Genomic DNA, 72,089 nt, shown 5'->3' with positions numbered 1-72,089 from the left:
CTGTCTCACCTGATTCACAACACTTTTCTTAACGTTAGATACTTGAAATTTTGAGTTTATTCATACAAATTAAAGCTTTATGAGTCATTATGGGGAGAAAATCTTTACTGAAATTAAATACTTATACTGGGTCAAAATTCTTAACAGGTGCAGTGGAACTGAATTTCGTGAAGCAGTATCAGTCCAACAGGAAAATACTTAAACTTTGGGTATCCAAAGAAAATATTGAAAATAGCTGTCTAGCTGTCCAGTTTTTCAGAGTATAGCAGTGAAGTATAAATATTGTATATATTTTTATATATATATATGTGTTTCAGAATCAGCATACAAGAAAATAAAATAAATACAAGAAATTTTGATTTTTTATAAGAATTAAAGTTCTTCAATAAACCACAGAACATACAAACTGGGATCATGATCTTTGGAGACGCTTCTTTCACTTTTTCAAGAGTCTACAGTTCTGTTTGTCAGCAGTGGAAACCAGAAGGACTGACTGTGTATACGCTCTTACCTGCAAATGATGCAAAAAATTTTCCATGCCTTAAATTGATATGTTGGTGTTTCTTTTGATATATTTGCTGTACTTCTAAATAAGTATGCTTTTTTATGTGAATCTTTTTACTTGTATAAAATCACTTTATATTAAAATTAAATCCTGGCCATGGAGTTCTAGTGGAACTGAGACAAGGAATTTAATTCTTTTTTTCTTCTATTTCCTAAATGTACCAAACATTATAATTTTGATTTTAATCTCCCTCTTATCCCCTCCCTTCCCCTCTTTTTTTCTATTGCTTTGACTCAAATCATGAAGTCATTTCCAAGTGTATGAACATGATGCCTTTTGGATTAAAAAGAACTGGAAGCTATGCTCCAGGAGTGCACCAAATGGGCTCTAGACAAAAAAAATTATTCAGTCCACAGGACCAGATGAGAACTAATGTAAACTTAACAACCCTGAAATGTCAACAGTCTTTTTAACGGTCCTCAGTACAAACTGGTTTGCTCCGCATATCTATTCTCTTTTGGTCCATGCTACTTACTGACATAAAAAATAAATTGTGATTTTTTTTGTCTTTCTCTGTCTCTAGACTGTCAGCTGTTTTGGACAGCTATTTTTCTATGCTTTGTGAAATGTGAAATGGGGGCCTGAAATTATCTGATGTAAATTAAAATAACTGTAAAGGGAGAATAATAGCAATAATAATGAAGACAAGAAAAAGTAGTAATTAATTAAATAATAATAAAAATGCTATTAAACATGCAGGCTTGATTAGCAGAGGGGCAGAATTAGAATGAAGAGCACAAAATGTATCCTTGATGCTTCATCCACAGATCTTATAAAGGTTTTTACAAGAGAGGAGGAGGCTGGGGAGCATCATGTATAAGAATTGGAAGTGTCTGTCTATTTTAGCACAGGAGTCTTCCCATTTAGCAATACAGCCCAGCTGGGTGCCGTGGCTGTCTGAATCAGCTGTAAACAAGCCAAGCTGCACTTTTTCACACAGCATGAGTCTGTGACAGGCAGGAAGGTTTCTCCTGGCTGGAAGTCCCACCAGCCCTGTTTGACCCAACTAACACAATTTCCTCAACTCTCAGGTGTGTACTGCATTCAGGGAACAATCATCCAATCTATACAAATAAAAATATGTAAACAAACCATTATTCTTGATATTAAAGCTCTCTCCAGTATTGACCAACAGCAGCTGTATCATCTCCATGTCACCTAATTGTTCCCTCCTGACAAATCTACAATATTAGCTATATTATTCCCTTTAGCACACTTCATATAGCACAGCTAATAAATTAACTTCCTATAAGATGACTCATATTTTAAAAGTGTCAAAATAATTTCACAGTCATAATTATGGTACTTTGGCAATGTCAGAAAAGCACAACACATGTTTTACCCTAAATAGGAGCTGAAAGGCACTTAATTGTTGTTTTTACTAAGAAAAAATTGGCCACTAGAAAATTCAGGTAAACAGAAGTTAGACTTTTTTTTAAGGACAGCTGAACTGAAGAATCACATTAAATTAACTTTTTTTTTTTTTTAATTTTGACAGACATGCCTATCATCTGGGATTTCCCTTCTTTGTACAAATGCAGCGCAGCTGGAATGAAATTCCCTGAAAGGTTGGTTTAATTTTATAGGCTCATTACTAAAGCTTTAATCATTTGGTTTGCATTTTCATTGAGATTCCGCTGTTAGTCTTCTTCTTCTTCTGAGCCGTGCCAAAGGATGATGAAAAAGGCAGCAGGTGACTTGACCCCAGTCACACACAGCAGAGGCTTTACTGGCCTCCAGCTCTTTGCTGTTTCCATTAACCTCAAGATGATTCCGATCCCCCACCCCCACTGCACCTTTGAAATCCTCTCTGTGATTTAACACCAAGGACAAATAAAAATAAAGTGGCTTACTGTATGCTCACAATCAGTGAACATACTGTATGAGCAACTGAAGTATGTTGGTTATTTTCTAGAACTGAAGTAGAAATGCTGCAAATTGTTTGTCTTCCACCCAGCAATATGATTAACTTTATGAGAAATATGTATTTCTTTTCTTACCTCTGCTTCATGGTTCAGAGCAGCATAGGAGTGCTGGCAACAATAAGAAAAATTCCTATAATTTAACTTTTGACAAACTATGTTTGCTTTAGAGTCATTGATGTGTTTAGCCTAAACCTTCATCTGCTACAGAGAAAGATAACTGGATTTACATAAGACGAGAACTTGCAGTATGAGAACCTGATTTTGGTTATAATCACACACACATACAGATATAGCATCACTTGCAAACTAGTTTTTTCCATTTTCTTTTAACATGCTTTTTTTCTCTCCTCCAAATGTACTTTCAGCAAAGTACACAAAAGAAATGTAGAGCATAAGATGGAAAACATAATACATTATTAATAAAACTTGAAAGCAACAGCTTAAGTGGTAATCTTTAAGTAAACTGTAAATCCCTCCAATATGTTCTGTGAGTTATGTAAGCACCCTGAGACAGACAGAAGATACAAATTAGAGAGAAGTAGGGAGAGAAAAATCAGCAAAAACCATTATGAATTGAAAATCTATTCCATTGTTCCTTCTAGGTTTTTTTTTCTGCAAAGCAGAAATTATGTTCTCAGCAAATACAGCAAAGAGAGCAGAGAACACTTCAAATTCTCATTTATGTCATAGTAATGCAAATCAGGAACAATTTTGTGAAGCTCCGTAGAATAAAACTGTAGGAAGGAAAGTAAAAAGAAAGCTCCAAAACTCAGTTCTTGAACTTAGTTGCAACAGAACAGACCAGCTACTTGCAAATGCCCTGAAGGGAACATACATCTGAATCCTTTAGTCCACTTGCTAAAACAGTGATAGAAAATTAGTTCTGTAAGTCGAACAAAATGGGAGGGATGTTACAGGGCATCATCTAACGTACCATTCTTCCCCTTTCTTCCTTCAGCAGAACCTCCCAATATTCATCATACTTATCTCTGACACAAAAGCACTGGACTTTCTCAGGTAGAGTCACCATGTCATTAGGGCACTTACGAAAGGAGAAGTTTCTGAACACTAAATAAGCTTCTTAAAAACAGAGGCAGACTGCTTAGGTAGCTCTAGTGACTGAACTATCTCAGGTATTCAGATGTATTGAGTAAAAGGAGCAAACCACTTCAATGCGCAACACACATGCAGTCTTATGAACTTGTTGAAGAAACTGTGCGTGACTTCCAAGAGAAAATTCTCCCATCTTTCAAGCTGATACTCCAAGACCAATGGGTTGTGCTTTGATACTGTGAATTCTCATTTAGTTCTGACAGGATTAGTTCACTTTGCATGTTGTGCTGCAGCACAAGTTTTCACTTCTAGGTTTATGAGTAGGGAAGAGAGAAAAAGGGGAGAAATTCTCTCTTCTGTCATTGAAATTCAGTTTTACCGTGAAAACAAACCCCTAGAAAAATAACAATAACAACAACAAAACAACAAACAAACACCAACAAGAACAGCAGCAAAAAACAACCCACAATGAAATAAACCAAAACCCCAGCACAGACCACACAAACCAAAAACAAACCCAGAAGATTTAGCTTACAGTAGAACTGTTTTATTTCCTCCGTGACTTCTGATTTTTGACTTTACAGAATCACAGAATTGTTAGGGTTGGAAGGTATCTCTGGAGATCATATAGTCCAACCCCCTTGCCAAGGCAGGGTCACCTAGAGAAGGTTACACAGGAACGCTATCGGGTAGGTTTGGAATGTCTCCGAAGAGGGACAATCCATGACCTCCCTGGGCAGCCTGTTCTAGTGCTTTGCCACCCTCATTCTCTTAAGCCAGTAATAAAAATCCTGAATAGATAACAGGCTTTATGACAGTTTACAAAGCTGTGCAAAGGAAGATAAGTTTACAGGATAAATCATTAGTTTTTCGGAATCTACCTTTCTTAACTCAGATTGTTCAGAGCAATAATTAATCTGTCCTGACGTGCACAGAAATACATAATTTCCTACCTACTACACCTTGGAGTTGTTTAGACAATTGACAGTAGTATACAGGTTTCCTAAAGTGAGAACAGTAGTTTTTCTCCACTGCAATTACATACGGACTGTATCTTGAGAGCTTTAGAGAAACTCAGAAGTCACGTTTTTTTAATTATCAAAACTGAAAATTAGAACAAAGAAATTCAAATTAGAATTTTTGTTTTTTGTTTTAATAAATATATAGATTTCAGATCCTATTTCACTGCTGGTTGAGTTTGTATACAATTATAGTTGTTTTACAAACACAGTGGCATGACATTTCTTGACTCTCACTGGAATATATTACTATACCTACAGTTGGTAGATAGTATTTACCTTATCCACCAATTGGCTATATTCTATTAATGCCTGAAATTTCAATTTACCCAAGAAGCAAGAAAGAATACCCACGACAGTGAAGTAAGAAAGGTGGTTCTTTATTGCTTTTAATGACAATTTTGAGTAACAGTATATGCAGCTGGCCAACAACTTCCAAAATTACACTTCAGCCTCCCCATCCCTTTAAAAAAAACAAACAAATAAAAAACCTGAATAAAATAATTTGAACCAAGAAAAAAAATGTTATGCAACAACTTTTCTCTTTGAATCTTTTATTTCTGTAACACAACCCCAGAACCCCAACTCAAACACCTGGGCAAACAGTACTTAACCCCTTTGCACCAGGCCAATGCTTCCCAATTAAATGCAATGTTTGCTAATACTGTTCCAATTAAGCAGTGGTTGTGCTTTGTGCTGTCTTAGGGTTAGCAGTCCACTGGGAACATCTGTACATATATCCATTAACTCAGTCTAAACATTTTATCTATCTTGATTAAAAGAAAAATACTTTAGTAAAATGGCCAACAGGTAATAGATTAATCTAAAAATTTACTTGGCACTTTCTATTCACTTCATTAAAATTGTTATTTTCACTGTAAATAAAGGATGCCTCATATTGCAGTGGTGATGTATTGCAATCACGTCTTTATTCATACTTTTAGCAAAATGTATTGTCTGTGTGCAGGTGTACCCTGCAAGTCAGTGGCCACTAAACGTTTTCCGGGTGAAAGAGATGTGGAGGGATAAGTGAGAGAATGAGCAGAAGACAAATTCCCGTGTACCCATCCTAAAGTCCTCAGGTGCCAACTGCCTGCTCTTGCTGGCAGGAGGAGAGAGTGATGCTGGTTGCAGTCTGAGTGGGGAGTCAGGTCACCCACCATGGGGAGCCACTTGTGGGAAGTACAACACACAAAATCAGATCTGGTTGCTTGTGTCCTTTTTCCCTTATAGAACATGCCTAACATCTGTTAAAGGCTTCTTAATGCAGACAACACTCCACCCCTTATTCCCCAACCCATATGGGAACTAGCAGTTCTAGTATGAAATGCTTTCCTGTCTTTTTAGAATTTTGGAAACTTTGAAAAATGTTTCCTTCTTGCAATAGAAACATCAATATGTTTTATAAGTCTAGGTGGTATTTTTTCCTTAAAAACAACATCAGAAAAGCATGGAATTTTTGCTTTAAAAATTGCAAAGTGTAGCATTAGAAAGTCAAACCATTGTCGTTGCTGTTGTTTTTCATCAAATGAAATATAAATTGAAACAGAACCTTTTACAAATCCAGATTAGGTGTTAAGGCACACTTTCTTTGCAGTCAGTGGAGAGAACAGCACCTTGAGTGAAGCATTCATCCCAGTTTATACACTTGGGGTACTCTGCTTTTTGAAATGTCTATTTCTGCTTTCACCGTCTGTAACCAGAACTTTGTTGACTAGCTTGGATTAAAAAAAATTAATCTTCTGAAGGCTGAGAAAATTAATCAAACTAAGAAAATTAATTCTGTATTTGTCTTTCTTTAATGGCAAACTTTTCCTAAAGAGGGTTATTTTTTTTTTATCTCTAATTTGGGCTAAAAGTCCCATAGGATGGTTCTAAAGAGCAGGCAAAAGAAGCGTACTCACTCTAAAATTAGATGTCTAAGAAAAAAGAACTGTTCTATCAGAAAATGTCTAATCTCAAATTTGCCTGGTAACATTTTGGAGGTTCCCTGTTGAGCTCTAGAAAGTCACCTGGAAGAAGAGGCTGAAGGCTTAAAAACAAGGCAGGAGATAAACCAAGGTTTTCTTAATTTATTTTTATCAAGTGAAGGAGAATATTTGCAGAAGCTTTATACAATAGAGGGAATCTTACTCCCTGAGCTGAGAAGCAATAAAGTGTAAACTACAAGAATTACTATGATTCTTTGTTGGCTTAAGGTTCTAGTCCTTTATGTATAGGTGAAATTGTAATGGTTTAAAATTATGTTTATAGATTATATATATGCACATCTCACCCATTTTCTCATCTGCTTCACTGTTTCATTTGGCTAATGGACTTTTGGGGTGAATACTTAAGCTAAAACTGAGACAGTGAGCACTAACTCAGGATGCAAACTGGGGTGGTAGATGAAGAATAGAACTAAGGTGCCTGAAATCTCTGAAAGTCTAGACAGTCCTGACCAGTCTGAGCAGTCAGATCTTTGGAAAAGCCCTGAGTCACAATGCAGGCTATACAAAAGAGGACAGCACAAGGTGATGTTTGTAAGGATATGATAGCCATGGCATTAATCTGAACAACTACAATGTTGTTTGCAAATAGGTCCTATGTTATTTTGCAGTAAGTCTCTGTCTGGTGTTTCAATAATTTATGCTCCAAATGCACCATGCAGAAAGACAATCCAATCTGACTGCGCCACAGAAGAATTGCATTTTATAGTCTCAGAATTAACATCTTTGCCATAAAGCAGCACGGTCATGCCTTTTTTTTTTTTTATTTTTCTCCTTGATGGATCAAATTCAGGTCAAAATATCACTGAAATGCAAACCTCCAGTACTATATCATACAGTTGAGATGTGTTCATATGAATTCTTTTAAACAGAAAGATACTCATCAAAAGCTTTGGGAATCCTTGCAATACATCTGGGATCAATGTTGTGACAAATCTGGGTAGACATTGGGGCAAGAGCCTTCTTTCCTCACTTCTACACATTTTATGCACTGCTCCTTAATCTGGTGCCATTGCCTTTTTCTACATGGTTTGCGCTGAAGCCAACCAAACTGGCTGTTTGTGCTTCCACAACCAGCTGATGATTGACTGTAAATAAAATACTATAAACTACAGTTTACAGTACAACTATGTGCAAATAAGTGGCCTAAACTATGGAATTTTTGGCAAAATTTCATTTCCTGATTCTGTTTGTTTCATTAATGATTAAAAGCTTCACCACCTTCTCATTAGCTTCCCACATAACTATTCATTATCCTGTTTCTGAACTGCTGAATAAAGGTGAGATTTTTAAAAACTGCCAAAGGTACAAGATAAAAAATTACAAATTTGATGGGTTTTAGACATCTATGTGTGACTGGCATTCTTAATTTGCAGGAGCTATTTGTAGCTTATTAGTATGACTAATTTATTACAATTGAGATAATGAAGAGCCTTTTTTTTCCTTATCTTTCGACTTATTCTTTATTAAGAATTTATTCAGAACTGATGACTTCTAGATAGACTGATCCAGTAAATTTTGGTACTTCTTTCTCATTGTTTATGACATAAACCTGGGATTTCAGCAATACTTGCTCTATAATGTAATGAAATATAGTACAAAACTCTGCAGACTCCAAGTTAAATACCCACTGTTTTGCATCAGGTACTAATAAGAAGTTTGGATCAAGCTGTCACATTCTGTTTTGCATGTATCATTATATGAATTTTAAATTTCGTTTAAGCACATAGTTAAGTTCTCCTTCTGAAAGTACAGCAAATAGACACTCTAGGAATGAGAAAGGAAGCTACTGTAACTCTAGTAGAGGTGGAAGTGGATTTTAGGTTACCTAAACATTATGAGAAAAAAAAACCTATAAAGACCTGAAAGAGCAGTAAAAGCAGTTTTAAAAAAATCAAATTAATATAAATTCAGGATAAAATTACAAAGAGAGAACTTCTCTTAACTAGTAGAGAACTGTTCATTCTGTTATGTTTTTTGTGAATGATCATCTGTTACATTTCCTTTGCCAGAGTACACCAATTATATTTCTAGAAAAAAAGTTTCTTTCCTGAGATAGTTTATTATTTAAATTGAGAACTGTGATATTAAATTATATAATCAATGTTAAAATACATAATAAGCACACTCTAAATGGAGTTGTAATTGCCATATAATCTAAAGGACCTGTGTCTTCCACTTCTCTCAAATAAGCTAAACGACAATGTCTTCTTGGGCAGGATAGAATCTCCTCATAAGATTGCCATGAGTTAAGGTCAAGTTTTTAAGCAAGTGAACTTACATGAAACTAGTCAGAAGAGAATAAAACCAGAGGAAAAACCGATCAAAGGAAGTCTCTGAATTAGAACGGATATGGTAAAAATTATTATCTTGTATAAATGTGAAAGTATAGGTTAACTAATGGCTGTATTTGCTCACTTAGGAAGTTTGTATGGTGTAGTTAAGGAAAATTATAATTTATGTTCAAGGAATGATGTTGAAAAGAGCAAAATTTTCTGAATACTGCTATTTTATAAAAATATGATAGCTGGTAAGCTATTGTTTCATCATTTGAATTATGACTCATCTGTGATTTAAATTGTGTATACAGTGCACCCAGGACAAATCACTGACCTTACTTTCCTCCTGTCAAGTGGGCTTTCCTAAGCATTTTAGATTTTTCCCAAATTTTATAACTAGTAATCTCCACTCAAACTACAGATCCTTTGTCAGTTCTGATATTTCTCAGTGATTATAAGCTCAGAGGATGTCAATACACAAATCAAAAGGTTCACAGTGATTATAAGCTCAGAGGATGTCAGTACACAAATCAAAAGGTTCACAGCTCTCTCTGACTTTTTTCACTTACTATTTTCCAGTTAAACTGTGCTAAATCATCCTTGTGATATTTTTGAATAATTACCTGTTACTTCTACAAGGAAGGTTTAATAGTTATTTGAACATACAAATATTTCTACAAATCCTAATTTTCTCCTGAATTAGATTCTCCCTTCATAATTCTCTCTTTGATCCTTACACCTCAGAATTAGATATATTTTTTTGCAAAGTGCAGTGTGCCATTGTTTTCTGGACATATTTTTAATAACATATGATTTTCTTTTTCTTATTTTAAAATTTTATTGTATTTTTTTTATTTTGCTGACTTTTAAAGCATAAATATTTTTGAGTGAGTTCCCAGATAATAAGCTAATCTTTTTAAAAATGTTTATAATAAATGTATATAGTATGATAATATATATAGTTATGAACCGTTGTAGGTGCTGAAGATTAGTAGTTGTAAATTAAGACTTTTAACAGCTTTGCACTTCTCAGATTCCCACCTAACGTGTTTTAGAGTGTTAAACTGTGTCACAGTGGGTAGCAACACATAAGAGATTCAGATCTTCAATTTTGTTTTCATTTTCAGGTTTCCTTAAAGTGTAACCCTCTGATTAGTGTAACAGCTGCTTCCTCTTTACCCATACCATGCCTTAAAGAGACCTTGCCCACCTCCAATTTGCAAAGAGAAAGGTTTTGCTACAGAGCTGCCTTGAATAGCAACAGTGTTATTGAATACTCTCGTCTTAACTACACACATTTGGAGTAGTATTTGCAAACCTGCTCTTGACTTAGACGTCATTGTCTTCTTGTTGCAGTTGTCATAATCCGCCTTGTCAGCATGCAGTACGCTTCTTATTAAACCCTGTGCATGGATATTACGGCTCAGTTTTCCCATTCAGCATCCTAAGTACGTTGTAGGAAATTACCATAATGTATCCGAGAAGAAAACCGGGTTACACAATGGACAGTTCTGTTGCTTTGTTTGTTAATGGCTTGTTTTCCATAGGCAAACTTTCTCCATTATGAAGACCCCACTTAATTCTTTTGAAAACCACAGCTACCAATCCAGAACCACTACCCTCCTGATTTTGGTAGGAAGCCACCACCTTTTGCAAAAATTTGCTACACTACTGTTCTGTCTCGTGATTTAATGGTTCTCCGGATGAATGGCTGTTGTGTTTGCAGACAAATCCTATTGTTCACACAAAGCGAGTTTGTCCCAAAAGTGTTGGACTCTGTGCATGTGTTGAGATTGATCTAAACACACAGAGTTGTTTGTTGAATTTGTGGCTCATGCCTAGAACAACAGAACTTAGGCAATAGGTCAGACACAGAGCACAATGATATTTTTGCTTTTGGGTCTGCTATAGTTATTTGGTCTGCAAAACATGGCACTGTAACATGATCAAATCTCATTGACCTTGATCTGGTGACTGTATAGTGCTGTGAAGCACTAAATGGAACTCATGTAGTCCACAAAGGCTACATAGGAGAGTAATTTCATTCAAACTGATTTAAATGATAACTAGATATATCTCAACGGGATTGGGATATTTTTTTCCACAACTCAGTCATTTCCAGTTTTCCTGCCAGGAGAGACTGACCAATCTACTCTTCACCTAGAACTGAATGTTTCCTGGAGAACGGGGGCGGACAAATTGGGGCCGGACTCACCAGTTTACTGATTTTGGAGGCAGCACAAAATTTTCTTTCAATAAGCCACCTACTCTGTCTTTGCCCAAGACATGGTGCACTCTATCATCCCTATGACTTGCAATACCGCCATTGAAGACAACAAGAATTAAGAATACATAATCAGCTTTTCTGTACTGATTAAGAATATTGTATAAATGAAATTACTTCTGCCAATATTTTATGAGACCACTTATGAATCCTAAAAGAAATGCAGAACTTTTTGTAGATTCCAGACTAAGCAAAGCAGCTATCAATTGTAATTAGAAATTTGGCTATAAACTAATATAAAAGTTCTACTTACAAATGGTAGTGCATTCTGCTTTAAAACAAATGTTGATTTCAGTCAAATGCAATGGAAATTACGGAAACTTAACTGGTCAAAAGGAAAAGCTAACTTTATTGTTCAATGATTTAGATAAAGTGTATACTTTTTTTGTTGTTAGCAAAGCTAAGCTAATGCATATAATGAAGTTAATGGGTAAATCAGTCAGAATTATGAAACAATGACCAGGTCCCATTAGAAAAACTCTTTCCGGAAGTGGAAACTGCACTTAAAATTCTAATTTGTCCCTGTCTTCCTTTTTCTTCTTCCCAAAACAAAGGGGTAGGAGACAAATTGATGAACTCTTTACAGTGACTTGCTAAAATCCATTTCCCAGCTTTTGCACCCTGATGATATTAAATATCAAGTGGTTAAGGATTCTTCTGCATTTAAAGGAGTGCAAAGGGTGTTCTTACATTGCTCCAGTGAGAGCAAAAAGGAAGTTTCCAGAGACTGTGGTACATGGGCCTGTATCTTTTCCCTTTATATTAGTTCTAAAGGGTGGGTTACCTGGGGTAAAATAGCCAAATCCCTTACTACCCTGTAGTAAGCATCTGTAACTGTTCCTAGACCCATTATGATTTGAGAAATGGACCCAGCATTTTGACCCACAGACACTTGACAAAATAGGCCAATTATTAAATCAAAGCTTCACACTGAAGTAAATTAAACCCACAAGAATTTGGAATAAATTTGTGAACTAAATCCCAATTTTTTTTATCCTGTCATATACCATAAGATATTGGCTGAGTGAAAATGCTGCCGGATGCTCTAAAACCTGATGGATTGACTAATTCTTCTTTGATTTACATGGACAGAGAAGGTATGGAAAATTCTTGTCCTGATGAAGTAGTTTTACTACTGGTTTTGAATGGTGAACTTTTTTGTCCTCTCCTTCATTGAACATGTGTATTTAATCATGGTGTGATGAGATCACATCCTGGAACCGTCCTTATATGGTAAATTCTTAGCCATGGGCTCCTACTGAAGAGGAATTTTAAAGTTCTAGGCCTCTAAAAACACCAGTATTTTAATTTTTAATTTGTTTTATTTTAGGAACTATGAAGTAAATCAGTGTTGCTGTTACTGCAGGCATATACCTGATCCTGCTTCCTTTAGCCCTTTGCTATGATTCATTTGCACCTGTGACAGGTTCATTTTTAAAGGCAGCCGAACAATTACTAGATAAAGGTGTGATGGAAAGTGTACAAGGGTTAGGCTATGAACAACATTTTGCATTTTTTTTAAACAATTCACTGGTGGTGCTACGTTTGCATTTCGTAGATTTCTGTGGGCAAAAACTCCCTTAACCTGAATGGGTTGCATTTTCTAATTTGAGTGAACTCTGAGGCCCGTTGGATTTTTTCACACGTCTTATTTTTGAAAATAAACCTTTCTGATAAGGTCACGTTTCTCAGCAGGTGATTGCTGAATTCCCAGGTGCACAATTCTGGTTTATGTTTATTGTTAATTCTTAAGCATTAAAAAAATAAAAGCAATAAAGCAAGGAGATACATCCATAACAGCTGAACATCTACTAGTTCCTAAATTATTCTGAAACTTTAATTATATTTAATATTCCCTTATGTGACTGGGACCTCCATGCTCATCAATGTCTATACTCTGTGACAGATTCTGCTAAATTTTTAGGAAATGTCATCACTTCTTTCAGATGATAAACAAAAACTCAGCTATGAAACAATAACAATAACAAGAAGAAGGAGCAGAAATCTAGGTATGTAGCAGAAACATGGAGATACAAAGCCTATTGAATCACTAAAACCGAGTTACTGATTGATGGTAGTGGCTAAACTGTGGAGGAGCTTTTGAATACCAAAAACAACAGGAAGTTCTTCACTCTCAAATATACTATTATTGCTGAAAAATATTTTTGTCTTTCTAAGAATAACCTCAAACAGCTACTCTCCCAGCTTATTATTTATGAACAATACTTGAGAAAATAGATTCTTAAAATGTGTAGTATAGATTGCCAGAGCTCTCCCTTCTGAGAGTTAAAGACAATTACCTTGTTAACTGGCGAGGAATATTCAAAATCTCCATTTAACAACTTGTTACAGCTGCTCAGTCTGTGGATTTTTAAAACAACAAACCAATTCTCATTTTATGAAGTACATATATGCATTTATTCATTGACTTAACTGGAGTAAAATAGGAGTAATTAGTACAAGTAACCACTTCGACTACTGTACTGGATATGATTATGGACATTTTGAAAATGAAGTAAGGAGATCATAGAAAGTAGTTTCAAAGGAATTAGTATATCAAAAGTCTGAAGTGTGTTATATGGAAAGTGGAACCTCTTGGCAGGACTCAGAAGTACAAATCCCAGGCTCTTGTAGAGCTAAGTGCTCTTTAAGTGGACTTTCGGCAGCCAAAAAAAAAAATAGGAAATGTCCAGATAACTTCAGGAAGAGGGAAATAGTGTTGCTGATTATTGTTTTTGGTTAACTAGCTTGTTATTTAAAATTTAAAGAAGAATAGATATTAGCCTATATATTTTAATTGTTGGTTGTGTTTCATAATTTACTCTTCATATCATCAATTTATCATCCTGAAAAAAAAACATGCCTGAGAAAGAAACTATTAAGCAAATTTGAAATTGTTCGTGGTGAGATATAAGAACCCAGACTGCTGCACTGATAAAAAGAATTGTATTTTTAGTTTTTGTAAGTATGTTGACCAGATGTCCTTGAATTTAATTTATTAAAACCAACACTCTTGAGGTTGCTAAATAATTTATAGAGGCATCATTGCAGAATTTTGCATTTGGTGACTTATTGAATCATTTTTTATTAATACATGGTTTTTAATTAAATATTTAAAGCTTCACTACAGTATACAACTGCTTTAGGAAACAAAATTCCTGCAATCGATATGTTTGGAATATTGTGTCAATAGTCACAACACATTGTGGTGCTAGTTCATAGTCACAGGCATTTCTGTTATTACTCCAACAAAACAAGGTAATGTCTAAATAACATTAGCACTGAAACTGATGGAGAACAGATGGACATGAATTTAAGTTTGCCATCTTCATAACAGAAGTGAATGTAAAACTTGTAACGTTTTCTCTTCCTAGAAGTCTAGGTATTGTATTCTTAAATTAGCAAAAGCCAATATTGTTCAGTTTTTGCTACTGTTTTGTTTTGTACATCTTCTCTCATAAATCTTCCTATGGGCTCACGTACTCCTTGTCAATGCTAAGTACTCTTATTTAGGGTTTAATTGTGGAATTATCCAAATTTTCAGAAACCATGAAGGCTGATTTGGTGATGCAAAAACAGACATTCAAAACTGGTTCGTGACCATAAAGAATTTTCAGTCTGATCATATATCTCTTTTTTGAAAAACTTTCTGGTTTCATTTCAAAGAAAAACCTGCCCTACTTTTCACTTTCACTATGAAAAGACTTTCATCTGTTCTTACATAGTAAAACTGTCATGGAAGGTGTAATTCCTATATTCAACTATAAGCAAAACCTTAGAGGATAGAAGGGTGCTCTCAATAACACTAAGAGTAGCTGATCATATGAAAACCAATTAAGAACCAATTAATTATTTATTTACTAAGATTATCAGGTATGTATTGAATGTAAAAATTTGGCAACCTGTTGGTTTTGTCCAGAGTAATTTTGTTTTCTGACCATGTTGATTTACTTTAAACATATTGCAATGCTGAATCTAAAATTTATAAAGCTCCAAATCTTAAGGTCGTGCAGATACCTGAACTTTCATTTCTAAAGTATTCAGGAAGTAAACACTGTGGTTGTGTGCTATACATTATTCAACCAGCATGCCTGTTGGTTTGGCTACATATTATAATGATGGTAGTTCAGATTTTCTCAGGAACACTTAGCAACAACAACAAAAAAAAATCTCTTCTTTTTGTACAGAGGTTTGCTTAGGACTGTAGTTTCCATGGAAACTCCTAGAAATAGCAATTTCATTCCAACCTTTACAAAACCAGTGTGAGTCTTTTTCATCTAGATTTTTTTTTGCTTTAATTATCTCTTAAATTCTAACTAGTTAGAATAAATAATATTGATGTGGATTATTGTTTACTAAAATAATCCTTTTATTTTTAGGCTGAAACGAAAAATAATTCCATAATTGTCCTTTTACTGCCAATGAATATGAAGCAACATAACTTGGAAGAATATTGTTTAAATTGACTGTCACTATGAACGGCTTTGATTGTAATAGTTTTGTACTGTATTTTAGCTCTCTATTTGATAGAATCCGAGTCACACTGAAAAATTTTACACCTTACTCTTGGCACTATTAAAATAGCTGCAGCTGGGAGGTGTAACTTCATCGTGACTGAATGAGAGAGTAGAAAAAAATTATCCTCTGTAAGGAAGCTTCTCAATGAAAATGCTGGTAAACAAGTCTGAGAAAAAAGGAAACAGATGCTAAGTGATAAGTGATGTGCCTGTTCTGACAGGGAACACCACCCATATGCATGTGTGATGGGTTGAATGTGTATGTCTGTGGAGGGAACTTATTCAGCTGCTTCCTTGCTACATTCAACAGTGAATCAGTAAAACAAGATTTTACTTTTCAGCTGGGAAATCACACTTTGATTCTCTGTTATAAAGGAAATGTCCCTTTTGTCCTCTGCTGTAAATTCCTCTTTAGGAATTCAAGATGGCTGGGGTGAAGCCAGGATTTGGAGAAATAATTTTTCAAGGCTCAGGAGATGTGTATTGTTGCAAAAACAACTGAGTGGCCAACAAGGATGGAACTGGTACTAAACTTTGTGGAGCTTGAATAACTTTGTGGGCTAGTCAGGTGTTTAGGACTATTCACAAAGAAATCCTGCAGAAATCCCAGTGTCTGGAAGCCACAGATATAATGTCACAAAGGTAGATAAACTTGAAATAACAGCATTTGTACCTGTATGTTGGAGTTATTATGAAGCTCATTGTGAAATATTTAAATGTAAAAATGTAAAATACTTTCCGGTAACAGTTGCTGTAAACACACAAAATGATATTCATACATAAATATGTCCTTGACATGACAAATTGGGATCATTCTTTAGTGACTGGAACTGGTCAAAAATAGTGAGCTAGAGTTGTGAGAAGCTTGTGATACTGATGACTCTTAGAATAAAGCAATTGATGAAATTCTATTTTAGTGTACAGACTAGAGAGAGTATGTTATGTTTAACACAGTCTGAGTCATGTCAAATGGCAAAATAATTTTCCATTATGTATTCTATGTAAACATGAAGTAGTTAACGAGAGAAGCTATACGAATATTAATCAGACTGATATTACCTTTACCAGGACTGAAATTTGGGTGCTTTTTAAATGGGCAATTTCAACTTTATTTTGATTGATCGGGTTGAACTTGGATGATTTAGGAAGCATCTGTGTGGCATATCCATCTTTTAACACGCAAAGCTGTATCTTAAATCTTTATATAACATATATAGTGTTACTGCAGAAGACAATTGCTGCAGTGGATTTCCATTTTCCTGGCTGGAAAGCGCATTGAAAACACAGTGTCCAATTTTGACAGAACAGATCAAGGTTCTCCTTTTGAATAACAAAACCTTAACATTTTCCATTTTAGCAACTGCTAATATCTTGCTCAGTGAGCTTTCTTGGTGCTGATTATCCTACACATTATCCTCTGCTTTTGATCCCTCTTAGAAGAAATATTAACAAGAATATTTTATTGATGGTAGTGTGGAAAGCAGATGTGAAGGGTCCATTCTGTAACCTCTGAAATGTACATGTGGTGAGTATTTGCAAAAACCATTACCTGCCTATGGTGATCACATTTATAATGATTTATTTTATATAAAAAACAAGAGATCTTTTTGGACAATATGCAATATGTCATTTGCATATTGCTCTGCAGACAGTGAATTCATGGATTTTTCTCTTTCTTTGGGTCATAAATAGTCATAGTATTTTAAATATGCTTTATGACCTCTAAAGAAATTCTAGATTCTTCACTAGGATTCTTTAAATACAGAATAACTATTGTTTTTATCAGATCCTGAAAGTACCGTATGGTCTCTGAACCAAATGGTGCCAACTGATTTCCACCTTCTATGTTTTGTTTAGCCCTGAAACCAGATTTATTGTTGGGTTTCCTTGTCAGAGTGTTCAAAGTAAAGCACATGCAGTGTGAAAATTGCTATTGGAAGCACCACAGATTCAGATACAAACTTTTATTGATTTAAAAGATATAGATGATATAGATATAGAATTTATGCTTCAACCAATGGAACTCATCTTCTTCTGAGGCTTGAGGCTTGAGGTGGTCAGCTCTTACAATTGTGACATTCTGAAAAAGACTTGTTTAATATCTACTATTGTTTCTCGTTTTGCCTTTTACTCCTTCTTGAACAATGCATTAAGCATCTGTTAACAGCAACACTTCTGCTGTAAACTGAGGGTAGTATCTCTCTCTCAAACACATATGGGTATAACTTGATTAAGATAACCAAAAATTTCAGCCTGCTTTCCTCTCTGATATTACTTTGTACAGCTATAAGTTAGGGCACTACTTTGTCATTTTTTTATTTGATCAAAGTAAGAATTTTACCTGCAGCTCCATAATAAAGTTTGAGTCCCTGAGGTACAAATTCAATCTCTTGTGTTAACAAGGCTTTGGAGAAAAGACTACAAGGAAAATAACATCTGTTGAACAGTTCTTGGACAGGGTTTATTTTGGAATGGAGTGCTAAAGTCCTCCATCAACATTGTTAGTTTTTATGCTCAAGGCAAAAACAGACAGTGACTTTACCTCAGAACTAGAGTAAGGATTAAAACAACACTGAACTTCAAGGCCCATAGGTGACTGATTCCTTTTCTTACACTGATATTCACCACAACTGAGGATGTCGATCATTCTTCGGTCATCTCCCATCTGAAGGAGTGGGAATAAGAGCTTCTCCACATGAGTAGCAATATAGAAGTGCTTGCAGAGAAATAAGAAGGTACCTTAAAGGCCTTTGAGGAGCAGCGAAGGCAATATTTCCAAGTTGTCTGCACTACTTTTGCCTTCGGCAGTGATTTAATTGCACGGGTGGAGGAATGGAAAATGCGGTAAGGAGACACTTTGGGTCTCTGTGTTAGATTGGATCACAACAGTCATGCTTTCTAAACATGTTCCTGGTGTGAGGCTCTATGGTGCATACTTTCTTTCAAAAAACAGTACTTTCTGAACAAAACAGGGCTAAAATGAAGCCCTTTTGGAGGGCTAAAATGAAGGCTTAACCTTATACAAAGTGTTAACTGATTTTTACCTTTCAACTTTTGGGCTGAGAGTAGCATTGATTAGAAGTACACTGTACTTTGAAAATGAGATAGCAACATCTGCACAACCAAAATTAGTCACTGCTCAAAATATTACTACATGATGTAATAAAGTTTTAAAGCTTTGAAATAAGATACATTTTCATGTGAATTTATCATACTTCTAAGTATTGTAAAGAGATGACCAGAGAAGCAAAATAAGCAAAAATCAAACAGCAGAAGTTTTTTTCAATAACCTATTATTGAATTAATATGCATTGTTCAGCAAAAAATGAATCCATCACATTGTAAAATAACTGATACTTACATCAGATGCAGATTAAGTTGGACTGTAATGAGCATTTGAGATGAGCAAATTTCCTTGCTGTAGAGAAATGATGTTTTAAAGAGACAAGAGACTATTGCTATGAAGAAATCTCCATTCCCACTACTGTCATTCCTGTAGCATGAAATTCCCATAAAAAATTACTTCAACTGTTATATAGGTTCCTATATTTGAATTATTTTCTATTTTAATCACAAAAAATCTCCACTTGAAGGTCCATCTGGGATGCAAACGGGATCTTAAATTAAAAAAAAAACACAACCAAACAAAATAAACAAAAAACCAAACCAACAAACAAAAAAAAAAAAAGGAAAAAGAAATTAGAAGTTTTTAAATAATATCTAATCATTTCTTGAAAACATTTTTGCAATGTTAGTGGAATTTAATATTCACCTAAAATTGCTCTAGTTTGAGGTTAGCACAGTTAGACTCAGAAAGATGAGAATTTTCTATCACTGAAAGTCAGCACAAGTGGGCTTCAGTTTCCCCATGGTAGCCATGACAGAGAATGTTTTAATGAGAGGGTTATAATAACCCTGTGAACTAAAGGACCCGGGAAAAATGCTCTTCCTGCTTTCTCTCAGGCAAAATGACAAGAAGAGAGAAACAGAGGTGACAGGATGACATACCTTCTTAGTCTTTTGTGTATTGTTTCCAAACTTTATTCTTACTTTGATAAGAAAAAATAATTAAGATAACAAATTCAGAGCTAAAGAGATTTTTAACTTCTCTGTTTATATTAGCTTCTTATGCAGACCACTAAACCTCTTTTGCACTTGAGGTTAATTTAGGTTTGTGTCTTTGGAGGAACAATTCAGTAGTCATCTATAAAGTATCAATTTAGGTGGAGGGATTTTAGATAAGACATACAATTATCTTAAAGTCTGATTTCACAACCTGTTTGGGGAGAAAAGATGCTGCTAACACATCACTATCCTCTAATGTCAGATTGGTGTCTATAATGAATTCTTCTCAAGGTACATTTGTCATATATTACAATTATCTTTCAGTGATGGATATATTTAACAAGTGAGCATCTACTCCAAGAAGATTAATTCTACAGAGCTGGAACAAGGATAGGAAAAAAGGGCTGATCATGCAGAAATACTGAGGGATCTGTAAAGGATTATAACTGCAACAGGACCTTTTTAATCTTTCTGTTAAAAGATATGATATCCCTGTATTTATCTGAATGGGATTTTTAAAGTACAAAATAAAATCTTCCACAGGAACTTTGCTATGAGCTGGTACTTTCTGCAGCTTGGATTGGAAATTACAAATGTCTTTTTCATCAGCTATTAAATGTTCTTTTCTATGTCTATTCATGACTGGACCAGCCTGTAATATGCCAGAAGGGCTTTGTTCAGGGAGATGACCAAAATTTCTTAAGTTTCTGGAAACACTGATGAAAAGCTTCCTTGTCATGTACATGCCTTATTTCTTTCTCATGCCTTATTGACACTGTCCAAGCTAAAGGCAGCCAATACCACTATATACACTGCTATATATATAACCTCTTTTCTAAGCATATCAGAAAAGAAACTTTATGACAAACATCTATGAAAGTTAACACTCCTCAGTCCCTACACTGATCCAGCAATGAACAATGTGAGCTATTTCTCTCCAGTATGAAAACTGCATATGTCATCTTTGGGCATTCACCTGGTGTGGTACATGAAGGCTCTTAATATTACATTTTTTTAAAAAAAAACAAAACAACATTTTGGAGCTGGATGAAAACATAAAAGTTCATCCTTTTTGATCATCCCTTTCAGACTGGGAAGGGCTAGGCAGGAAAGGTTGATTTTTTTTTTTTTTTTGGCAGGGCTTAATTTAGATAGATAACCATAATGATATCTGTTATATCCAGATGAAGGTAGTTTGACAGCTGCATGCATGCTTGATAATTTTTTTAAGGACAAAGCAAGAGATATCTGGTATTTTACAACAAATAATCGCTGGTATTTCTTAGTATTTTTGATCATTGTATTTTCAGTGAAACCTATAAGACTGGTATCAATGAAGTTTTCAGCTAGAGTAAATTTTTCTCAGATTACCCATACTATCCTCTTCTGTATCTATGCATCTGACATTAAAGACAAAGACTATATGCTCTCTTTAAGGAAATTTAAAATAAACATATTTTCTTTTTTTTCCCCCTAAATATTAAAAATACAAAGAATACTCTATTACCACCACAGTTTATGACTGCTGTTTCCAGGTTTTTTTCATATAGTCTAACTGCCTCCTTAGATCTTCTTCATATCCCTATTCAGTTGTTCTTAATTCCAAATCTAGGTTCCCTTTTAATTCTTCCCTCAGTCCTAATAGTGTTCTTACTATTCTCATACCAAACAAACCAACCTAACTGCTAAACTCATCTATGATTCTTTAACAGAAGGTCAAGATTTTTTCAGACTACTCTCCAGACAACCTATAGCTAAAAAATGCAGTAGAAAAGTCCATGTGCTTAATATGACTACCAGTACTTTTCCTCTTCTTCAAGTCTCCCTTGGGCACAGTCTACACTTTGACCTTAGAGGTGTACCTGTAGTTGGAACAGCTCTATTAGCAGAGTTGGAAGATGAGTATATAGCTGCAGTGTAATTGCAGAGATGACTGCAGATAAATAGTTTTGTGGATCTGCTAACACATGTTAGATCAGATGGACAAGGTGCCCTTATTTATGGGTGATGAATGATGCTGTTGTAGCCATTGACTTGCATGAGATACCTAATCTTGTCTGTGGTATGAAATTGAGCTTTACAGAATGGGTAAATTCTAAATCAGAATTTGGTTTGGTTCTGGTCACACAGTTTATTTATAAAGCAATGTTAAAAAAAATCCTTCATTAACTCTTCTCTTCGTACAGATACTTAAAGAATTACAAGCCATATCAGCTTGCATTGTAGTCAACTGGTATTTCTCTGATTGTAACTATTATTAGATCATTGTCTTGATAGAAGAGGAAATCATGAATATGGCGACTAAATCTAAAAAATCAAAAAGCATACTAATGGGGATTAAAAATTAAAAAAAGAACATTTTTCCATGTATAAAACTGACATCAGAAAAGATTTTTTAAAAAATATTAGTTAGAAGAGGTAATCATTTCCTTATTCTTTCCAGTACTCTTGCTATTGTGGGCTTGATCTGGATTTTTAAAATTCAAGCCAAAAAAAAGTTGAAGTATTTGTTTGCCCTTAGATATATGATTAGCTTCATTAGAACTTTGCCTAGATTAACTGAAAGAAACAATGAGATGCCTAAAGATATATTTAAACGTGTTCTTGGCTCTGGGCCATAAATCTGTGGTCTTTTCAAAAATCAAAGCTTGCAGCAAGCAGTATAATCTCATATAAGAAAAACCTTTTAAGCCCAGTTTGCACAAGGTCACTCTGTCTCCAAAAAAAGCCCTAAGAGAAACTGTAAAGGTGTAAAAAAGAGTGTAAGATTATTTGAGGAAATATAATATAGTTAAAGCTTTTTGGTTTAGAAAATACTGAGTGGGAAAGTCTAGTTTTAAAGGTTTTGTGAAGGTTGCAGAGAAGATAACTGGGGAATTTTCTCTGTATTTCTAACTTTTTAAAGCTAAAATGCAGCCATCAAAACTTATTCATAGTGGGTTCAATGGCCAAAGGACATACTTTTTCTCTATAACACTAACTCTGAATGCATAGGCTCAATCTATCAGAGTAAGATCACAAACTCAGTTACTGATGTGCAGCTGTTTGTACTGTGTAGTTGATGGTCTTCAGCTTTAGGTTGTCCCAGGTGGGTCCCACAGACAATTCTTGCACACAGTTCAAGGAATTGCCTTTTGCATCAGCTGTCCCCCACATATGGACTGAAGGACAACAGTCTAGTTGGAGTATGAAGAGAATTACGGAATTTGCACAAGACCTTCAGAACCAGAGAAAGGACTCTGGGTTATGTTATTTACCAGTGTAAATACAGTCATGGGGTAACAATGACACTAATAATTACTCCTTATGCTGCTTGCACCCCATTTTAGCCTAACTTTGTGACTGTTGCAACAAGTTTTCTACAAGAACTTGAAGTTTTAGAACTCCTGAAGATACTGATCCTAAAAGGTCATATAGATGATGATGATAATGTATGCAGTTTGTTTCTTGTCACGGTCCAGGGGAGAGGGCAGTGGGACCACGACACTGCACAAAGGGTCCGAGTCGAGGTTGAAGGTGCAATGGTGGTTTATTGAGCGTGTGCGAGGGTTTATATAAGGTCTGGTGTAGAAAGGGCCAGAAAATGGGGTGGAGCATGAGACAGACAACCAGGGGAACGAATAGGAGTATGGACTCGGGAGAAGAGGGAGGAACTGGAGAGGAACTGGGAAAAGAAAGGACCAATGGTAGCTCTCTTCACACTGCAGCTTTTTCAGCCAATCAGAGGGAGAAGCGGGGAAAGCAGGGAACAGACAACTCGAGGCATCCCTGGACATGCCCGGGCATCACAACTGTAGGGGTAACATACAATGCACATATTTGAAACTACATAAGAACTGTAAAATCCATATAATAAAGTCCTTTTTCAATTGTTGTGTATCTTTTTCCACGCCTGGAACCGTTCCCACTCTGATTCCTGCTCCTCCACAGTTTCTATCTACCCTATACCCAGTCCCAGCAGGGGTTTGTGTTTTGAAACATTTTCCCTATTCTTCTGGTCACATCACACTTGGGGGTAGGCAATGAATAACTCTTTTTGTGTTGTGGAGCACCACTGAATTTAACATTGCATGGTCCAAACTTTACCTCAGACATTTCGAAGCAAACTAACACAAGAATAGTTGTCTTAGTGTCATGGGGGACTCTGTAAGGCCAAGTGTTGTGTAGCAGGGATGTGACCAAGCTACTCATGAGGCTAATAGGATGTAGGACAAACCTTGACAATCGGCTTCAAGTGTAAGTTTCTGACCTTTCTTTATTTAGCAGTTAGAACATATCCATAGAAACCAAATAGTGCAGATACAAGAAGTAAATATGTGTTCAAGAAGAAATTAGATAATTATATAAGTATGAGAAAAGCAATGGTTGAGATAGAACTTTCATTCTGGAATCCCCTAAACACCTATCTGTTGGAAGAGAGAAGATATTTCAGAGGAAAAGTCACTCCATGAAAATGTTCCAGGTCCATTCTCCTGGCAAGTGTTTGAAACACTGACAGAGACTTCTGATCTGACCTAATGATATTAGACATAAGAATCATTGAAGTCAAATAACAATCTATGATCTCTCCTTTTAGAATTTACCCTTTTTTTCCCCTTTTTAATGTGTAGAATTCACATGAATGTTGTATTTTTTGTTTTATATTGCTCATTGAAAAATTTTCAAATCAAGTCATGCTTTAATTCCTTTGAACATATCTTTTTTCCGCCAACTAAATATTAGAAGCAGATTCCACTGCCTTTGTTAGTGCCAAAAATAATACCTAAACTATCAAATATCCCATTCCTTCCAAGATGCATTTAGGCCAATGACTACTGAAGATGTGTTGTCCTTCAGTTGTTCAATTAATCTTTGCTTTTCTTTGTCATATTTGTTTTCTTTCTTCTTCATGTTGTGGCCGTTTGGGACACATATTTGCTACTCTATGGCACAAAGTGCGTTTATTCTGCTTTACACTTTGCACCTCACATTCTAAGAATCATAATTTATTTCCCTTGAAAAACATTTCATTTGCACGATTGCTACAGCCTATTACAGTGGTCTTTCATCATGTCACATGACAGTCTGTATGGTACTGTGTGGAAAAAAGCTATCCTGTTTAGAAATACCAAGAATTCCTTTTACACTAACTCTAAAATGTTTGGAATACCTCAAATCTTAACCCAAGCAAGTCCTACAAAAAACTAACATAAAAGCCTTAAGATTAGAAGCAGAACTTCACATTCCATTTGCTGTAGATGACAACACTGATTAACGTGTTATGAGTTCAGCTCTGCACAGGCTTTACATAGGCTGTCCCTCTAAATCCTGTAGCCTTGGTTCCCCTAATTTAAGCTTGGCTTAGTGAGAATTCTTCAGTTGAAATGCTGTGCTGACAGAAAAAAGCAAGCAAGCAAACAAACAAATGAGCAAATCCCCAAACCCCTGACCTGTCGCACAAGTTTTGAAAGGGAAATGTGAATTTGGAAGTTAGATTAGAGTTAGATTGGGCAAGGTCTTAACAGAACAACTTGCTCGCTGTTTTTCAATTATGATATTGGATAAATATCTTGATATTCACATTTGATAATGTATTTTTTGTTGAACTTTATATTGAATTGTTTAGATTCTCTGTCAAGACAATAGAATCACAGGATGGTTGAGGTTGACAATTGTGTCTGGAGGTCATTGGCTCCAACCCATCTGCTCAAGCAGAGGCACCTAGAGCAGATTGTCCAGGACTGTGTCCAGACAGCTTTGGAATATTTTCAAGGACAGAGACTCCATAACCTCTTTGAGCAAACTGTGCCAGTGCTCTGCCACCTTCACATTAAAAAAGTGTTTTATTATGTTCAGATATAACCTCCTGTTTTTCAGTTTGTGCTCATTGCCTCTAGTCCTTGAGGCAACTTGTCCAGAACTCGGCTCTGTCTTCTTTACAGCCTCCTTCAGATATTTATACACATTGGTGTTTCCCCCTGAGCCTTTTCTTCAGACTGAGCAGTCCCCTCTCTCAGTCTTTCCTCATATGACACAGGGTCCAGTCCTTTAATCATCTTAGTGACTCTTTGCTGGCCTCTCTCAAATTGCTCCAAATCTCTCTGACACTGGGGAACTCAGAACTCTGTATTTCTGCATACTTTCTTTTCATGTTTGAGTTTTGCCCGCAGCTCCATGTTCATCCACAGGCCTCTTCATATTTTTGCCTAACTTCCTGCTTATTGGAATAGTCAAGTGTTGAGCTCGGAGGAGGAGATCCTCAAATTCAAATTAGCTTTCTGGGCCCTATTTCCTCTCCAGGGTCAGGGGTCAATGTTTATTTCATGGTGTGCTCTGGATTAAGCTATAAACTGCCCAGAGTGGCTGCATTTTTGTTTAAGACTTTATAAAAACCTTTTGGTTTGTTATAACCTCTAATTAGCATCCAAAGAAAGAGTCGCACACTCTTCTCTAAGAGAAATTCTTTTTAATTTAATGAGAAAAATAAGATATTTTGCCAAGAGGTTTTTAGAGGAGTAAAATACAACCAAGAAAAAAACATTTCACTAAAACATTCAGCACAAAGACCCATTCCACAGGAAACGTCCACTAAAAAAATTCATATACCAGCTTTAGTAAAACACAGTTCATTGGTTTTAAGTTACCCACAAGAGAAGGAAAAGGGTAAAAGAAGAAAACAGATTAAAAGGGGCAAAGAAAGAGAGAAGGAGAGGAGAATAGTTACCGACAAGATTCGATGATTCACATGATGCCGACTGGAGAGGAAGAATAGAGAGGGAGAGAAGAGAGAAACGGTTATTGACTCACATGGTTCAGGCTGCAGGAGAGATGAGAGGGAAGGAGGGAGAGACCACATGGAGTCTTGTGTATTTAAGGAGCTTAGTTTTCCCTCCCAGGCAGGATATCCGACCAGTGCCTTTCAGGACAGAATGAGTTGTGCTGTAGCAGTCACAGGCTGCAGGGGGATGGTGTGGGTGGGCTACCAGGCAGGTCTGCCTTGACCGACAGCCCAGCTACAGGCCTTCAGCTCTGCCATGTGCTCTGCGTGGGCTGCAGGCCTTGCCTTCAGCTCTGCCCTGTGCCCTCAGCAGACCTTATCACATTCCTGCAGGTCCAGGCCCAGCCCTTCCCCACATGCACAGGGAGTGGGTTTCAATCCATATCAATAATTCAGTGAGATTCGGATCCAGGATCTCACACATGGTCATGATTATTTCATCCAGTGTTTATTTCAGTGTTTATTTCATCTGTGTTTATTTCAGCCATCAGGTGGTCCATGTTTATTTCACGAACATGGTCCTGTAAATATATCTATCTTACATAATTTTTGAAATTACACTCTATTTTTTAAAAATAGACTTTAATTACTTTTTCTGGTTAACTGGTAACAAAGTACTAAAGGACTATTGACTATATAAAACTTGTACTTTATTAAAACCTGCTCTTCCTTCTGCTATTCATACTGCATACATGCTCTAAAGAGTAGCTCAGTGATTCGTACAGAACTAATTAGTAGTTTAATACCACATGAAATTCAATAGAGAGACCTTAAATTTACACCACTATACATGAGACCAGAATTTGGCTTTTGGTATTTGTCATAAAGAGCAAGTCAAATCTAAAGATAAAAAGCATTCATTCCAGTCCATGATTTCAATACTAAAGTAGTGCATGGGGAAAGGTCATCACAATTAAACGCATAATGTAAAACTGAAACTCCGAGCAAGTGTTTGTGCTTCTTCTCTATCTCAAGATTTATGTGATTGACTCTTAATTGGAGACCTAGGGTTTCATTTCACAGCTTGGGCAGACAGGCTATTAGATCTCAAATGAACAGGGAGAAAATAGCAATACTTTGTGTGCATGTAATAGAGAATTAAGATAATTTTCGACCTTCTGTGATGATTAATTAAAGAAAAAGTGAGCTTAAAATGCAGAAATTCAATATATTTGGTATAAGAGGTGTGTATTAGTTTATGATGGCAAACTGGACAAAACTAAGTCTTTGTTTTAACACATGTCCACATTGCCACATATGGGCATTATGGGAATGGATGGATGGGGAACACTGGCATTTCAGCAAACTGATGGCCCTTTCTTTCTGGTCTCATTTTTTTGGCTATAGAAGTGCCTTCTAATATAAAATTTTATTGTGGATTTAAACCTCTTTGGATACCACTGAATGTGGAAATATAAATGATTGCTTAGTTATAATTGGTAATTAATGTAAGGTTGGATGACAGGAGGTCATTGATCTGCCAAAACTGTGACTCTGGGCACCTTCAAATACAGCTGTCTACATCCTATCATCCAAAGCCCATCAAGGTGAATTATATTGCAAGCCAAACTGGTGGATATTGCAAATCTTCAGGGCCTTTCTGGGTGGCTTGCATCTCTATCCATGTTGATGAAAAAAGAATCTCACTGTGCAATGTGAAGATTACCTTTGCAACTGTGTTGATTGCACTGTACAATAAAAGCACAGTGGATAAATAAATAATATCTTATCACATTATGACATATTGTGACATCCTACAAGGGGTTTTGTCTCTTTTTTTTTTTCCTGCAAGAAAGTTGATTTCATTTGTAGGGAACATAACTATGAAACATAATATGTACAATCTTAGAATGATTTTTGCCAACTTAATGATAAAAGAAGAAAAATACCAGCAGATTCAGACTACATCTGTTGTAATGTAATGAGGCTCTCACAAATCAGGCGGCCTGGGGCAAACGGCTTATTTTTCTTGCTTCTTTCATATGTAAGTAACTTCTTTCAGCTCAATAACTGAGCTTCTAGGCTTTTACTTTTTATGTCTTTCATTTGGTTTCTGAGGCTTCTATTTTCTTTTAGCATATTCCAAGGCCAATAAGATAACAGCTTCCAGAAATGTAATGTGCAAACTTCTCAGCTTTGCATTTGCTGAACTGCAGTTGGGGATGCTCAATAGAATATTAAACTGTAGAGTTATTATTCCACTATATCATCTTCACTCTTCAGATGAGACACACAGACACAAAAAAGGCATATCATTGTGGCAACTGAACTGTGGGTGGATAAGCATAGTTAGACAGTGTGCAGCTGAAATCTAAATCCATCAATCAAATAAAATTAAAACCATAGTCAGCACCTTGTGTCATAATCTCTGTGAAGAGATAATCAAACCATTTGCTTCAGGTGGGAAGAAGGCAAGTGTGCTTAAACGATCTTGTGTTATTGATCCAGTGCAATTCTGAAAACAGCCCCTGCAGTGTAATCTCTACAGCTTGATAGATTGCATTAGTAGATACACTCAGACCAGTGAGATTACCTTCCACATCAGTTAAGTAATAGAAATAAAAAATGAAATGACAGCATTCTTTAAAGGAGAAAAATCATGTATGGAAGAATACAAAAATGCTATGTATGTGCCTTTCATCAGTGGAGTTTCTGAATACATCACCACGTTGACTGTAGCAAACTCACACATTTGAGTAGCAAGCTCAAATCTGCTTTGCAGATGTGGGAACTGAGGTCTAAAGATCCCCATCAGACTATGTAGCCTCACAGGATGTCTGCATCAAAAAACTGAACTGACTTTTTCAAAAGCCAGGATATACAAACAATTCCTCTTTCAATAACCCCTTACTTAACAGGAACAAGGAAGTTATAAGGCATTATTGGGATTTCTGGTCATATTAGCAAGGAAAAATCCAAACTACTTAATTTCATGTTTAAGTGAAAACATCAATAACCTGAGCTCACAAGAAATTCAACAACCAGTGAATAGACACTTGCACTTCTCTGGGCTAAAATATAAATTGCATGTAGACTGGGAAAAATGATGCCACACACAGTTCTGCTGAGTTAACTTGCTGTATGAATGGTGCAATTTGACAGAGCTTGGATAATTTTTTTGCTTTATGCAAGATGAATTGGCTTTTCGACTTCACTGACTGTATATTTTATTTATTCATTGACTTAATTTATGTCACAAAGTTCATGGCATCACTGGACTTTCAAAGTTGAAACTAAAAAAATCTATTCCCTTTCATATTCTGTGCATTTGCAGCCATGGAGAACAGCAGTTAAAGATTTTTTCTTATTGCAATTACTTTATATAAGCATTTATTGTGTATGACAATATCTTGAAGGGACAAATCAGTGCAATTTAATCTGGTCACTCATGACTGTAAGGGAAAAAATACCTGCAGTCAACTGTTTCTTTCAGCTTCACCAGTAAATGGACTTTAGTTTTCATCTGAATAGAACCTGACTTCTCACGCTTTCCATTTCACCTCCTTGTTTTAGAGACATGAGGGACTAAAGTTCAGATGACCTTCCTGTTAATTAGACCAGAGTTGTGCTTGAGCTATTAGTAAACACTGAAACAGATGAAACTGAAAAGGGAACTGAGACGTTAAATAGTTTTAAAATGTCCCAGTAACCTTCATGCAATTCTTGAAACTATTGTTATATACTTCAAATCCCATATCCTTCCACCTTTCTGTTTTTCCTTTCTAATTTTTTTTTAAAGGGGTGCATATTTGGCCTAGAGGAAGGGAACTTTAAGTCAATGAGCTTCATTAGTGCTTTCATTATGTGACAAATTCATCATCACAGTTATACCACTGCAGAGTGCATTCCCTTGGGCCTGATCTGAGGGAGAAGAGAAATTCTGTGCAGGACTCCAGAGTATTTATTAGACCCAAAACATCTTGGGTTCCATAGTCAACTCATGTGACTAAAATAATGACGATCCTCCCCTTGGAGCTGGGCATGGGAGGATGCTGTCCAGTGTCTGCAGAGTCAATCCTCTGCAGATGCATGTGGCAGTTGTAGACCTTGGGGACACAGAAAACACTGAAAGCAGTTGTGGGGAAGCAATATGGTTCCTGATGTTATTTTTTACCTGCCTTTTGCAGGCCTGCTGATACTGAGGAGCTGTTTAAATCCTTATTCTGTGTTTCATAAGAATGTGCTTGCAAGGAATGTTTTCTTGCGATAGGAATACTGGAGACAATACTGAAGCTACCTATTAATTTAAATATTTTTATGCTGCCATTTTACTTACTGTCCTTCTCTGAAGTTCCAAGCTTCTATTTTTGTCTCTTCTTCAAACCCGTTTCTGCGTTTATCAAGTCATATTTCTTCTCTAAAGTTGTTATGTTAAAATGTTTACTCTGTAAAAGTATATTTGTCTTCTGTGGCAGAACAACTGAGAATAAACATGTATGGTAAGCTCAGGGAAGATTCGGAGATGACATCCTCATGGGAAAAGCTAAGCTTTTCTGCTGGGTTTTGCTATTAGATAGATGAAAATAAAGTGAATTGGAGGATCGGTTTAGTCCTTGAAAATGCACCATTTTGAATGGACAGAGTAAAAGACCATACATGAAATATTCTTGTGTGGGAGATAGCTTTTTTCTGTCTTATGACAGAATGATTTTCTCCAGGCAGTGATCAATCATGTCTTCCATGTTCAGATCTTGAAATGTTCTCTCAAACATATTAAGCAGAATTATTACTAAACTTTGCTTTCTTGTTTTTCTTTCCCTAATTTCAAATGCAATTATTTTAGCTTGTTGCAGACGTTTTGTCTGCAACACAATACAGTTGTGTGGAAGACCTGTTAAAAGCTGTAGTGTACCTCTGTAATTCAATCAGATCATGATGACAGTTTATAAGAAGAAATTTCTCCCGGTTTTTTGTGGTGAAAACTGCTTAAAAATTACTTTTATGACATGGCAACAGAAAATATTAATTAATTACTTAAGCTACCAGCTAAGCTTTCTTGGGGCAGGGAAAGAGGGTTAAGTTTTTTTCAGCTTTTCTAAGACTAGCTCTGAATATCCATTTTAGTAGAATGCAAGTGATAGACCATTTCACTGATCCCATTTAACATTTTTTTCTCTCTAGTATATTTTAGTTGGCCTGTGGTATTCTATCACTTCTTTAACTAGAGTAACCTCACATAATGTGCTAACTCTAGCAAAATACTGATTTGTATAAAAATAGCCTTACCTTGAATTGATGAATGCAAGGTTATACAAGTTGTTAAGCGTGGGACAATTATTCTACCACAGGATCATCGGTGGCCACATGTGCTTCACATAAGTGAATGGTAAGATATAAATTCATTGTGTTAAGAAAAAGTCTCTAATGAGCACTTAAAATTTTAATACCTGAACTGAAAATGTGCATCGCACACATATCAGCTAAGGACAAAACTGTTTAACTTGATATCAAGGAACTCTTCAAAAGAAGAGGAAAGTGAGAACATGTGAAATAATTGGCTAATTCCCTGACAAATTTCAATACATAACTACGAAAGGAAAGAAGAAGGTACCCCTCCCCTCAAACTTCTGGTACTGTAACATGCCTTTGTGAATAGTAACTTGGCCACACAACCTCTCAGGGAGTTTGCCTTTGGGAGATTCATCATGTAATGGAGAGGAAGGGAGAAGGTATGTGTGAAAAATCAGAAGGAGCACAAAAGATGTGATGATTCAACAAAACTAAACTTGCAGTTTTGCCTGTTTACAATGGGACTCTGTTCTTTAACTGATCACAATCTGTGCAGCAAGCAAACATATGGGCTGGGGGCGAGGGGGGCATTGCTTGGCATCTACTGACTAATTTGATATATAGCACATTTTTCCTATCTTCTCAATATCTATGATGCTGAAAATTATTTGAAAATTAATGAGGGGAAAACTGACCCATTTTTTTTCTTGCAAAGCATGCAGTTCACTGCACCTGACTGGGGGGAAGGAAAGTATGAAATAATTGCAAAATTCTTAAAAGCACATTTTCAACTTGGTAATCAGAAAGGAATGTTATTAATCAATTACAATTACTGCTAGGATGCACTAACGTTACAGGAAAAAAAAAAAAAACCAACAAGAGGAAAGACTTGGAAAGGGCAAAATCTTCTAAGCACATTTGTGAGTCATATTGACCAATGTCACTGCACTTAGAGCAGCTTCAAGTTGTGAAAACTGCCTGACCCATTTTGTCAGTCTGCATAAAATCTAGTTCAGCTCCAAAAGAGACAGAAGTTTGGAACTGAATTGGAGTTAAAATTTTGTAAAGAATATAGTTAGACAAATTTAATAAATACAAACATTTTAAATTGAAATTTTTGCACAAATTTATTTTCAAAATTCCAATTTTCTGACAGTTTCCCAAAGCTGATATCATCTTTTCATTACTTTAAGATATATTTTTTCCTAGTGCAATATCAGCAAAAACATTCCTGAAGTCTTGGTAAGGTCAAGACAGGTTTCTAACAATACTTAATCATGGCACTGGAAGTGCAATTTAAACTGGTGAAATTTGTTCATTGTCAGTACGTTAGCCTTGGAATTAAATGTGATGTTCAAAATACACATAGAATTTATGAGTAAAGGGCTATTCTTTAAAATTAAACATCTGTGTTCTTTCTAATATTTTGTTCTTCTATATATAAATATTTTCATAAAATAGTTTTTGATAGATGTACAGATGTATCATGGAAAGAAAAACTAGAGATGAAAAGGTATTAGAATCAGTTACTCTGTTAACATATCAGCATACTTTAAAAATATAACTATTTCTAGAATTTTGTGTATCTTGGATTAAAAAAAAACAATAACATACAATGAAAGAAAAGTATCATGTCCTACCTAAGTATTAGTAAACAGCAATTCAAAGCTTATTAATGGGAAGGTGTAGTGGGTTTCTGTGGCTGGGTTTTGGTAGCGGGGGGGCTACAGGGCTGGCTTGTGTTAGAAGCTGCTGGAAGCTTCCCTTGTCCCATGGAGTCAATGCCAGCCGGCTCCAGGATGGACTTCCTGCCACTGGCCAAGGCTGAGCCAGTCAGGAGCAATAGTAACACCTCTGGGATAATATATTTAAGAACAGAAGATTGTTGCGCAGAAGAAATTCCAACTAGGAAAGAGTGGAGTGAGAACATGGGAACAACAACATAGACACCAAGGTCAGTGCAGAAGGAGGGGCAGGAGGTGCTCCAGGCACCAGAGCTGTGGCCCTGCAGCCTGTGGTGCAGCCCATGGTGGGGCAGCTGTGCCCCTGCAGCCCATGGGGGACCACTGAGGTGCAGAGACCCCTCTGCAGCCCATGGAGGAGCCCATGGTGGAGCAGGTGGATGCAGGAAGGAGGCTGTGACCTCGTGGAAGGCCCAGGATGGAGCAGGGTCTTGCCAGAGGCCTGCGGCCTGTGGAGAGGGAAGCCCACACTGGAGCAGGTTTTTCCTGGGTAGGACTTGTGGCCCCTGTGGGGGACCCACGTCAGTACAGCTCATCAGTGAAGGACTGCACCCTTGGAGTGACTCACAGGACAGCAGTTTGGGAAGAGCTGCTGCCCAAGGGATGGACTCACTCTGGAGAGGTCCATCAAGGACTGTCTCCCGTGGGAGAGACCCCGTGGGAGCAGGGGAAGGACTCCTCTCCCTGAGCAGCAGCAGAAACAACAACTGACCATAACCCCCATTCCCCATCCCCCTGCACTGCTGGGAGGGAGGAGGGAGAACATGGAAGGAAGGAGGGGTGGGGGGAAGGTGTTTTTAAGACTGTTTTATTTCTCACTCTTTGGCTCTTATCTTGTTAGTAATAAATATAAGTATTATCCTCACTTTGAGTCTAGTTTTGCCCGTGAAGGTAATCAGTCACTGAACCTCTCCCAGCTCTTACCTCTGCTCATGAATTCTTAGCTGTTTTTTTCTCTCCCCTCTGTCCAGTTGCAGAGGGGAGAGTGAGAGAGTAGCTTTAGTGGGTACCTGGTATCTGACCAGGGTCAACCCACTACAGAAGGCATTAATGCCAGTCAACCTATGTCATATTCTTTGACAAGTACAACTGCTAGTGTCCACATATAATCCTTCCACTATTTTCAATAAAGCACACTCCTTAGGTAGAAGGATTTGGTAAGGTTTTATCATACAACTGTTGATCTGATCTCCAGCTCACAGCTTCTTTCATAAATCTTTTATATTATTCCTTGTTAGAGTGTTTAAGAGCCACCCTAAATAGTTCCTTTCTCACCCAAAGTTTTAAATATGTATAGATTGTTATATACACCTGCATCTGTTGGCTGAAATAAACAAGAAAAGAATATATTAATTCTGATTGCAAAATTTTGTGAGTTTTAGTCATTTTAACAATAGTGAAAGCACAAACAGTAGCATCCGCTAGAGAATATTGTGAGTGGCAACACATGTCAAAGAGGAGAGAAGTGTGGCAAAAATCTTAGCAGTGCAGAGTTACATTTTTACATAATCGTCTCACTTTGTTAAGTTAAAATCTTTGAGTCTTAATGACAGTTCTTGATATTCACTTTTGTTACTGAATGCTGCCTTTTTTTTTTTTAGGTGCCATAAAACTCTAGGTTTCCAGCTCCAATTATTTAATTACGAGGTCTATCATATGACAGATATAATTTTGTGGAAGTAGATTACATTCAATTATTCAGGCAATGTCTACTCATTATAATCTTGAAAATGCAGATAGAAAGTCCTTACAAATTTGTAATAGTGTGCTTTAGAAAAGCAGCCTGCTAAGCTCTTCACTACTGTCCGCATGAGTTCAGGGGTGTTGCACTGTGTCACTTGCACCTGAGGTGAATTGTATCCTTTTAGGCAGGGACCAACAACTTTTACACCTACAGAGCATGGAGAAGGCACACGACTGTTTAAAAAGAAAGAGGAAAACAAACAAAAAGACACCGTATCTAGCTGTAACTAAGTTAGGTGTCCAGATATCCTGAACACAGTTCTCGAAAGTTTTTTTTTGTCAGAGGACAGGGAAAAGAAGAACCCATCATTCCATCACTGAAGGTACTTATTTCACACTGAAATCAGTTACCCAGTTGTCAATACCTGGTAAATCAGGACAGGACTGTTTCTTTCCTTCTTCTCCCCACTCTATTTAGACACAGGAACAGACAGGATGGACTCTTGCAAAGCTTGCTCACTATGCCTGAAAGAAACTACAGGACCCACGTGCAGTGTGGACACGGTGAGGAGCTGACCCCATGGGATGAGCTGCAGGCTCACCTTGCTGTACTCAAAGGCACCTCTTCCTCCACACTTTTGGGCAGACCTTTTGGGGCAGGTTTTCCAAAGCAAGTAAACTGGTAAATGTTGTAATGCTGACAAATGCTAGCAAAATAAAACACAGAAAAACAACCTCTGGATTTTTGTTAAAACATCAGTTCAAATAGAAAATTTGAACTGTGCAAGTGTAGCTGCCACTCACAAGCCATGGAGCCTCCATTCCTATCTTCATTTTTCTTCTGAAATGCTTGTGCATGATATGATTCCACCCAAACTCATGGCCGTCACCTTTAATGGGATAAAAAACCTTAAGAAAAACAGAGGTGGCAAGAACTGCTTTCAGTGACTGAGAATGAACACAAAAATATGTCTGGCAACATGCCAGAATTGCTTGTGCCTGAGTGGAACTGGAGGAAAGCCAAAAAATGTGGCAGTTTTGCTCTGAATGCCAATATTATCACACAGCTCTCATCATGACTTTGTAAAAGATGAAGCCATACCCATGGGAGAAAAGACGTCATCCAGTGGTACAAATGCCATGATTTTGTCCATTTTCCTTAGCAAAAGTTAGAAAGCAGAAACTACTGTTTTGACTGTGCATGGGTTTTAAAAACAATGCCAAAATCTTTCTCACTAGGATTGTATCTCAGCTATTTCTTACAAAATCTCTGTCCTGCAACATGTCCACTGGCCCCAACTTTGACAAATGCAGTTAGGCCAACTTGTCAGTGCTGAGCTATTTAGCCAGTCACCTGTATTCAGCTCTCATTTTTGGCTCAACACTTTAAAATTGGATAAAGTGATCTTCTAGTTCATAGTTTGTGTGCTCAGCATGTTCCAGGATGGACTGTCAGCTCTAAATCTTGATAAAACTATTACTGGTAAATCCTCAGAAGAACAAATAATACTTTTTCCCACTGCTTTTTTATATTCATGCATTTCTGATAGCAAATACTCTCTTCATCACAGTTCAAGGTGCCATTCCTAAGGGAATCAGTAGAAGCTGAACCCAAACAACTGAAGGTAGAATTGCTCCAAATTGCCTTAGTCTCAAATTGAACCAGATTTACCTATCATTTATGTGACACAGTCAGGTGTCCCTATTTCCTAGCCCTGCAATCAGAAAACTATTGACCAGAAACAAAATAGGTTTCACTTCATATTACTGAAATGAAAAACCCCTGTAGTAAAGGGGGGAGGGGGTTTGGATTTTTTTTGGGGGGGAGGGTTGTATATTTCAGATGATTGACCGAAGTAAGAATCTTGAATTCAAAAATGAGGAGATTAGGCATGGAGGTGCCAAGTAACCTGTGAGAATTAACTATCTTTCAGCTTTCCACAAACTTTTTTTTTCAATAGTGAGTTGTAATGCATTTAGGCTTTTGTTTACAGAATCAGTAACTCTTTAGAAGACTTCGATACCTGGGGTTCTTTCCTTCCATGGACGATGTGTACCTAAGTATATGCATGCAGTACTGGTTTGCTACTTTTCACTCTATAGAAAAGCACCTTGTGGAGATCACCCCAGTTTCCATTGATTTGTTTGCTTGTTTATTTTAAAGCTCATGAGAAAGTAATTCCCAGGCACATGAATTTTGTATGGTCAAAGGTAGGTGAGATGAATCCCATGATGACTCTATTTCCCATAATGAAACCAAAAACTTTCTCCACTTTTTCTTTCCATTATGTCTTTCTATCAACAAGTAAGGCACAGTCCCTAAATTTGAAACTATGTGGTAGTCGGTGTAATAAGACTCAACTTCAATATGTGTTTTTCATACTGCGTAACAATTAGAAAAAAAAATAGGGAAAAATAATCTAAACCAAAATGAATAAAGATAACAGAAATAAATCTTACAGCTTAAGACAATAATTTTTACGTGTCACTGATCCGTGCCTATTGCAGTGCACTACCCTTGGTGCAGAAACCTTTTTCACAAATCTTAACATGGAGACGTTGCAGACTGTTATTCTCCTCTACACTGTAAGTTAGTCCTATCATGATCTAGTAGTTACCTAGGAAACAGATTTAGGAAGGACGTATTGGTGATTGTATGTGGTCTGATTTGGATTTTTGATTTTAGGGTGAGTTTTTTTCACATTTTCAGAGGTTGACACTATATTTATATTGCTAAATGTCAAAGAATTTGCAAAATTCTTCTAGGCTTTCATATTAGTTTGCATCTATAATACTATACTACAATTGAAAAGCCATAATAAGAGAAGAAGATTTTTTTAAAGACTCTGAATAAACTGTATAACCATGTGCAGATATTGAGCAGCTCATTAACAACACTGACAATGGCACTTATATATTCTCTCCATGAATATTCATGATATCACAAACTTTCTTACAGCTTTGGCTGATCTATTAATAAAAAACAGGCATTCCTATTATAAAAACTCAGGTGATAAGAGATATCTTGTGTTTAGCTTTCCATCTGTGTCACATTAAACTCTGGTGATTTCAGCATATCTCTTTAGACTGCAATGAATAAGATCTTCTCAAAGAAATTCACACATTACCTTGAGCAATGTGAGTTGATATAGAAATAATTCCCACATTACATGATTCAGAGAAACTAAAATTCTTATGCTATAACAGGTTATTATGACAGTTAATAAGATGTTGAACATGAAAATTTCGTGGGAGAAATGCATATCTTTTAGATATTAAAGAGTGCATGTATTACATCTGTTATTGCTTTTAAAAATCTAAAACCATATATTAATTATTCAAAGTTTTGTAGTCAAAGAAATAGAAGATATGTTAGCATTAGGAAAAGTAAAGTATGATATCTTTTGCATTTCAAGTAAAGTTTTGAGTACTTAATAATTACTCAGTTCACAAAAAACATTTTCTTTATAAAATTTCTTTACTCTGCTTGGTTATCTACTTTCATGAACTCCCTGTCTGCACCCAGCATGGTTAATGTGTCTGTAATGCATTAAGACATCAGGCTAAGTAGCACAGTTGCTATAATTTAAATTCAGTAAAATCCTAAAATAGCTTCCTAAAAATGCTGGTGAAACAAAGCAGAAAGGCCAAAAAAGTGTATTGCCATATGTTGAAAAACCTGTACATAGCTTTTATTTACTTTATCACTTGCCAATAATATGACTGTGCAAAATGTATGGTAATAAAAATATGTAATTCAAGACTCATTATCACTATTTGGAATTTTAAATATTGCAAGAAGTTACTGCTGTGCAGGACTGGGAGGTCACCCAAAAATATTGGCAATTTACCGCTTCCTCCCTTTTTTACCATTTATCTTGAAATTTGGTAGACCACACAGATGTAGTGGCCATCGTTATGGTTTTACTTCCATTTTTCTCCTCAATATTGGCTTTTTATAAGTTTACATAAACAGTTTTGAATAAAAATTTCCAAGTATAATGTCTATATGATATTATTTCATTTTCTTAAAATGTTCTAAGATATTTGTAGTGGTTTTGGACCTTTGTGATGAAATGTTTGGACTTACTCAAAACTATAAATTTAGGGACTGTACATTTATTTTGGTCCGCAAGTCTCAGGTGAGATGTGAAACAATCTCATATTATGAAAAGAAAGTCAGTTCAATGCTTATGTAAGTTAAAACTATTTAAATTAATGAAACAAAGAACTTCCTTAATACAATCTTTGGTATACTTTTGTTAAGAACTGAAAATGAACGGTGCTTATTTTATTTTTATATAGTATATTTTGGTTTTAATTTAACAATAATCTCCAGGGCTTAGTTCTATTATACCTTTGGTTATCCTCTGGATTTACCCTTAGATGTCCACAGTAGAAGAATCTGTGAATCATATTCCCCTGTAATATATAATGGATAAATTTCTTTCACAAAAAATAGCTGATATGTTTCTTCCATAATAAACTGTTACGACGATTTCACATTTCGTGCCTCCAATTCCCTTAAAAGCACCAAGAAAATTACATGCAAAGAAAGTACAAACAAAACTAGTGTGAGTGAAAGATCAAGAGGTGGAATGTAAAGCATATAAAGGCCAGGAAAAGAATTACCCTTCTTTTCAGTACAGGATTAACTTGGTGTTACTCCATATACTCTTCCTTTTAGATATAAACTTTGGTAATTTAAGGTTTATTATCTAGTATCACCATACATATATAGGACAATGAACACACCTAAGAACTTTTTTTTATTTTTTTTTTTTATTTTGAATTATTTATTTACCATTTTAAAAAGTTGAATCCTTTTGCATTTGCAGTTGTACATGTTGCTGTGCATGTGAACTACACCCGCTAGGAAAATCAGCTGTGTGAGGTTTGGTTGGGTTTTTTGAGTTAAAAGGAAAGATTTTTGGATCAGAGTACACTGTTTATCACTTTTATGGAAAGACAGAGCCCCTCCTAAAAGCTTTAGCTTGGCTCCAACATTCCACAGGCAGCAGGGCTAGGCAAGGCACGCCTTGTCCCAGCCACTCCTCTTTGTCCTTCCCAGGACAGTGTTCCACAAGGATGGACACACAAAGTCACAGACACCATCTGTGTGTCTTACTGACGTGTCTCAAGTAGTAGTTTTGTCTGGCCAGCTAAATCTAGCAAAAATTTTGTTCACTGTAATCTCATGCCAGAGAATCTCCTCCTATAACCAAAACCACTAAAAGAGCAGCAGGGTTGTGTCTAGTGGCATTAAGAAAAACATTATTGGTTTTTTGAGGACTTAATTCCATCCATCAGATAATTTTGAAATTATTTCCATTTTTCAGTCTGAAATTTCTTTTAAATGAAAGACAGCACGTCATTTTCACTTCTCCATTCATCTCCCTCTGCCATCCTCTTCTCTGTACCCCTTCCCCTACTAATTCATACAAAGAAATGGATTTAGACCTAAAGGTCAAAAGGGTAAGTACTGGATATATCAGAATTAAATTTAGCTGCTGCTGTCTTTCCCTTGCAGAGGAGAGTAATGGTATTGTACATTAAATTAAGCTGTTGGCTTTTGGGCTTTGTTTTACAATGTTTTATCTTTTAAAGGAAAAAATCAAATAAAATGATGATTTAGCACATGTAAACATATACTTTAGACAATAATTAAAATATGCCCTTTAATATAATGACTGTACACAAGAATAATTTTTATTCTCTGCTTTTTATTACTAGGAAAATCAATTATTCAGAAAAATAACATTAATTACAATTAGAAATACTACACTTGAAGTTTTAGTTCATTACTGCAGTCTTCCAAAAATGTAATAATGGATTGGACTGCATTTATTCCAGAATTACACTTTTTAACAAAACTCCAATCTGATTTTCTGTTAACAATGTCTTTAACAATATAAGGAAGACTACAGAGTAGAATACATTCTGTGAGATAAGAAAGTTATTTGCTCAGGTGTATGAGTGGAAAATAACCCAACATATGAATTGACTGCAGTATTTCTGTGAGTCAGCTTTGCAAAAGGGATTGCTACTAAAAAAATGCTTTCTTCTTTTTACAGGTAACACATAATGGAAAGAAATCAACAGTTGCATCTGCTGAAAATCAGATCACATCAAATACACCACCCTTCTAATGTCTTCAGAAAAGATACTCTAAATGACCATTTACAGTTCTGGGAAGAAGATAGTTCCTGATCTCATCTGTGCCTTACATTGGACCTTTAACAATGGTACTGAAGAGTGACATTAAGTGCTATGGAATTCATAAACTTGATGTTACTTACTCTTTGAAAGACCTTTAAGTATAGACAGTTTTCTTGCTGCCTTGTAGAACATTAGGAAACTTATCTGATTAGCAGTGTGAGAGAAAAAAATAGCTATTTCATAAGATTTCTGGATATCCAATAAAATGCATTAGAAAACTTTTTTTTTAATATTTCATTATTTTTTGGAATGGGAAGAAAAAACTCTCCAACCTGTTTTTCTTCCTCTTTACTTCCTGACACAGCAACTGCTGTAAAAAATGTAAAAATGTAAAAATGAGAAGTTCAGCTGAGTGAATACATCTAATTACTACGAAACCTGTGAGAAATGGCACAAACACTTTCTATCACCCTTTCTGAGAGATATAAGAAATGTAGATGTATTGTCTTTCTGAGAACACTGAAAGGCAAAAAACTTTCATCCCTGCTGATGCCACCTCTAGGTACCTTTAATTCCTTGAGAAAACTCTTCCTCTCACAGGTGACAACTGTTCTAGAACAATCTTTTTTTGTTCTTGGCTAATTAAAACTCTCTTGGGAGTTGACCTAACTAGTATTTTGTTCTTTTCTACTTTTACTTTTCCTTAGTAAAATGTCCTGGGTTTCAGTTATGATAGGCAAAGTTCAAGAGTTGACTGTATTGCTCTCCTCTATGTATGTATAGAAACATACATAATGTTTCTATAATGTTTTTAGTGAGTTACTGGTATGATTGCTGTTGCATTCTGCTGTAACATTTTCACCAAGTTCTCAGTTGGTTTTTTTTAAATCAAATTTAGAAGGATTTAAGAGTGTCACTATGAGCAATCCAAAATATCCATCTAGCTTCTTCTTCCTGTCAGCAAGCTGAGTGTGATATTCACTCTTCATATTATCTGTGTACATAATAATTTATCTGTGTACATAATAAAATCTCCACATCTGTGGAGATTTTCAAGACCGATCTGCATCAATCACTAAGCAACCTCATCTGAATTCTCACTGACCCAGTTTGGAGCACCTCCTGGAGTCCCTGTCACCCCAATGACTCTGTGATGTTGTGATTTCCTGAGTGAGAGCAGGACCCTGCAACTTCTCTCCCTGTAGTCTTTCCTTATGTTCTGAATTAAAAAAGGGGCGGAGGGGGAAAGACACTGAAGAACTACAGAGCTTGATGCTTAACTAGTTCATCAGATTCATCCATAATCACAGTTCCACACTCCTAAGCTTTCAGTGACACTCAAAAATATTTTTTGCGAATAATGCTCACAACTTGGAGATTTGTAAAGATCAATGCTAACCTTGTTCTTCTCCTTCTTTTATCATTACTGTGAGACTTTCAGGATGTCTGTCCCTCCTTTCTTCCAGACTCAGGAAAAATATGTAAGTGAATACCTCTTTTTAATTTTCCATTCCTTCATTTCCTCTGTCAAATTAATTTCATTTGTCTGCTCATTAGTTCGAGATTTTTCTTATACTTATCTTGAATTTTCTTTTAACAGAAATTATTAAAAAAAAATGCACTTATGCTGTATAAAAACAACTACTTTAATAAGTTGTCACAGTTTCCAGTAGCAAGAAATAAATTTGTTGAATGTTTTTTGAAGCCACGGTCTGAAAGAACAGGTAAGTAAATACTAGATATCATAAGAATCAGGAACATATTACTCAGGTAAACTGAAAAATATCTAGCACAAACCTATCCATAACAATATGAAATACCACTTCAAACTTTAAAAAGGGCCTAAGACAGACTCTTTCTTAGGAATCTATCATTCAAAGTTTAATTAAGTCTTGATATCCTTAAATTTATCTAACATTATGACCCCTTGGGGAAATACGTGTGGTTTCATATCCTGACAAGGAATTCTAACAAATATCTCAAAAAAGCATATTGGAAAACTGTCTTCCCCAAAGGTATCTAATTTGTTTAGAACAAAAACGTGTAGGTATTTAATTCTTGTAGAATTATTATAATCTTATTCAGTACTGTTGTTCTCATCACAAAAGGATTTTTCAATAGGAAGAATCATGTACAGGTTATTGTGATACAGTTCATGAAGTTTCCTCTTTCTGCTATTGAAGCATTGAAGAAGTTCAGAACAGGACATTTTTTAACTGCACAAGATATTTTTGTTTGAATAACATCTTTTTTTCTCAAGAAGACACTGTGGATCCCATGTCCTTCCCATTGGTCAGCCAACACCTGCTGTTGCAGTAAAGGGCAGCCATAGGGTGCTTCACTGCTGTTGCTATTGTAATTTTTCCTGGTTTTCCTCTACTTGCTTTAATTTTTTTACACAGATGAGCAGAAATGTTGAAACAGCAGTCCATATACCTTTAGTTGTACTTGAATACTGGGAACAAAAGTGCTTTTCCAGCAAAATATTGAGACTGATGTTGCTCTTGCGTATTAGAAATAAAATTAAGATGAACTGGAAGTAAATTATTTCTTATGTTTTTCATGCTTTTCATTATTTTTCCCCTTTAATATCTCTTGACTATTCTTAATTTTATGTTTTATAAACTCTGAAGTTCAACGCAATTTGAGAGCATTTTCCTTATTTAGAATGCAGTCATGTATACCACCAAAAGAAGAAATCTGATGACAAAAATAAAGATGACTGTCTGAGATTTTATAATTGTTCTAATCAATTGGTTGCATTTATTTTCTCTGTTGGGTGGTAACACTTAGCTACTCCATTTTCTTCCTAACTTTTCATCTTCTAAGCATTACTGGAATCTTTTCTCTCCTTCCTTTCTGGCATATCTGCCATGTACAGTCATTTTCTAGAGCCTTTAGGCTCCATCTATATTGCACCTGACTGCTGAGTTTGGGAAACGGCTGAAATAGTGGAGCAAACCTTTTTTTTTTTTTTTTTTTTTTAAATTTGGGCAGAGAAAATTCTCAGGTGTTTTCCGTGGACATTCTCCTTCCCAGAGTTTGCAGCTGGCAAGACAGTGAAAGGAGTTGTTGAGTGCAATGATGCCTAAAGAAATCAATTACTTGCATCTATTACAGTCCACTATTAAATCTGAGAAACTCAGGCCATATCAAAACCAGATACATGTTGCTTTCCTGGAAACTCTGACTCTGTGACCAGTCCCACACTGTCACCTGTCCCAGTTCCTCATCAATTCTACCACCATACCAAAGACATGGCAAAAAGTTACCACTATTAGTAGCCGGTTCTACATGCATCACATGTCCTTCTAGTCACTTCAGCTTCCCTTGTCTATAGCTTGTATCTTTAACTTTTTTTTATTTGTCTGTCAGGGATTTGCTCCATCATGTCATTCACCATCTACATTCTAGAGGAAAAAGGATTACAGTAGCCAGGAGCACAGTTACTTTGAGACTCAGCCAGGATGCTCCATGGCGTATCATTAATATTTTACCATAGGGCTTCTCCTCTGGCCAGTAGCACCTTGTTCCTGCATATGCTCAGGTCATTCAGCTGTAGCTGACATTTGAATTGCAAACAGAGGATTCTTAATGTACTGCTAACAGAAAAAGCTTTAAATATCAGTTCAATTTAAAGAGGTAAGTTAACATTCCTAGACTGTGGCAAGGAGAGATGATGATTAGTCAGACAAAAGGACACATCTTTTCCTACCCTGTTATTTTGCTCTTCTATTAAGAGTGAGCAGAGGTAGCAAACTGTGCCTTAAAACTATCTGTATTTTTTTTCTACTGTTAAATAAAACCCACATTGAAAATGGCTCCAAGTACTGAAACATCATGGGTGATTCATCTCACAGGAACTATTAGAGAGAGAAAGTGTCTTTCTTTGTGAGTCCATTTAATGTTTTTCCTATATTATTATTTATTAGCATTTCATAGACACACATAATATTAACTCAAAATATTTAATACTGTCATAAATCTAAATCACAAAAGTTGAAGTTACCCTCTCACTTTTTGTTATACATTTTTTTGCCATAAATCTTTATCATTTTTTCCAAACATAGAAAGAATATTCCATTACATTTCTCTGAAACAGAAAAAGGTTGTGGTGCTATGACTATGTCTATGATTTCATCCATGGTACTAGTCCTACTGCCTCAATTAAGTGAAAGTACTTGCTCCGTTGGAAGCTCTTAATTCAGTTTGGATACTGATTAAAGGCTTTTTGCTCTCAGGGGAAAAATTATTTGGTGGCTGAATTGCTTAGTTGTAGTACACTGCTGCAAGCTGATTCTGCATATTTCTATTTGTTCCTATTGACATTATTTTCCAACAGGTGATCTCTGTGTTCACGGTTCATTTGCACTTTATGCCCCAGAGACTGTTTTCTTGAAGAGGCATTTTGTAAAAATACCGAAAATGAATTAAACCCACTGCTCTACTGTACTCTGGATTGTGTATTCTGATAAAAGCACTTATGGGCATGGACTCTTTTTTTCCTGACAATTAATTCCTGGATTCTGATTCCTATGTCTTCTCTGATGTTTGTGGTCCTCTACAAACGTGATGTATCCTTTGGGTTTGGGTTTTTGCTGGGTTTTGTAGGTGCTTGGTCTTTTTATTTTGGTTTTTGGTTTTGTTTTTGGTTTTGGGGTTTTTTTTTCTTTTTACAGTATATAATGTTATTTTGGTTTCAGATCTGCCCTATACCTTCACTAGTCACTTGAGACATAACACAAGAATGAATTACTCTGAACTGCCTTTCTGTCTCCTGACAGGTCTGCTTGAAAAGCAGCTTGCCTGAAGCTGAATTCATTGCTATTCCACTTATCTCCAAGTCAGCGAGGGACAGTTTTACAAATCTCTAACATAAGGCACTAAATAGAATTCAACAGCAACACTGATTTTCTTCTTTGTATTTGGCCTGGCCAAATGAATGTAGGCTAACAGACTGCAAGCACAGAGAACACATTTGGGGTGTTCTCTTGAAATTTTAACTTTATTAAAATCAGTCACCTATGAGACAAACAGTAATATCATGAACAACCACCTCTCCCTGATTTATTTATCTTTCCTTGTATAGGCCTCAAAATACAACCTTGGGGTGAAACATTATGAAAGTTGATTGCATTTACTGATGTGTGAGAGACATATTAGTCTTTCTTTTTTTGACCATTATGTCTCTAATACATTACTGCTAATAAATATTACTTAAATGAATATGCAATTAGCTTATGACCACTAAAAGACATTCAATTTTTGAAAGGCAGAGTGCTTCCCTGAACTTTTCAGTGCACAGGAATGGTATTAAATTTTCGTAATTACAACATTGTTGGTCGTAGTTGACTACCGCTCATGGCTTGGCTCCCATCTATATACTTATGTGAACAGAAGCCAAGTTTTTAAAAGATATATCTACGTTAGTAAACTACATGGAACCAGGGTCTCAGTGGCACAATCATCTACACAACCATACAGTCGGGATGGTCCCTACTGTCGGTCATCCGCTGCCCCAAACTGTGAGCAAGGGCCAAGTCAGTACTTGAGCTAAACACCTTGACGCTAGACGACCATTCCCTTGCAGCAGTTTGAGTGTGGTCACCCCCTGATCGTTGAGAAATTTAGCTTAAGTTTTCACATGTGAGTTCTGCCACATGCCCTCAGAGCCAGAGAAGGTTGCCTGCTGAAGAAATAATTGTGGTAATGAGACGGTATCCCAGTCCTGCCCCAATCCATGGCACAGTTTTCAAGACTATGTCTGTGTCAGTGCACAGAAAGGAGCTAGAAGTGGTTCTGTGGCTGGGTGTGCTTTGTCCATGCTGGAAACACTGCTGGGTCCTTGAACTGTGCTGTCATTGAACAGCAGGGTCAGAGATTAGAGACTTGTTCAAAGGGTGCTATCACATGACAGCATTCATGACTCTTCTGTTAGACCTCCAGCCTTTAAAGACATTGTTGCCCAAATAACATGGCAGCTGAAATCTGACCTCAGACTCATGAGGACTTTGAGATTCACCACAAACAGAAGAACCTTGTTCAGAGCATTTTATAAGCAGATGAAGTGCACTGAAATGCTGTGGATATCATAAAATCATAGAATCTGTTGAGATGGAAGGAATCCACCGGGTTCATTGAGTCCAACTTCTGCTCCATGCAGGACACCCCAAGAATCACACCATGTGCCTGAGAGTGGTGTTCAAATGCTTCTTGAACATGAACACTCAGAAGCTGCCATTGTTCTCAACCTCCTATATGGGACACAAAAATTATGGGGAAAAATTTCAAAACAGAGTCAGGAGCAGGCTAAATCCAACCTTTTTTCTAGATTCATTTTCCTTTCCCCCCCCCCCCCTTTCGTGTCATTTTTCAGAGAAAATTTGGCAGTTAAGAGTGGAAATAACTCTCCATTAAAACCAATGAGAAGTTCTTTGTAAAATTCGGGGGCTAACATTAACAAAAGGGGCTGAAGTCAAAATGCAAATCTTAGGACTGTTTGAAACTGTGATACTTTCTGGCATTGTAACAGAATAAGAATCTGATTACTGCAAGTTGCAATACTAATCCTTTATGTAATTTAACAATTACTAATGCACAGTAAGTTTTTCTGTTATTTTCTTTTTAGTTTCATCAAAAAGACCAGATCAAGTGCAAACTGCTATTATAGGGATTTTTAATCAAATACAATTATATAATTAATGATACAATACTAAGCCATGACATTCCAATTACCATTGATAAACATTTCTTCAGGGATCTCTAGCTTTTCATAGTGAAGACTGGTAGAGAATGGATTCCTATTAGGCAGCTCAGAGCCCCTTGGGCTCTGTCGTAGACAAATAGAATTTCACATGCTTGTACTGCTCTTGTCTTATCCTAACAGTCCCCTTCCTAGTCATATTAAATAAGTTGGACTTATTCTGTGAGGGCAACTAAAAATTCTGAATGAATACTGTAACCAGCAAATGTAAAGGTTGAAGTGCAGCAGTGTTATACATTGTGTTTTCCTCTATATCAGCAAATTTCAGGGTAGGAAATTTCACTGTAGTTAAACTTCATACTCTTAGAAATTATACTGAATACTCTTTTGATCAGATACTCCAGGAAATGAATGAAATTGCTTTTAAGCAGTCAATAGCCAGTGTTCACACAGCTTGAAAATGAACTACAAGATTTGAAACTTGCTTTGTAATAAGTATGTTAGAAATAATATGTCCCTTCCTCTCAAGTAAATTCTTCTAAAATAAAAAAAGATGCATATTTCACATGCAGGAGCTTTAAAGAGACAAGGAAAGGCAGAGATGGAAATTGAAATGAGGAATAAAAGAAAAATTATCTAAAAGTAACTGACTCTTCCCAAATAAAAAAATACCACAAAACACCGCAAAAGATGTTGACAAAAACTAAAGTTGGAAATCATAGAATTCTAGAATTATTTGGGTTGAAAGATACCTTAAAGAACATTTAATTCCAACTTCCTGCCATGGGCAGGGTCACTTTCCACTAGATCAGGTTGTTCAAACCCCTATCCAACCTGAACACCAGGGACTGGGCATCCACAACTTCTCAGGCAACCTGTTCCAGCACCTCAGCACTCTCATTATCTTTTTGTGGCACATCTGTCATAGTTCCTGAATGGCATGGTTTCCAGTGATCCTACTAGGGTGATTAAGGAAGAGAATGGGGAAACTTCTCCAGGGAAAGTGAAAGAGAAATATTTTGTAGAGCTATAGGTGTTGAGAGAGGAGTTGACTCTGTTTCTTCTGTAAACATTCTTGGGCTTAATACAGGGCACAGTTATTCAGGTAACAAAGAAGGAAGGGTGCCTAGCAGCACATCTTTATCACTTAAAATGCTGAACAGCTCTTACTACATGTACTGCTAATGAGAGGGGGACTACAGTCTCATTAACGTTCTCCAAGAAGTCTCCTTACTCCTGCTAAGGATACAAAGTCACCAAGAATGAAACCACATGACCAAGCAATAAAATCCTTGGGGTAGGGTATGTATGTGGGGGGAATGATATGTATAAATCTATATATTTCATCGTAAATTAACCTCTGGAACTATTCTTGGAGTGTATTACCCCTAACTACTTCCTGCCTCTTACCTCATTCCATGCTGTGTTGTAGCCAGTTTGCTATATGTATGTGCTAGTAACCATATAAGCCGTTATCTCATCTCAGTTCTTTAGGGAAAGAAGTGGAGGAAAGTGAAGCAATTGAGTGAGTTTGGGGGTTTATTGTTTGCTTTTGGTTTTTTGGGGTTTTTGTTGTTGTTGTTTCTTTGTTTTGATTTGGTTTATTGCTTACCTATTGTTCAGTCTTCTCTTGAGATGAAGAATTGGGCTTTGATGTACATTGCTAAACTTGGAAAAATAGTTATTCCATACAAGGATGGAATATGTAACTTCTTAACCCACAGCTTTTCAGCCCACAATGGCTTAGCTGAGTTATTCTAATTTAGTCCAAAAGGCATTTGCTCCCCCTGCTACTGATTCTATTGTACAAATTATTCCAATTACAGAGCCACAGTGTCTTTATGAAGCTGGCTTCAATTTTTACAGCCAAAATGATGTGTAAAAAAATTGCAAAATCAAATATATACTGTGCCTATTGATTGTGTATCTACAATGAGTCATAAAACTTAATCGCTATCATGAAACCTCTTCACAGAATTACTACTTCAAAACTCTGAATGAACAAACTGGTTCTTATACAAATATCAAACATATATGTGTGCATTTTTTTCAGGAAGAAATGATATGATTTCTATTAAACCTATAGTGAAATTAATTTATTTTTTTAAAATATAATACATCAGTACACCAATTGACACTTAATGGAAGTTATTGACAAAAGCACTACTTGCTCACAAAGGTCTGGATTTGCAACAGGCACTAGTATTGACTACATCACCAGATACAGAGCTGTGTAATCAACAACCAAAAGAGTTTGTGTGAATCTTGGTGTCTGTATCTATTGACAAAGATTAATATTGATATCTACAGAAAAATATGTCTCTCAACTAATGTGAGTACTCCCATAAAGTTCCTTTTGATTTTTTGAAAATTTGAAGTCTGCTTAAATTCTGAAAAATAAAATGATTTTATGGAAATTGTTCTGAAAAAACTTGATGACATTTTCTGGCCTTTTATGCATTTTAATTTAACCAGATTCTGTCCAATCTACAATTTCTTTTAGGTAATAAAATTGACTTGTTCTGCAAATATCACTTCTTTTTTATTGCTAAGAATGTGAATAGTTTAGACTCAATATTCACTGCTACCTCTTGCAGTCAGTTTTCTGGAAGGATACAAATGTAATTATGGTTTTTTTTGTTTGATTCTTGCTCAAGACAACTAAACACTTCTTGACTGAGGAAAGGATGTGGAGGTAAGCAATATTGTTCAATGTTGAATGTTGGTATCAGTACTAAACATCTATAAATACATTGCTAAATTAAATTCTCCTTTATTAATTAATGTGTTTTTTAAAAACAAATCATGCTGTTTTAAATGCTGCTGTTTTTAAAACATGTTGTTTTGAAAGCAGAACAACTCTACATTAGGTTAACCTCATGATAGGACTTATCTTGCATATCTCAATGGCATGTGATATAAACTGTCTTGAAAATTCCTCCTTCTTGTTGCACCAAAGAACAGAAAGGCATGTGGCTAAACAACCATGAATTCTGCTTTTCTTCGTAGAGAGTCTACGTGCAAAACAATACAATTTCAGCTCAAATTTAACATAAGAAATATTTTTCTATTAATCTTATTTACCATTTCAAGATTGTGTAATGCAAACAAGCTGTGTCAAACAGGCTGTGCAACTGAGACGTCCAGTTCTCAAGGCCTGAATAAAAGAAGAATGAAAGACCAATAGTGTCTTAAAGGTATCTCTGTTATTCAAAATTGCCATAATTTATTTTTATTTATTTTCTTGGAGGATATATTCCATCGATGATTGAAATGCTCTATAATAGCAGTGGGAGATCTGATACTACAGCACACATATAGTCCATGGAAATAATATGTTTCCTCACCTTCCCAGTGACCACCATCAAATCACTCCAGAGGAAAGCAGCAGAGGCCCTGAAATCTGCAGTTTAAAAACCCTGCCTCTAGGCAGTTATGTCTTAATCCCAGGCAGACATGGTCAGTTACATTTTGCCAAATTTTGACATGAGCAGTGTAGACAATCTATGTCTGGGTTCATCATCCAGATTTTCTTTCTAGTCAGAGGAGACAAACAGGCATTTCTAGAGCACAGGGCATCACACCTATTTAAAGTACCTATTTGTCCATGTTAGAGATAGAAGTAAACGAGGCAGTGAGTTTATATGTGGCTATTCCCACTATAGACATCCAGAGGTTGGTGAAATACAGTTTAATATCAGAGACCAGTTTAAACCCCAAAATAAGTAATTGTAGTTTCCCAAGCTCTCTCATCCATAATGGAGAATTAGTAAGCATTGCAAGCCATTTTGTGTAATATGTTGGTACATTAACATCACTGCTAAAGCTCTTTGAAGGTTAATTTCAGTTTAACAGTATAATCCTTGAAAAACCTTCACTTATTATCTAGAGTACTGGAGAAATGGGTCAGTGAGGTTGTTTGTGGAGCAGAAGCTGACGCAAACAGAAAGACAATCTTATCAGCACCTGAGTATAAAATAACCACCCACTGGAGCTCGTCCATACATGATGCACTGCAGGAATTCAGCAGGTGATTGATAAGGGGAGTACACCAGAAATGTAAGCAGGCTGCATATAAAAAGAATGTAAACAATACAGCATTCCTCCCTGCACTCACCACCACGGAAATGATAACAACCCTCTCTCTGTTGACATATTTTGCAGCTCAGCCTTGCCTCTCCTGTGCACATAGACACTGTACTGGCTACGGATCCTCTCCAAATCCACTGCCCTTCCAGAAGGGAAAAGAATCATAATGCTCCCGCAGCACCGCAATGCACCAGCATAAAGAAAATACTGGATCTGTTGGCCATCCAGAAATACCGACTGGGGACAGAGCTGATGATCCACACAGACCAAAACATCTACACATTTTCTCATTCTTGTATACAATCCCGATAACAGCTTAAAGCTCTCAGTTCCCACCTTGTGTGTTAATAGAAGCAAATAAAAATGAGATTCCAAAGCAAATGTGTAGAAGTAGCTCCTTTTGGGCAGGTCCCTTAACATCCTGCTGTCTGGATCCTCCTGCAAGCCTTGAGGAGATAGAAAGGGGCAACATGCCAAGGCTGCAGATAGGAAGTGGAATCAATGTTGTTGGACAAAACCGACTTTTCAGTAGAGTATGCTATAGAATATAATTTCTAAAATATCTATTTGGTATTACAAAACTAAGACTGAGTAGGAATATGTTGAGAAGTGACTTGGGTCCTCTTTCTTTTTATATTGAAAAAGTCATAACTGTTCAGTCTTCAATTTATGAGAGCAGTTTGATTATTTGAAATATTTGCACATTCATTTGATTTAGTACATTAGAAGAAATGGAAACTTCAATAACATCAATGTACTCTTAAAGAGTCACATTCCACATGCCTTTGTCTCCTGTTACTGAGAACTACACTGAAAAATTACAGTGAATGCTGAAACACATGGATTTCTGAAGCCTGGTCATACCCTAAATTAATACTGCTGCTTTCATCCTGCTTATTTTGTAAAATGACCCTGTTGTTTCTATTCAGTTGCTTTATGTGAGATTCTTGATCATTTCTGTCAATCAAGCTCTGCATGCATCAGATGACCATTTCATATGACCCTGCTCAGAGAACAAGGACCTCTCAAACAGTGCTCCAAGTTGTTTTAAATAGATTCCTACATTCTGCTATTTATCAACAACCAGACTTAGCAAAACATTTGACCTCTGAAAACCTTTGACCAATTTTTTCAAAGAAGCTTGAATTTATTCATTATTCATGTTCATTCTTCCTTCTGCATATGGATGATAATGTATAGATATGCAAAGTCCAAAAAAGACTAAAAATGGTGTCTTGAGCAGACAACCCTTCTGTGTGTGTGTTTGCTCACTTTGAAAAAGTATAATGAGGTTCTTAAACCTGAACTTCTGTACTTTCATATAAGCAAAGAGAATGTGAATCACACTAAAGTGAGAGAAAAAGGCACTGCAGAATACATTGCCAGAACCATGTGCTACACAGAAGTCCTAAACAGAAGTCAACTGTTACAGGTGAACTGTAACTCTTGGTATGCAATCCTTCACTGGGATATGTCTCAAAGGACTCAAAGGTGGCTAATACAATGCCAAATTTCAAGAAGTATTTTTGGAAAATCTGAAGAAATGTTAATCTATTATTCTTACAGCTATGCCACACAAGTCAGGCAATATGTGGGATATATTAGGGAAGAGCAAGCATGAATTTTCTATAGGTTAGTTATGCCTGAACAAACATACTACAGTTCTTTGGTGATATTAGCAGTGATGTGGATAATGGAGAGTTGGTTCATAAAATCTACCTGAATCTCCAAAAGGCGTTTGGAAATTCAACTTGTTGAAGGTTTTTCTGAGTGAAAAGTAAATGGTCATGAAGAAGGTGTTTCCAAGGTAAACGCTTGGTCAAAAAATGGAAAACGCAAGATATGGTACGTTGTCAGTATTGACAAAGGAGTGAAGTGAGCAATAGCTTACCTCAGGGATCTGTGCTGTTAACTTATCCATAAATTATCTAGAAATGGGAATAGCTGAAGTAACAAAATCTGATGGGAATCCTTTGAAGTTGAAATTGTTCAAAGCTGAAAAAAATGCACACTTACTGTACAGCAGCATTTCATAAGAAAATAGGCAAGTCCTGACTGTACTTGATACACAATAAAAATAATACGGAATGTGAAGCTTAGGGTAGATAAATGTGAAGTAATAGAACTGAGAGAAGTGATCCTTATTTTATTTATGTAACAATGGTTTACCAGTACTAATCTAGAGTGAGTTTTAGCCCCAAATCCTGTGGAAATCATTGCCTCGGGACTCAGTGCAGTCAAAAAGGAAAGAAAATGTTAAACACTGTTGGAAAGTTATACAGAACAAACCAGGAAATTATAGAGAACAAACGAGAAAACATCATTTTCATAGTATAATCTAATGTTCATCAAGCAAAATCAAGGGGAAAAAAGGTACTTCAACATTTTCTTGTAAAGCATTAATAATAATAACAACAGCAATACCTCTTTAAAGTTATCTTCGTATATTAAGGCCATCTGAAAGATCGCCAGTTCCTACGGTGTTATGATAGGTGTTGATAGTCTTCTCTAATTAAAATAAACACTTGTTTCCAGTCTTTAGAAAATGAATTTTGTAACTAATAATAAATTCTCAAGTTGTTACCCAATTATACACAAATGGAAATTCAGTTTTGTCTCCTAATTCGTTTTTTTTACTTTGTTTTTGTGTTTTTTTTTTCTTTGTATGTATGTGGTTTTCTCTTTTCCTCCCCCCCTGCTACTTTTTCCTTCCTGGATGCAACACAATAAGAGATGTAGCAACTGGAGCTTTGAAACTATGACATACAAAATGATTGCAAATGCATTAGCATCAGAAATTCTTTAAGACCAATTAATGGGAAAATTCACTAAAAGCTCCATTATCTCTTTAAAAGAGCTTTACTCACTTATGTCATGCAGCTCATAAATAACAGAGATCTGAAAGGAAATCCCTTTGTAAATTGTTCTTCAGACTTTATAAGAGAAGATGCCAGTCATGAAGCTATTTAAACATAAGTTTATGTTCTGAATAAAAGCACGACAGAATGAATCATGATCTTGTTTTGGAAATTTCTGTGGGTGGAAATGAAAGACTTTGGCCAGATTGGTTATGTTACAGACACACAAGGGAATTGAAGAGATCTGAGTTAAACAAGGAGGTGTAAAACACGGTTTATCGGTGATGTGAAGATTCAGTTAAAGTCAGACACATTGGACAAAATAGAAAATGGGGGTCATAAGTACATATAAAGTCACATAGATAAATGAAAAAATCAGAAGGAATGCAATTAGACTAATAATCTATTCTTACTTAGCAGTTAGTCAAGAAAATACATAATATATTAAACCGGCTGGGTTACAAGTCAAGAAGTGTGAGGCCAGCCTGGTAAAATTGTACCTGCAGAGTGACAGGTGAGGCATCACTGCAGGCATGAGTGAGCATTTGGGAACTCAGTCTTCTCCAGCAAACAGGCTCACTGATTTTTTTGGCATTTGATGTCAATTTTAATTACTCTGATTAAGAGTTATAATTTCTATAAGGCCCAAACTGACTCTCATTGCATTTGAGAGATAGGGGGAAGTGGTCTGAAATTTGTGTCACGTTTTTTGGTTATTTTGTCCCAGTATAATCTTAAACAGCCTTAAACCATTTTTGTGAACTTCTATCTGGTAATGCTTACTATTAACTATCAAAATCGTATAACAAGAGCTAAACTAAGGAAACAATCTGTGATTGATCTTATTTAATGCAATTTCTCACAGTGTCCATGCCAGATAGACAAGAAGCCTTACCAAGAACAGCTGCAGAATAATCAGATACAACAAACCCTATCAGGAATGTGTTAATGTGTTGTGATGGCAAACTGCAGTATCTTTTTTTTTCCCACCTTCATAATGTGAAATTATAACTTACGTTTTCTGTAGGTGCTACTGCACTTTTAAAGATCACAATTCATATGCCAGAGAACAAGACACAGAACCTTTCCCACCACTGGTCTCCTTTATCAGGGTTATACACAAAATCCTGTGTGTATATGTTAAGTGTAAATGTAGATATTTAGGAGGTGCTTTCACTGAAATATGGGTTATATGTGGTAATCAATATGGCTTCAGTGTCCGAATTACACCCTAGCTGTGTTTTCACTTCCTGTTCTTTGGGAGTGCTCCTAGAGAGGGAAGCAAGGCAATAATTTTCCCTATGGAAAAAAAATGGAGCAGAAAACTTGCCGACATTTTATAAGTTCAACAGTTTTGTTACTGTCCCCAGTTTTGCAGTGGTTCTGTTTTAGCCTTTGGGTGTCAGGCTTTCGTTTCATACTACAAAATACTTCCTGAATTCCTGGGGTTGTATTTCTTCTGTATCTGTAACATTTCACCCCTCTTCTTTTCTTCCATTTTGTTTCTCTTACTCCTCTGTGTTATGATCTAGAAAGTGTTTAAGTTGAATTTAGGCTGAAGAAATCCCAACAGGAATATCAGGTGGCAGCATCGCTTTCATCTCATTGCTCCTTCAACAGACAACCTCCTTCAACAGACAACCTCAACTTTGTTTTGCTAATTTTGACAGAGAAAGTGTTTCAAATAGAATTACTGAAAAGCATCTGGTCTCATTTTGGTCAGTACCTTCTTGGATGATACCATGGGAAGATGCTGTGTTCATCTTATGGAAATTAATGAGACAACTTTCTCTGCAGATGAAAAAACAGAAGACCAGCAAACCTTTAATACTCATCATTATACTCTTTCTTCTTTATATTAGTAGGCACCATTAGCACTAGAAAGTCTTTGAAGAAACATTATCTTAATGTATGTCATCTTGCTCACAACATACAGAGCAGTAACAACAAAGCTGGTGATGATAATGATATATAACCTCTGTCAAGTTGACATAGACTTATAGAACCTGAGGGAACGTCAGCTATTAGTGTATCTGCAGATGGCTTTTTCTAATAAAAAGCTTTTCATCTTAAATGCAGGTTTGAAATTTCAGAGAATTTGGCATAGTACAAACTACTGTCAAAGAATATATAATGCAAAATTAAACCTCTACAAGTAGTTTTTGAAGGAAGAAGACACTTTATGCATTTATGTATATGTAATTATTAAATAAATAATTTAAAATATCTGTAATAAAGTAGCTGTTGAATAGTATTGGTTAATTATCACTGCACTAAATATTTTATTTTTTTACTGCTTTAAATTATGTGAGTAACAAATATTGTGATTAAATTGCAAGATTGCTTTTAACATAACATTGCACAAAGAAATTGCTACCACCTTCTGATTTCTGGTATAAATCTACTAGATCCGGCAACTTTGCACTGTAACTTGTTTCTTTAGCTACGAGCTAATGATTTGAAAAATGTGTTGTAATGGGAAACAAAACTATTCAAAAATTTGTACTAAAACACTCATAATAAAGTTCCAGGCATAACTAGGAGCCTGTGGCTACCTGAACACCAAATATAGGATTAGGGGACTTGGCTTTGTTCCTTTTGCAAGAAATGACTCAAACCCTTCCGACTCCTGAGAGATGTATGAAGCTTTGTACTTGAGATAGGTCCTTCATCCGCTGCTTCTGTTATTCTATTCTATTTTACGTTTCATAATAAAATATTGATCAGAGCATTAAAGTTGCTATATAGCCTGATAATTAGGACAGTAATCTGAATCCTATTTCCTGTGCCAGCTGGCATTTCAGTATAAAGGCATCCATCAGCTTGGATTCAAATCCCCGTTTTAAATCAGGTGGTGTCCTAAACTGCTAAACCATAGAGACAGACTATTTTGGCTCAATGAATATTTCATTATGTCCAAAGTGAAGAGATGGAGAGCAGCATTCTCTGAAAAGCTGGAAATTATCATAGTCACTGAAGAGCCAGGGCAGCAATTCTGAAGCTTTCAGAGTTTCCAGACTCCTAAATCCACATGAGCCCATCTGTTGACCTGTGAATTTGAAAATCCTGGAAACCTTCAGGCAAGTTGTAAAGGAGACAGACTCCAAGGTTCTTTGTCCTCTCACCTGTTCATTTATTCATTAATCAGGTACTAAAGAACTCATCAGGTACCCTGGCATGTGATTAGAAAGACTTGAAACATTTTTGGCATGAGCAGATCCATCAAAACCCTATTTGTCTTGCAGTGCAATTTCATTGTGATCTTTGAAAAATATTTTGCTTTCACTGATTCAGCATCCTTCAACAGAAAAAGCAGAATTGTTCATATTTTCCAAACAGCTAAATGTTTACTTTGCGGGCTTAATTCATTACACGTAGTGCAGTCAGACAGTTCACTGACACATGCTGAAGGAGAGCTCTCTATAGAGGAAGATGACAGACTGTGTCACTGGCTTCTAATACATGTGAGCTTTTGTGAAGATCATGTTTCTGATATTTGTGTAAATTAGGATGCCAGGATCTTATTGCTTTGAGTGGGAGGATGAGATGGTCTGATCAGTGTGCCAAGTTCCTGTAACTCATCACTTTCCATTCTCCATGAAGTGGCATTCCCCTAATCTGGCTGCCAAAAGCTGGTTTCTGTTTCGCAGTCCCAAGGACGGAGCAAAATCTCGCTCATTACCTTCCTGTTAGGCTAACTGCTGCAAAACCTGTTTCTGATTTGCACTTGGTTTGAACTGGTGGTCTAACAAACTCTGTTTCTCACTCTCCTGCTCTCTTCTTATTCACCACCCCCATCTGGGCATACTTCCAAGTGTCAGCAAAAACTGGGTCCCCAGCCACATACAACAGGCAGTGCCTGCTGTGTTTCATTTTTATTTCAGCTGGATTGAAATACAAGACACAGAATGGGTACTCTCTGAAGTTAAACTTGCTCAAAAAGGTATGTTAGTATGTTAGACTGATTTTTTTTCTGTGATATTGGCACTTAGATTCATGTAATATTCACACATAAGACTTCAGTAATTTTGGAAAAATCAGCACGGATTGCAAGTTGTGCCTGGAACAAGCAGGTGTAATCCTGGAAAGATAAATATAATCCAGTTGCTAGAACTGATTCCTTTAGCATTTTATCAAAATCCCTGTTGTAGCAACAGCCTTATTCTGTTTTTTCCATTCTGCTTAACCAGCAGATGACTCAGTCTACAGACCAAGATAATACTGTACAATTATAGCATTCAAAATGGTTTATGTGTGACTACTCAAAGCCTGTCTTCACTCTGTTTATTGGCTACCAGCACACTAAGCTAAATGCAAGTTAACAAATTCCTAAAAATACTCCAGGGATGAATCATCCCTTTCAAAAGGGTTCTGGAGAGTGTTTACCACTGTGATGGTAAGTCACGGGGTAGCAGGGAAGCCAATTTCTGTTACAGAAAGAGACAAGCTTGAGTCAGCCAAATGCTATGTTACAGTTTCTGAATGCTTTGCCTGGAAGATGGCTATTATGAGTTAACATTCTCAAATTTGGGCAGCTGAAGGAAACCGTTACAGCAAAATTTTCCCGAAGTGTCTTGCAGACCTGATTTTTGCACAGGAATCCAGGAATTTTTAATTTTTCTAATTTTCTATTTTTTTTAAGTTATTTCCAAATCATAAGTGACTCAACATTGTCAGAAAAAAAACCCTGAAGAGTCTGTTTGCTGGGAATTTAGATGCTTGCCTTTCAATGATGATATTGGAAAATGTGTGTTCAAATTCATGGCAGAGATGTGTGCCCGAATATTCCCTGCTACCTACAGAGCAGACAGAAGTTTTTTTGAAAGGAAGATATTCATGTGCCGTATCTTTTTTTTAAAAAAACTTTGTGCTTGATAGATCTAGAATTTCAGATAAAGTCTTAGAAACATAACAGTTAAATAATAACAACAAAAATAAAATCTAGGTGTAATTCACACTGACATTTCAACCACTGTCCTGTAAAAAATATGCAATAAAGCATAACAGATTTGTTCATCTATCCAGAAGCACTTAATTTTATCCCAGTATTGTGACATTCCACTCTAATTTAATCTGATAGAACATTATTTACTGTAAGTTAAAGACTGAAGAAATGACAAAAAGTATCATTTATAGAGTTCTTTCTGTTTGCTAAATAATTGTTTCACATTTACTGTTTGATCTCTGATAAATGGCATATGCAGACATACTTCAGCGTGGATTAAGGAGCTACCTCCAGTGCTGTTCTGCAGAGCTTCTCTCATGGAGGTTGCCATTCCCACGCATCTGAGATACCATAACTGGCCACACAACTATATCATGGCCTCAGTTTGATTGTGTTTTGGGAACCCTGCTCATCCACCTAATTAATGCAGATGGCTTGTGTTTATTAGATGTGTTTAGTAGCACCTTTAGATAACTCAGACTCTATGCTGGAATAAAGTCCTCAAGGTGTTGCTCAATAAACAGATTATCGACTACAGTTAACATAAAATCATGGTAGGTCTTCCACATTGGAACCTTGACCAGTTGCAAAATAAGGCTATGCTCTTCAGATAAATGTGGAAAAAAAGAGGATAAGAATGATATTTAGATATCCTGAATCAAACAGGAGAATATATAGAAGGCGTCTCTCAGTCCACTCTTGACACATCTCTCAGTTCATGCTCTGACCGCCATCTGACAAGCAAGAAAGGGAAAGTAGGTATTTGCCTTGGCAAATTTGAATAAGGTTTTTGAACAATAAGGTAAATGAAACAGAATTTTAGAACAAAATTTTGAAAATAGAGGTAATGTGAATGAGTTTATACTCTGACATCTTCTTCCCTGCCGTCATTCACTGCAACCAAACAAGTTTAAAATTCCTCAGAGATGACCAGTGAGATGTGTCACACAAAGGGACATAGACTGGCATCTTCACCCTCACAGACCAGATATCCTCGATCCTTTGCATGGAAACTACTGACTGCTTTGAGGTTAACTAATTGTATTTCATAGTGAAAAAAATCAGTAAATCTATATTTCAGAATTAAAATCTTTTTTTTCATAACTGTATATATGCAATTTAATCATACTCTCTTTGTCCCTTGGCTCCGCCCTCTCACAGTTGCACTTTAACAAGCAGGCTGATGTTTGCATTGAGATGCTGTTATAAATCTTTAAGAAAGTAGCCTATAAAAATTCTCACTTGTGCTTACAGATCCCTTGTCAGAAGGAAAAGTGTTACCTAAGATGTGCTGCAGCCTTGTTTGCAGAGGCAGATCTGGAGAATTGACTGCTGGAAAGCATTTCTGTGAAGAGTAAATGAGGATATCTTTAGATAATCACTTATGATTGAGACTTTGAAATGTACACCAGAAATGTTTGTGATAGTAAAACCTCCCACTTGATCCCAATGGGGATTTGGAGGAAAGTCTGCTGGTGTTAAGTGATGTGTTTTAAATTTGCACTGTGGATGCCCAGCGAAAGTCCATTGCAAAACCTTTGCCCTTAGGTTGATGTAAACTGCAAGCTCTTAGCTCCTGCATTTTGTCTGGTGATGCATTTGCTGTCCTTCACAGATAGTACTTTGAAAGAGGTGCTCTAATGCAACTTCAAAGAGCGAGATGCAAAATAAATGAGCCTGCAGGCAGAATGCTACTTAACAGCCTTCTGGGAGCTGTTTATCAGAGTCCAGCTCTGCCTCACATCCATCCTTACCACTACCACTGGTTGTAGGGATGGCTCAGAGCACTCATTGGAACTGCTTAACAGTTGCAAACTTACCAAATAGTCCAAATGCATGAGGGGCCAGGAGATGAGTGTTTCAAAACTTTCTACTTCAGAGTTCTTTCTTTCACTTTTTTACAACCTGGCAAAGGCAGACAACAGACCAATGCCTCTTATAGGATTTAAAACCAAAGAAACATGTCATTGGAAATTTAGCACACTCCAAAGTGAGAATACTAAGCATTTATTTGGTAAACATGGAAGAAAAGAAATAGGTATTAATGGAAAATTTGTAATGATAAATTGATATTAATAAACACTTTACCAAGTAGACCACTCAAAAGCTGGTTTGACCTAGGAATATAATTCCTGATGACTCCCACTTGCCCCATACTCCTGGTTCAAATTCTACTAAAGAAAGAAAGACAGGTATTGATGCCAGTAAAAATACAGAGCAAAAATACCATATAGGCCTAAATGTAAGTAAGCATCTGCAAAAGCACCAGTGTCTACAAGCCCACCTTCAGATTGTTATATATTCCCACCTCACAACCTCTAATTAAGGTTAAGATTCATTTCAATAGCAGTCATAGCTTTACACTAAATTTGCTTTCTCTTTTTTCTTATTTCTCACAAATATATGATAGTATTAGAGCAGTCCTCAAACAAGAAAAAAAAGTATTCAGGAATAAAATTATATACATATGAAGAGATAGTCCCCCAGAAAAGTGCTTGAAGTGGAAGCACAGATAATTGTCTGAAGTGTGCATGGTTTTCTCAATTGCATATGCATTTTCCATAATTAGAGCTGCATGAATAACAGTTTTTTTCTGTTTGCTGGCAGCTCTAAAAACAGACCTAATCAATGAATGTGCAGGCATCAAAGGACTTTTAGTATTGATTAAAGTCAAAACGTTTTGGTTTAAAAAAAATTTTAAATTAAATGTATTCCTTTTTTACTGAATTTTTAACAAGAACAATTGGCAAAGATATGAATTTACAAAGCACTTCAGTACAGCTGTACGTATATTTTTCCCATGCAGAATTCTGCCTGAAAAGGCTTATACAAATCACAAATTAAGAAGTGTCAGTGTGTTTAGAAACTTCCGACAAAAGGTCAGAATTCAGTTTTGTACCAGTCGCCAACACATTGTATATAATTTCCATAATTTCCAGTTTTGTCTCCTTTTTTCCTATCTATTTTTATTATTTTTTTCTTAATTTTCTTATTTTCAGTTCTCTGTTGAGCTTCTGCCTGTGCCTAGCTTATTTTACTTTGGATGCACACGTGCTAGCAGTGAAATTTATACATTTAAAATCAAAGAGAATAAACAGTCTGCTGTGCCTCAGTATTTCTGGGTTTGATATGGTTGGCACTGCTATAGTCTGGATTCGTTTATATTTTTTATACTCTTCAAGAATTAGTCACCTTGTTGACCTCCTGGTACTGGGAATAGCTAAGCAAACAAATGGAAGAGAGAACCTTACTCAACTGTTAGACTAAGCAAAGGTGACAAGGGAATCACCTGGGTAGGCTCATACATATGCACGGTCAAGGTGTCATCCTGACAAAGTGTCTTTTTACACTGCAGTCATACAATTTATACTGTCAGCAAGTTTTAGAAGTGAAATACATGTATTTCATTGTTAGAATTAAAAGGAAAGCTTTAAAGTCCTTCTCCACTGCCTTTTTTTTTTTTTAAGCAAGGTATTAAGTAAAAGTGCTGTTAATGCAAAAACAGAGAAGAGCATGCAGGGAAAGGTCAGTGTGATAGACACTTAAAGAAGTGCTGCTGATTACTCATTAAAGCTATCTGCAATGAGGATTTTAAGCAATGTCTTTGCTTCCACTGATGTCCTGCAGTCTCTCCATCAAGAATCAAAAGCATTAGGGACTTGATAAGAGATAAACAAATGCATAAAGTTTGGGGTGCCTGAATTCATCCTTCTTCAATGAAAATTACAATTACTTCCCCTTAATTAAAATTGTCTTGTTGTATTGCTGTGTGTGCAATAGAAGTGTGCTAGAGGCTTGAATCCAGATGACGATGACAAGGTGAGCTGGAGTTCTGGCTCCCCTGAACTGTGGTTCCTGGTGGTCTTGGAGCTCTGACCATTGGCAGCAGGTTTAATGGAAAAAATATGTCTGCCTGTATTATTCAGAAGTAATTAAAGATTCAGTCTTGTGCAAGTATTTTATATATGGCAGTATCTCAACTTTGATTACACTGAAAAGATGGCATGCATACCTTTTTCTACAGAAAGGAGAAAAAAATCAGGTTGCTGCATGAGACGTGTAACAGATGAGTATTGATACACTGACATACTGATAGTGACTGAGGATACCTGTGGTACAGATATCCTATCACTTCAGGTGGCTCTACCATCAACCCTCTGCATGTTAAGAAGCATATGAAAAACTACACCCTAAGCTGAGCAAAGAAACACAAATTTTAACACCGTGAATTTGCAAGTTCAGTAAGTTGCTTGAAGAAAGAAAAACCAGCCCACAAATGTTTTCTACCCACTTGGAGCCACTGGTTATGTTTCCTTCATATATCGTAGAAAAATACTGTCAGATATCCCAAAACTCCATGGTGAGCTAGTCACAAGTCTCTGTAGATAAAGGAAAAAAAAAGATAGGAGAGAAGGGAACAGGGAAATGGAGACAACGTGTGAACTATTTTAGAAAATGGAGAAATTGCAGAAATTTTCCTGTCTATCAAAACAAACAAAATCAAAGGAACCAAACTTCTATCTGATAACATGCGATTTTTAATTGTTTGATAGGGAAGATATCCCTGGAGGAATTTGTAACTTCAAGAGTAATTACCAGCAATGTTTTGACTGCTGATACCTTTGGGCAGTAATTTGTTTCTGTTTAGTTTTAAAGTACTATCACGTCAATCAGATCTATGGCGTCATTCACAGGAAATTGTGACACCTAGACTAAGGAAAATACATGTTAGAATGCACGTCCTCCCATCCATGTTTAAGATAGAGTCATTTCATCCAGCTGCTCTTTTAAGGACAGAAGACTGGAAGTGTTAATTGGAGAGATGAGACATTCATTAAGCATGAAGATGATAGGAAACATATTTCGTCTCTTTTCCTTTGCACAGTTTTATTTACAGATGCTGATAGTTCTGTAATTGTTATTTATCATATTTCTTTGCACAACATTAATGAATCAGCATTAAACATTTATTTATGAAGTTCAGCAAAATCTCTCACCCTCCCTCCTTCCTTCTATGCATCTGTTCCACAGCTCATCAAAACTAACTGCAATTTCCATCAGTTTGTTCACAGATATCTAACCAAGAAAAGTTAATGTAGATATACAATCTGTATGTCAGAATTTTGCAAGAGGCAGTGGGAAAATTGTGGTTTGTTTGTTTTTTTCTTTTATCAATTTCATATAGTCAGTCTGGCTGTGTGTGTGTAATGTTCATAACTGACACTTATGTTACTTTTATTAGACCTTGAGGTCATATATTATGTTTTGAATTTTTGATTATATATCTTAGAATAAATATTTAAAATATTAATGTAAAAGTATTTTCTATGGATGTTCTACATATTGATTTAAAATAGTTGAAAATGTTCCTAAAATTAACAACCTTTCTATTTTAAGTCCTCAAGTGGTATACTATCCGTTACTGCTGTTTCTAATACCTTGAGGTCCCACTTACTAGAAGATGGAGAAAATTTTCCTTTTTTAGTGGCAGGTTGCTGAGCTAGGGGGCTTTACTCAGTAGTTTAACTGTAGGGTACAGAAGTACATCTCACTCTTACAAAAAGACTCCCATCCTATCCACCTCCTACCTCCACATCAAGCCAGATTTTTTCCTGTGGGAAGAAGGACTCACAGAGACTGGAGCATCTCTGCAGCACATAGAACGCTTTAAGTGTTGCCATGGGAAGTCTGTGGCAGAGAAGGATTTTTCCTGTGTTCAAAGAGACTGATCCATCCTTGTTTGGAGAACTGCAGAACACCAGTACACAAAGATATGAATAAAAAAATATCAAAATTATCAAAAAGCTACTTCAACTGTGATCTCTGTGATTATTATGACTTAGCACTGTATTAGCACCTAAAGACCCCAGTTCCATGTTACAGAAATTGTTCAGATATACAGTGAGCGAATCCATCCCTTCCCCAAAGATTCAGCTACTGGCAGAGAAGTAAAATGTTTTCCAGTGTGTTACAAAAGATAGCATGCTAGATTGTGCTCCTAGGACTGGAGAACCCTGCAATGTTTGGCAAGTGACTTTATCACCTGGTGCCTGTTTCCTATTCACAGATTTGGGCTGTGACTGTGTCACTCCATGTTGCAGTGTTTCCAGATTTGCAGGTGCAAATAATTATAAAAGGAAATTAGGAAACAGTGTTGGCAAATAAGGCAGCATTAAAGAAAACATCTGTTAGGGATCTGGAAACATAAAAGGTCTATCTGTTCCCTAGCCATACATTCAATCTGTTTTTTTTTTTAACTATGAGAACCGTAAAGTAAAGTCTTATATAATCTGCCACACGAATCATCCATGGGAAAGAGAGTTCTGGAACACTGCAGGAGAAACAAATTCAGTGAAGGTGAAATTGAAGAGGCAGATAAATAGTAAAATTTTCAGATCCTAATCATGTTGTTCCCCAGAAAGAATATGACCCTTTTTTAAAGCTTTTATCTAGACATTTTCTAACTTTTATTCATTCTATACTACAGTATGATTCCTGAAAGTCACTCAAATAAAACTTTTATTTATACTGGACTTGAACTCCTTTCATATTCTGCCAGAAAGTTTCAGAGTGAAAAAAATCTAAGAAAGTCAGAGATTAAAGATAACTTTAGCTTGTTCCAACTTAAGTGAATGAAATAAAATCAGTGAATGTAATAAAATCAGAATATTATGAAACTGTTGGTTGTTTTTGCAGATTCCTGCTCTCTTTATCCTTTAAAGAATAATGAAAATATCTTCTTTACTGATAGACAAGACAGGAAAGCTGAAATTTTTTAATTATTCTTAATTTCATAGACAGGTCTGGAAGGAAATCTAAAAATGAATACCACATGCTGGGCATTGTGTCTCATGTGAGAGCACACAGAGTAATAAAGGAGGATGAAGGGGATATTAACCTGTGTTGGGTTTGGGATGACTGATATCATTGCAGCCATTGGATTTTTTCAGTAAATAGGACAAATTGTGGAACCTGAACTTCACTGCTCTATCTGTGTAACAGCTCAGCCAGGATCTGAGGTCTCACTCTGTGCTGCAGGGAGGGCAGAGCAGGGGTGTTAGCCCAGGACATCCATCCCACCAGGCAACTGAACATAGTGCCTTGGACTGAAGGCTGTGCTTCAGCATTTGCAAAACTTTGCACAAATTAATAACTCTCCGGTAGGTTTTGGAGGCTTGTTTGGCCTGCTACACTGTGTGTGCCACTGTCACCTTACCTGTGTGTGCCACTGCCACACCCCTTCTCAACTGCATTTTGAAGACACCACCCAGACAAAGTGCAGAACAGAAATGTCCCATCTCTGGCTGTGCTCAATGTTTTTGTTTGCTAATGGGCTGTGCCTGGATCACTTCAGGATACAACGGTGGAGACCTTGGACTCAGTAGATCACTCTTGTTACAGTGCTGCAGCCCAGAGCCTGTCACCAGGGCTGAAACAAGAATGAAGAGACTCCAGGAAAAGATGCTTAGCACAAAATCCATTCTGTGTTAACATAATTGTATTCCAGTGTCAGGGAACCCTTAGCTTTAGCAGTTAAGGAATATCTGCAGTTTGCTCCATTATACAGTGTAAATACAGCCCTCATGGCTCTCATCCTCCCTCTGTTCCTTCTATTCATAAAGGCTGAAAAAATAGGTTCAACAATCATATGGTAAGCTTCAAAATGGGGTGACAATAACTCTGTTGAAATGCATTCAGTCTCTATACATTTGTAAGTAAAAAGGCAAACAACCCTGTCATGCAGCAGATTCCCACTGATGGGTGGGATGAGGTGGAAACAGTTCTGCAGGTGGGTTATGTGGAAGGAACTACTAAAGCTTAAAGGAACACCATGGGCATATTCCATGCTTGTCTAAATAGACTTCAGTGCAGATCAGCTTGCAGTGTCATAATATCTGGATTAAAAATACTTCACACACTTGAATATAAGTATTACTTAAATATAGCAAGCTTGGTGCAATAGACTTGTCTTTCTCAAAGGATTTCAAGTTGCAGTTCCAAATTGAATGGGTTCAGTCTCGCCACTCTGTGTGGCATGATTTCCCTTGCTCAGGTGGAGAAATCAACAGTGAAATAAAATGAATTATTTGTTTCAGATCATGCAGAATTTTATAACAAAGCTGTGATTACTTGGTTTTATGATTCTACAGTAAAATCATATAATGGCCAACTCCTGCCCTTGGAGTTGCTCTGACTGTTGTTGTTAGAGCCATTTATATTTTCAGTCAGATTAAACATGTGTTAAACTGTACTGCCCAGCTAACAAATCAAATCCACAGCATTGAAATAGGCTGTGGTAATTTTTAATACAACTCCATAGACTACTCTAACTTTACACCATGGATAAATTGACACACCTCTTGGTCTCCAGTGAGTTTGAATCCTTATGGGAAAAATATACTACATTTGTTCCTTCTTTCCAAGAATATCAGTTTCCAATTTTACTCTCCTTAAACAGCCAGAAGGTACATCTGTAGTTTTCTCTCCTATCTTTTATAACCTTACCTTTTAAAAACTGTGACAGTAGATCTCTGACTAGTTTAAACATTTCTCAATTACATTGTGAAGCTGAACAGCTCATTCATAGCTATTCTTATCCTTCCTTATTTCTTCATCATTCATCATTTAAAAGGCTGTTTCTGAGTTAATCCTCTGTGTCCTTTTGTTTCGAGTTGTGAATATTCATTTGGCTTAGGGAAGAGACAAATGTGGATTATCCTTTAAACGGTGCCTCAAGGTTAAATTGGTTGGGAAAATAAAGGATTCCAAAAACCAACTAAACAAAAGAAGTGTTATCCCAAACTCTGGCATTCCGCAAACTTGTCTCTTGGCAGCACTATAAATATGAGTTCACAATCTCCATGGAAGATTGTGAAGATTTTATTCCACCACTGTGCTTTTTCATAAGAAAGCAAAAGCCTTTTTTTTTTTTCTGAGATGAGAAAACTACAGCTAACAATGTTGACTCTGGGCTGATCATAATAGGAGTTCCTAGTTAATATCCCACCAAGGTGAGAAAAAAACAGTTTACACTTCCCAGAACTACTTTGTCTTCAGAAAAAGGCTGCCCTGAAAATAGAATGACCTCAACCGCAGCAATTCACACCCAGTCCAGCCTCTGAAGGCCACCTTAGCAAATATAACAATCTAAAATGAGTGGTTTCCTTTTCTTGTTGTTTTTAATAACTTTTGAAAGACTTCTGAAAGTCTCAAGTTTGATGTGTCACTGCCAAATGACAGAGATCTTTTCTCTGAAGATGTTTTCTATCATATATATGCATCTTAAGAGATTTAAAATGCAGAGATTGTGGAGTTCTCCTTCTACCATGGGAGTCAGTTTCTTTTTATGAACAAGTGACTCGAGACTAGATTCTTGCTAGATCTTCAAGTGGAACCCCTTCTTTTTCCAAGAAGGAAAAGTCCTGCCTTTATATCTCCTCAGGGTTTCTGCTTTAATATTCCTTTGGGTGATGGCAGTGAGGCTTTAGTGTGCCACTACATCAGTTCTTGATGATGTGACATGTAGAAAAGGTTTAGACATAGCCAACAATAGTTACATACTAAATATATTAGGCGCAGATGTGGAAGGCAAGAAATAGCTCAGCTCTGGTACAATGTCTGTTCTTTGAGACCATACTTGTTGAAGCATCATAAAACATACAGTAAAGGAGAGTTTTGCTTCAGGGACAGTGTTTTGCTTACTGGGTCTTTTTATTAAGTAGGGAGAGATGAAACATTACTTTCCACAGAGAAGCTTGAGTGAAGAAGATCAAGAAGTCTTTCATCTTGTGTTTTTTACTGTTGGGTTTTTTAATTCATTATCTATTTTTTGTGGCACTTGCTTTTCCCAAACACGTGAAGGAAAAGAACACTCGGGAAGTATCAAAGTCACTGGCTTTTTCTTATCTTTTTGCATTTTATTCTGTTTTCTCTGGCTTTAATCTCTGAGTAGAGAGGGAGAAGCTGCATGCAGAACATTGCCAGGAATAAAGAATGGAGGCAAATCTTACCTTTGCCTATCCCTATGAAGACGGTCGACAAAATCTATTTCCAAGAATCCTATGTAGTCCATTTTCTTGAAAGAGTACATAATTAATATCACTCTAGTCTTGTGGTATGTGCTGTTAGACATTGAAGAGGGCTTTTTTATGGCTCAGTGAGGAAAGTTTATTACTTTTAAGACATTTTGGTAGTTGAGTCTTCCTCCTCCATCCCCTTCCCTGCCTCTTCCACTTGGAAGTGTTAGTTTTTCTGAGTGTACCAAAGTGAGACTGGAAAAATTGAGGGAGATTTACTCCAACAAGGCTGCACCAGATCTGAATTGAAAAGCCTGTGAAGAGACATGCATAGACACCATAGTTTCATTAATCCAAGTTGGATAAAAGGTACTAGGCTGAGACTCATCAAGGACAAGTTGGAATCACTAGAAAACTTTTTTCAGCATTTTTTTTTCCCAAGGACCTGAATCTTTAATTAATTTAGACTCTCAAATATTCCTGACGTTAATGTAAATAATAAGACATAAAAAGACAAGTGCCAAGAGGTTTTTAATCTTGTCCCATACCCCAGGTTTTGGCCATGTGCATCTCACCATTTTGTCTAAGCCTTCTGAAACCACCGTAGCGATAGGGAGTTCTATAGCCTACAGCAGCCCTGGGAACAGTGACCTAATAAACCCTGTTTTAAGTTCTGTTGGCTAACCACTATTTATATATACATATAAATATATTTATATATAGTTTTATTTATATACAATAATGATTATTATACTTATAATGGTTGCTTCCTTTTTTTTTAATATTTATGTTGCTTTTCTAATTGTGCATTTTTTATGTGCTTGAGAGGAAGTTACGATGGAAGATAAAACTAAAACCTGCAACTGGAGATCCAAAGTGAATAAAAGCTAAATAAGTGCTCTGATAATCAGTACTTCAGTCACTTGCACAGAACTCTTGTGCCCTGTTTATCTTGCTGATCTCTTCAGGGCCTGATCCTCTCTTGTTGCCAGCATCAGCATAGTAACACCATCTGTGTGGACTATTTAAGGTAGAACAGGATTTGAGAAGGTTTTTGTGTTTGATTTCCACCATGAACATGAACACCACCAGAAGAAGGGCATTCCAGACAAGAGAAATGGCAAATATGAGGGTGATCCATTGTTCAGCAGATCCTGTTCTCTAACATTGTGGGCGAAAATTTCAACAAGTACTTGCTAGTGTTTCAACTACACTATTACTCCTATTCTTTAGGACTTCCCAGCTCTTTGTGTGGGAGAATATCACACCAGGCCCAACCAGGACAGAAGCCTTATGTTCACTGTAGCTCGGGTGTTTCAGCAATGAATGGAAACAATGCATGGTGCCATGCTTACCATATAGGCAAAATGGGCTCAGAGGCAAAGAGGTTCTGCTCCCTGGGCTGGAGGCTGTCACATATCTGAGCTGGTTGCTTCACAGCTAATTTAGTAAACAATGCAAATCATAGCAACCTGAGAGTGAAGAACATGCAAATTCACCTGTAGATCTGTGTAGTCACTTCATCTATACAAAATAAATTGCTAAAAAAAATTACTGTGCCTCAGGGACTCAGAGACCATATCTACTTATAAAGCACAGGGAAATACAAGCGTTGTATATTTTACCAAGGGGAGTTTTTTTCTTTCATTTCTTAAAAGTAACTTATAAAATCTTCCCTCATATTTGAAAATAGAAGTCTTGCTGTACTGGCAAAACTTAGTTGGCTTCTTGCAGGCATATTGTGTTGCTAAGGCTAAAAGAGAAACCCTTTCTTTCAAATAATTATTTAGAAGGTTGAAGGAAGATTTCATATCAACAAATTGAAGTTTCTTTCTTCTTGTTGTAGCTTTTATGAGTCTGAATGAAGCACTTCTCAGGTCTTTGAGACTTGTATCTGAAACTGTAATATACATCTTGTTTCCAATGTGACCTTTAAGGTTTTATATTTTTGATAGGCTGCTGTTCACAGCAGGGAAAAATGGCACGAGGAGATTTCTTTATGGCAGAATAAAAATGTGTTTACCTAAAGAAAAAGCAATACAGAGTGTAGACTTTTATTTCTTTTAAAATGACAGGAAATCAGAAAAAGCTTCCCAGAGAGTTTTTGAGGAACTTAGTTCACAACCTGTAGCAGATCTCATCAATGCTTGGGGTTAATTCTCTCATTTTGTTCTTTGAAAGACATGTATTTATATATATTTACTCTTCAGGAA

General features: G+C 36.3%; 1 long non-coding RNA gene across 1 annotated transcript; it reads left to right on the top strand.

Moving 5' to 3' along the window:
• Positions 1-33,438: 33,438 nt before the first annotated feature.
• Positions 33,439-55,068, top strand: LOC120323151. The gene is made up of 5 exons (XR_005563340.1): positions 33,439-33,635; positions 41,181-41,351; positions 42,699-42,746; positions 50,626-50,663; positions 52,133-55,068. It is a non-coding gene; the product is annotated as an uncharacterized LOC120323151 (long non-coding RNA).
• Positions 55,069-72,089: the final 17,021 nt, after the last annotated feature.

The sequence above is a fragment of the Pipra filicauda genome, unplaced genomic scaffold, assembly GCF_003945595.2.
Source record: "Pipra filicauda isolate LSUMZ 115617 unplaced genomic scaffold, ASM394559v2 scaffold1_size10287979_pilon, whole genome shotgun sequence".
Lineage (NCBI taxonomy): Eukaryota > Metazoa > Chordata > Aves > Passeriformes > Pipridae > Pipra > Pipra filicauda.
This window is presented reverse-complemented; position numbering and strand designations above follow the sequence as displayed.